General features: G+C 34.5%; 7 protein-coding genes and 1 pseudogene across 11 annotated transcripts; 4 read left to right on the forward strand and 4 right to left on the reverse strand.

Annotated features, from left to right (window-relative positions):
* Nucleotides 1–1870: 1870 nt before the first annotated feature.
* On the reverse strand, nucleotides 1871–6434 carry LOC133293951 (uncharacterized). The gene is made up of 8 exons (XM_061492582.1): nucleotides 6303–6434; nucleotides 6168–6195; nucleotides 5228–5737; nucleotides 4339–4873; nucleotides 3578–4233; nucleotides 3117–3383; nucleotides 2053–3044; nucleotides 1871–2008 (listed from the first exon to the last, which is right to left on the reverse strand). Exons 1-8 carry the CDS (start codon nucleotides 6432–6434, stop codon nucleotides 1871–1873), a joined length of 3258 nt encoding a protein of 1085 aa, XP_061348566.1.
* Nucleotides 6435–9177: 2743 nt separating this feature from the next.
* On the forward strand, nucleotides 9178–14578 carry LOC133293947 (casein kinase 1-like protein HD16). Of its 3 annotated transcripts, XM_061492574.1 has the most exons (17): nucleotides 9213–9300; nucleotides 9418–9831; nucleotides 10039–10152; nucleotides 10252–10325; nucleotides 10440–10509; nucleotides 10659–10714; nucleotides 11337–11408; nucleotides 11570–11664; nucleotides 11753–11819; nucleotides 11975–12104; nucleotides 12204–12422; nucleotides 12550–12680; nucleotides 12803–12977; nucleotides 13063–13153; nucleotides 13636–13793; nucleotides 13972–14160; nucleotides 14235–14578. In XM_061492574.1, the coding sequence occupies exons 2-17, from the start codon at nucleotides 9502–9504 to the stop codon at nucleotides 14292–14294; spliced, it is 2031 nt and encodes a 676-aa protein (XP_061348558.1). In that variant the 5' UTR covers nucleotides 9213–9300; nucleotides 9418–9501; the 3' UTR covers nucleotides 14295–14578. The 3 variants fall into 3 exon arrangements, with proteins under 3 accessions (XP_061348560.1, XP_061348559.1, XP_061348558.1); XM_061492576.1 differs by having other exon boundaries at nucleotides 9178–9831; nucleotides 12204–12429; nucleotides 12545–12680; XM_061492575.1 differs by having other exon boundaries at nucleotides 9178–9831; nucleotides 12204–12424; nucleotides 12540–12680.
* Nucleotides 14579–23818: 9240 nt separating this feature from the next.
* On the reverse strand, nucleotides 23819–27578 carry LOC133293954 (leucine aminopeptidase). Its single transcript, XM_061492584.1, has 4 exons — nucleotides 26413–27578; nucleotides 25809–26042; nucleotides 25216–25542; nucleotides 23819–24219 (listed from the first exon to the last, which is right to left on the reverse strand). The coding sequence occupies exons 1-4, from the start codon at nucleotides 27391–27393 to the stop codon at nucleotides 23920–23922; spliced, it is 1842 nt and encodes a 613-aa protein (XP_061348568.1). The 5' UTR covers nucleotides 27394–27578; the 3' UTR covers nucleotides 23819–23919.
* Nucleotides 27579–33898: 6320 nt separating this feature from the next.
* Nucleotides 33899–34546, reverse strand: LOC133293952 (inositol transporter 1-like; annotated as a pseudogene).
* Nucleotides 34547–36767: 2221 nt separating this feature from the next.
* On the forward strand, nucleotides 36768–39531 carry LOC133293948 (protein TONNEAU 1a-like). Its single transcript, XM_061492577.1, has 8 exons — nucleotides 36768–36913; nucleotides 37016–37148; nucleotides 37481–37569; nucleotides 37685–37804; nucleotides 38671–38804; nucleotides 38936–38961; nucleotides 39043–39199; nucleotides 39338–39531. The coding sequence occupies exons 1-8, from the start codon at nucleotides 36827–36829 to the stop codon at nucleotides 39387–39389; spliced, it is 798 nt and encodes a 265-aa protein (XP_061348561.1). The 5' UTR covers nucleotides 36768–36826; the 3' UTR covers nucleotides 39390–39531.
* Nucleotides 39532–42929: 3398 nt separating this feature from the next.
* Nucleotides 42930–50255, forward strand: LOC133293953 (probable protein phosphatase 2C 38). The gene is made up of 7 exons (XM_061492583.1): nucleotides 42930–43254; nucleotides 44370–44737; nucleotides 45057–45293; nucleotides 45641–45845; nucleotides 49622–49638; nucleotides 49936–50131; nucleotides 50245–50255. Exons 1-7 carry the CDS (start codon nucleotides 42930–42932, stop codon nucleotides 50253–50255), a joined length of 1359 nt encoding a protein of 452 aa, XP_061348567.1.
* Nucleotides 50256–54277: 4022 nt separating this feature from the next.
* LOC133293950 (protein IN2-1 homolog B-like) lies at nucleotides 54278–57074 on the forward strand. 2 transcript variants are annotated; one of them, XM_061492579.1, is made up of 10 exons: nucleotides 54278–54558; nucleotides 54694–54765; nucleotides 54953–55013; nucleotides 55215–55301; nucleotides 55426–55524; nucleotides 55613–55709; nucleotides 55910–55986; nucleotides 56087–56194; nucleotides 56589–56669; nucleotides 56765–57074. In XM_061492579.1, the coding sequence occupies exons 1-10, from the start codon at nucleotides 54320–54322 to the stop codon at nucleotides 56774–56776; spliced, it is 933 nt and encodes a 310-aa protein (XP_061348563.1). In that variant the 5' UTR covers nucleotides 54278–54319; the 3' UTR covers nucleotides 56777–57074. The 2 variants fall into 2 exon arrangements, with proteins under 2 accessions (XP_061348563.1, XP_061348565.1); XM_061492581.1 differs by lacking the exon at nucleotides 55426–55524.
* Nucleotides 57075–57270: 196 nt separating this feature from the next.
* LOC133293955 (CDP-diacylglycerol--glycerol-3-phosphate 3-phosphatidyltransferase 2-like) lies at nucleotides 57271–60045 on the reverse strand. 2 transcript variants are annotated; one of them, XM_061492585.1, is made up of 7 exons: nucleotides 59489–60045; nucleotides 59314–59411; nucleotides 59171–59221; nucleotides 58962–59075; nucleotides 58266–58322; nucleotides 58094–58179; nucleotides 57271–57813 (listed from the first exon to the last, which is right to left on the reverse strand). In XM_061492585.1, exons 1-7 carry the CDS (start codon nucleotides 59850–59852, stop codon nucleotides 57693–57695), a joined length of 891 nt encoding a protein of 296 aa, XP_061348569.1. In that variant the 5' UTR covers nucleotides 59853–60045; the 3' UTR covers nucleotides 57271–57692. The 2 variants fall into 2 exon arrangements, with proteins under 2 accessions (XP_061348569.1, XP_061348570.1); XM_061492586.1 differs by having other exon boundaries at nucleotides 57271–57787; nucleotides 58077–58179.
* Between the last annotated feature and the right edge of the window lie 897 nt (nucleotides 60046–60942).

A 60942-nucleotide genomic window follows, 5' to 3' on the forward strand; every position in this document is an offset into this window, starting at 1 on the left:
TTACGAAAATTCCATTTGACCGTGTCCGACACGGTCAAATTCGCGCGTCGGAATGGTCAACGTGTCGAAAAAAGTCGACCGCATGTCTGACACCGTGTCGGAGTGTTCGGAGTGTGTCGGACACGACTCTCCCTATTTTTACAAGTGTCCGTGCTTCCTTGGATATAACAAGGAACAAGCATATCTAAATAAAAACAACAAAGAAACCAAGGACAAAAAAATTTAAAAAAATAAAAGCAAATATATTAGAAATTCATAAGTGTAATATTTTTTATTCTGTCTTTTATTTTTTTTATCTTAAATTTTCCTTTTATTTTTTTTGTGTTCAATATTTTTTTTCATTTGGATTATTTATATTTATTTTTAAATTTTGGTCTTATTTGTCACTGTTTTGATTTTAATATATTTGATCTTATTTATTCTTCTATTTTTTGTGTACATTCATTTTTTTTAGACACATAACACATTTGATTTTCTTTGCTATTTTTTATTTTAGTCTTTTTTTGGAAACATTTTAGTCTCTTATTAAGTGTTATAAATTTTCATAAAATTTGATCTTATTTTTCTTTTTCTTTATCACTTTATTTTCTTCTTCTAAAGGGGTAGAATAAGTATATTTGGTTAATTTTTTAACAGTGTTAAGAAAAGGTGTGGATAAAAATAATAATAGAATATTAAGTGATTAAAAAAAAATTCAGGAATATAAGTGATTTAAAGCAAAATCATAGATTTTTTGTTTTTAAGTTTTTTTTTCTAGAAATATTCTAACTTGATCGAATAGCACAGTTAAAAGTTAAAACAATAGGTAATACTTTTTTTATGTTGCATATCATAAGTATTAACTCCTACTTAAACAATAAATAGGAGAGAGAAAAATGTTGGTGATGAGAGAAAAAAATTCTCGCGGGACCCATTTAAAAAAGTGAGTGTAGAAGATAATACTTCTTTTGTGCAACATATGAAAAGAAATTCCCTAAAACAATATTGCATTTGTTATTGGGGGCAGGATATATTTACCATTCAAAAATTTTACCACCAACGTAATCACCGTTGATTCTTGTCAATCTAATGCTTATAATTTAATGGAAGTTAATGTGTCGCATTTATTAATTAATTAATAATTATCAATGAATTCAATAAATTATAACTGTTAGATTGACGAAAATCAATGGTGATTAAGTTGGTTGTAAATGTGCTAAACTTTTTTAATGGTAAATATATCCTTCCCCTTGTTATTGAATACGAAAGTGGGATTGCCAAACTCTAATTAAGGTTTGTTATAATTAATTTTATATTATATAAATATTTAAAAATTTAACTAAATTTTTAAAAAATTAAAATTAAAATCTAAAAAATTAAATTTAAATTTAAAATTCGAAATTAGATTTAAAATTCTAAATAAAAAATATCTAAATTTATAAAAACACTAGTGAATTACCCGTGCCGATGCACGGGAAAAAAATTGGTTTGTTTGGCATGGTGGGTCGGCCCTCCGGGCCGAACTCATTTTGTCAGTATTTCAAAGGTCCCAAACAGTCATTTTTTTAAATAACAAAACAGTCATTCATTGTTACATTAAAAATAGGAAAGAAAATAGGATAATAAAGGTTATATCTTTGAAGATAGATAAGGAAAAGAGACGCGAATAAACAGTCATTTTTTTTGTCTTTACCTGTACTATACAACGAAATTATATCTTTGAAGAAAGAACCCAATATACTATAGCAGTCTTTGAAATACTTCCTTGTAAACTATATTAAGGGTACTATTCGTAACACAACCATTTTCATCAAGTATCAATATCTTCAATCCATGCTTACTCTTTACTCTAGACAGTGCCACATATAACTGCCCATGAGTGAAGACAGGCTTAGGGAGATAAATTGCAACATGTGAAAGTGATTGTCCTTGACTCTTGCTGATAGTCATGGCAAACGAGACAATCAGGGCGAATTGTCTTCTTTGGAAATTTACAGAAAATGTATGACTCGATGGGCTCATCGTCATTCTAGGGATTAACACAGTTTCCCCTATATTGCTTCCTGTAAGTACAATTGCCTCAACAACATGATTCCTTAATTTTGTAATAAGCAATCTCGTGCCATTGCATAAACCTCTCGACTGATCAATATTTCTTAATAGCATTACTGGAACTTTAACTTTCAAGATTAATTTATTATCAGGAATCCCTGAGCATGATAATGTATTTAAGATCTCAGGGGTGATTTCATCATCCTCAACAAAGGAAGTCCCACCTTGCTTAAGAATTTTATCCGAACTCAAAAAAGTCCTTTCTTCACCAGGAATCATAGACATTAGGTGCTCGTTTAGCATAGCAACATCGGACAATTTAGGAGTTAGAATAGCACGTTCTTTAAAGAAGGTCTGATCCAAAATATTATCCAAGAGATTCGGATAAACAAAATTAACCATATCCGACAGCGGATCTTCCGATTCTCTAATCAACAATTCATCTGGAATTGTTATAATAGATTCTCCATCAACATCATCTCCAAGATTACCATCCCCAACTTTAAGTAGCCACTCAGAAAATTCTTTTATTTCCTCTAAATTGTGAGCGCTACTTCCAGAATTAAGACGCATGTTCTTGGTCAAAGTTAATAAATGACAATGGGACCATAGATGAGAAGAATTGATGGTTGCATGACCTATATCTTGTCTACCGCCATGAGGAATGACAGGTAATATTTGCCGAAAGTCACCTCCTAGAACAACAACTTTTCCACCAAATGGCATATCAACACAGCTTGTATCAGAAATTCTAAGAACATCTCTCAGTATCCTATCCAGAGCCTCAAAGGAAAATCTATGTACCATTGGAGCTTCATCCCAAATGATTAACTTTGTTTTTGACAGCAACTCAGCTATAGTAGATTTCGGCCTTATATTACACGTTGAATCTTCATTGATTTGAATAGGAATACGAAATCTAGAATGCGCTGTTCGTCCTCCAGGAAGCAGAAGGGAAGCAATTCCGCTAGAAGCAACATTAAGTATGATTCCAGCTTTTGATCTAATAGATGCTGAAAGAGTATTCCAAATAAATGTTTTTCCTGTACCACCGAACCCCTATAGGAAAAATAACCCTCCATTACCTGCCGTAACTGCTGAAACAATTTTATCGTAAACAGCTTTCTGCTCATCAGTGAGGGAATTAATTAGTCTTTTATGCTCCTCTTCCAAAGCAAATCTGTCATACATTAATTCATCCAACACTAATTGATTTTGCATATCAAGCAAAGTTTCACTATTGATGCGTGGCATTGACGGATAATCAGAGAGGCATTTCCCATTGCTCTGCAGTACCTTATCAATTTCTTCAAGAGTTATGTTTTTTATAGACTCTTCTATAAGAATTGCATCTGACAAAGCATAAAATTCAAAGGAAAAAAAATTAAAAAATTAACAAAGATAAAGTAATCAAAGAAAGAAAAGAGAGCGAATAATTTATCAACATTTGCTGAATACGGGCAAAAAAGCTAATAAGTACTAAGGCAACATATGCTGATTTCGGTTAAACAAAAAAAAATGTATGAAATATTATTATAACACGTACCTTGACGTCCTATTCTTTTCCTATGCCGATAAACAACGTTGTCGGATAAAAATTTCCAACACTCTTCCCAAACTTTTTCAGGTCTGTTCATTGAGTTGGCAAATAACAACAGAGCAAACAGACATCTAAGATAAGCAGCAGATCCCCAGGAACTTGCCTCCTTAATTGCATCAATGTACTCATTGTCATCATCCAGAAGTCCTAAAGAATAGCATGCATCCTTAAATGTAGGAAAAACCACGCCATTGATCGTTCTAAGATCTTCATAACTGGTGCAACCTCTTTGAAAATTAAGCAAGGTGCGAAGATATGAATCTTCTCCATTATTGGCAGAAAAACGATTTATCCTTCCAATGGAAAATCCTTTTTTTCTCGGATTCCATTCATGCGTTTTTTCTTTGAAAACAAATTCAGTCGGGTACTCTCCATAAGTTAGATGCCTACCTTCTGGATATTTTTTATTTGCATCCATCCAAGACTCAAAAATTGACAGTCTAGACTCCGCCCTTGTCTTTACATCATACAACGAATCATTATCACTGAAAATAATGTTCTTTTCATTAGACAAGTGAAATGGCAATCTCTGAACAGGGGGATATCTCGAATGAATGTCAAATCCAAATATTCTCCAAGCTGCTTCACATGCGGAGACATACCTATCATAAATAAATAAATAGGTGAACATTTAAATTAATAATTTCTCAAAAAAATTGTGCCAATTTTGTAGGAAAGCAAAACACAATGGAGATTATTTTTAGTACCTGCAGTCATAAAACATTTTTATTTCATCGTCCGAATGATTTATGGCAGCTGTCACTCTGTCATTCCCTTTGTGGATGTATTTAAAAAGATATTTAATGACACTTCTCTGGCAAGTATATTCAACGTTGATATGAGCCTGGTACTTTAAAAGAAGGTGTGCATTATAGGGCACAACATAACAATTATCAAGTTCAACACCATTTTTGTTCACAACTCTCCCATCATTTCTTCTCTTATAATGAGAAAATCCATCATCGTCAATCAAAGTACGGGAGCAGAAGTTTTTTGGAAATTTTTTTGAACACCGTCCGTCCTTCATGCAAGGAGATTTGTAATTTTCAGGACCACATGGACCATGTATCATGGAACTCGTGACAGCCATAAACAGCGTAGGATTCGTTTCCTTGTCAGGTATCTCCGCTGAAATCAATTTATCAATATCAAGAGCACTTTCAGCTTTGCTTGAAGGGTTCAAGAATAGAAGAATATGAGCATGAGGTAGTCCGCGCTTTTGGAATTCGATTGTACAAACATCTGTTACATTCAAAGAATATAACATAAGTAATAATAAGAATACAACAACGTTATAGAAAGATTCAATGCATGACGTAAATTTTTTTGTATAAAATCCAGTTAACAAAAAGAGTATCAAGTTTATAATATACTTACATGCAATGACTCTGCCAAGAATATTTTCCTTGTTTAAATCATGTAGCAACTGGTCCAATTTGAACTTGAAGACTCTGCATAGAATATCAGGCCGATCTTCAGGGTTCAGCTGTCTGGCCCTAACAAATCATGTAATTTCTGGCCACTTAGGATTGCAGGTAATTGTTATAAAAAGATGAGGATATCCAGCCCAACGGCAAATTGCGAAAGCATCTTTACAATTTTCAGCCATATATCTAGGTCCGCCTGTGAATGAAGAAGGTATAATGATTTGTTTTCCAGTGCTCAGTGTTGCATCTTCACCGCTATCTAATGAATGTTTTATATTTTTGTACAACTCAGCTCTCAGATGACTCTGGTTATATCGAATGAAATTAAACTGTTCAAACTCAATCATAGTGTATGCATCAACCAGAAATTGTTGGAAAAGTTTCCTTGATCGATGTAGAATTTCTGATTCTTCAGATCGCATCTGAAGTCTAAACAAAAAAAATTCCTTCATGCTGATCATGGCTCTTGCATTTTTCCTACCACTGGATACAGTTCGCTGGACATCATCACGATAACCGTCTTCACCGTATGGAAATAACAATGGATACTGCAAGCCAAGATACAATGGATGCTTCACATCGATGCGCTGCAATACTCTATCTTGTGTTTCAATAATGATATCCCTATCGCCCATAACACTGTCTATATCTCCAACAATCAAAGCTGCCACTTCGGATGCTGTCAGAAGATTACTCGTGACAAAACATTAAAAACACAAAACTATAACCGCAAAGAGTTTAAAAATAAGGAAATAGTCATGATACAGAATAAACCAATGACGTTTAAAAATTAAAAAAAGGCAGCAAAGAGTATGGGAAAAAAATAAAACCCGCAATAATTAAAAAAAGGATAACAGTGAGGAAGAATCTATTACCGACTAAATAAGGGGAGTCAGACGTTTCTTTCTCAATGATGTTATAATCAACAAAATCAAAATCACTCACACAAATATGAGAAACAACAATCGATTTAACATCAGTTCTTAAGTTTAAAGACAAACGATACTGATGCTTGGTTGGCCTAAACACATCGCTATTGAATCCAACTCCAATTTTTTTTATAAAATAGCACTCTCCTTCGTTGATTTTATTCCGCACCTGCAAGGTACCTTTGATAGTGGCGTGGATCCTACCACCCTACAAAAGAATGGAGCCAACTTATGTCAACAACGTTAACTAAAATGATCAAAACAAAGATGGAAGATTTTTAAAACACATAACACAACTTGTTCATCCAATAAAACCATTTCAAGATTGTCCTCCAAATTTTTACGCTGAAAGTTAGGAACTTTCCAAGTCCGAACCACCTTCACCTTAATCCTCCAGTCCTCCTTGGCAGGATTAACATCCTTTAGAAAATCATATTTTGAACTCATATTTTGTGTAAGAAGAAAAAACAGAGAAGCAATCACCGACGTTGAAGAATAATGTGTATCAAGAATTGTATAAATGAGAGTGATTTATAGTTTTTGAATTGTCTTCTTGAAAAAATGTGAAGTTTTTGAATTAAACTGAATAAAGATTTAAAAAAAAAAGATAACTACAAAAGAGTGATTCAGTAGTTATAAATGAGATTTTCATGGAATAAAACAGTCATTTGTTTTAATAACAATGAATATCCCATTTTTTTTTCAAAAAACGTAAAGATTTGAATTAAACTCAATAAAGGTTAAAAAAAACGATTAGATTACATGATAACCATCAATTAGGTAAAAAACAAAGATGGCGACAAAAGAGTGATTCAGTAGTTATAAATGAGATTTTCATGGAATAAAACAGAAGTTTTTTCTAATAACAAAACACTCATACCTGATTCCAGTGAATCAAGAGGTTAATAAAAGATTCAAATTTAAAAATCTGAAAATAAGGAACAAAGGTCGGGATATGTATAATTTTTTTTTTTACTAATTAATTTTTTTTCGAGTAAATAGAATTGTATTCTTTAAAAAATGTGAAGTTTTTGAATTAAACTGAATAAAGATTTAAAAAACAAAGATAACGACAAAGAGTGATTTAGTAGGTCCGAACCACCTTCACCTTAATCCTCCAGTCCTCCTTGGCAGGATTAACATCCTTCAGAAAATCATATTTTGAACTCATATTTTGTGTAAGAAGAAAAAACAGAGAAGCAATCACCGACGTTGAAGAATAATGCGTATCAGGAATTGTATAAATGAGAGTGATTTATAGTTTTTGAATTGTCTTCTTTAAAAAATGTGAAGTTTTTTAATTAAACTGAATAAAGATTTAAAAAACAAAGATAACGACAAAAGAGTGATTCAGTAGTTATAAATGAGATTTTCATGGAATAAAACAGTCATTTGTTTTAATAACAATGAATATCCCATTTTTTTTTTCAAAAAACGTAAAGATTTGAATTAAACTCAATAAAGGTTAAAAAAAACGATTAGATTACATGATAACCATCAATTATTTAAAAAACAAAGATGACGACAAAAGAGTGATTCGGTAGTTATAAATGAGATTTTCATGAAAAAACAGAAGTTTTTTCTAATAACAAAACACTCATACCTGATTCCACTGAATCAAGAGGTTAATAAAAGATTCAAATTTAAAAATCTGAAAATAAGGAACAAAGGTCGGGATATGTATAATTATTTGTTTTTTTTACTAATTAATTTTTTTCGAGTAAATAGAATTGTATTCTTTAAAAAATGTGAAGTTTTTGAATTAAGCTGAATAAAAATTTAAAAAACAAAGATAACGACAAAAAGTGATTTAGTAGTTATAAATCAATGAATATCCCGTTTTTTTAACAGTCATTTCATGGAATAAAACAATCATTTGTTTTAATAACAATGAATATCCTGTTTTTTTTCAAAAAACGTAAAGATTTGAATTAAACTGAATAAAGGTTAAAAAAAACGATTAGATTACATGATCAACATCAATTATTTAAAAAACAAAGATGACGACAAAAGAGTGATTCAGTAGTTATAAATGAGATTTTCATGGAATAAAACAGTCATTTGTTTTAATAACAATGAATATCCCATTTTTTTTTTTCAAAAATCGTAAAGATTTGAATTAAACTGAATAAAGGTTAAAAAAAACGATTAGATTACATGATCAACATCAATTATTTAAAAAACAAAGATGACGACAAAAGAGTGATTTAGTAGTTATAAATGAGATTTTCATGGAATAAAACATAAGTTCTTTCTAATAACAAAACACTCATACCTGATTCCACTTAATCAAGAGGTTAATAAAACTTTCAAATTTAAAAATCTGAAAATAAGGAACAAAGGTCGGGATATGTATATTTTTTTTTTTACTAATTAATTTTTTTTCGAGTAAATAGAATTGTATTCTTTAAAAAATGTGAAGTTTTTGAATTACTGAATAACGATTTAAAAAACAAAGATAACGACAAAGAGTGATTAAGTAGTTATAAATCAATGAATATCTCGTTTTTTAACAGTCATTTCATGGAATAAAACAGTCATTTGTTTTAATAACAATGAATATCCTTTTTTTTTTTTCAAAAAACGTAAAGATTTGAATTAAACTGAATAAAGGTTAAAAAAAATGATTAGATTACATGATCAACATCAATTATTTAAAAAACAAAGATGACGACAAAGAGTGATTTAGTAGTTATAAATCAATGAATAAGCAATCTTGACCATTGATTTAAAGTAACAAATCCTGTCAATTGAAAATATAATTCTTTTTTGTATTTATTATATTCACCGGTTTACCATTAAAGGAAACTTTTTTAAATGTTGCAGTGTGAACACAATGGTAAAATTGAACCACAGTGCGACACGTGAGCAAGGTTTCCACAAAATGAAATTCCTTTATAATATAAGATATTACTATAACGAGATTAATGTTTATTATATTATAGAAAATAAAATTATTTGTTACACATATATAAAAATATATAAGATTTATATTTTTTTTTTCTCTTTTATTTTCACATTTCAGCGCATAGAAGTCAGATATTTTTATGTGTAGATAAGAACTACAATTATCTATTATGATAACATGAGAAATGTTAATGGAAAGTATAACTAACTTAAGAAATTTAAATTAAACTTAAAAACAATAAAAGTTAGAGAAATGTAAAATATAAAATTTGCTTTTCGTCGTGGATCTTCCATTTTTCCCGTGACTACTACCTTGCTTTTCGTCCTTGCCTCCTACTACTTTCCCTTTCCCTTTTAACCTACCATCGAGTTTGCTCAACGATCAAACCCTAATCCTCATCCTTCAGTTAAAGCACCAATTCCTACCTCTTGATGAATCGCACCTGTTATCGATTTGCACAGATTTTCCATTTCTTTCGTTTTCAATTTTTATAACTAATTATTGTGAAACTCGCAATTTCAGCCATGAATCGGGTCTCGGTGCTCTGGTAAAGCATATGATGATCGAGGTTCTTAGCACTGCGAATCGATTGCATGGGTTTAGAGAATGCCGGAGCTTCGTAGTGGAGTGCGACGTGGTCGTGCTGCGGTAGGTCAGAAAGGGTCGGAACCGGCGAGGAAGAACGTGAAGACTCGTGCTGCGGTCGCGGCGGCGCCGGAGAAGGGAAGGCCGAGGACTAGATTGGCGGCGAAGAAATTGGAGCGTGAGAAGCCGTTAATCGTGATATCGGAGCCTGATAGTAATATAGAACGGGCTAAGGCGAAGAAGAATAAGGAAGAAGGTGAAGGCGTGATGGGTGATGAAAGTGGAGGCTTGAGTGCTAATAAGGGTGTTGCCCCAGAGGATGATGCGAACACTCCACCTTTTCCTGAGAGGGTATGTGGCAATGATTATTATTTAGTTTTCATACTTTCTCAATGTTTTGTTTTATGGGACGATGGTTGATTATGTACTTTTATTGATGTTATGGTGTTAGTGGCTTCCAGTTTAGTCTTTGCAGTAGTCGGTATATTGTTGCTTATTCATTGATTTATTTCTTATTTTTAATAAATTTTGAAATTGAATTTGTTTTCAATCCCAAAGGTTCAAGTTGGAGGATCCCCTATGTACAAGATAGAGAGGAAACTGGGTAAAGGTGGATTTGGTCAGGTTTTTGTTGGCCGCCGTGAGCGTGCTACCGGCCCTGGAGCTATGGAGGTAAGTTTCTCTTATTACCTCTGGGCTATTTATGTTAAAAAGTTTTCTACTTTTGAGACTGGTGTGGATTTAAGTTGATTTCTATCTGTTATGTCTCAGGTGGCTCTGAAATTTGAACATAGAAACAGTAAGGGATGTAACTATGGCCCTCCTTATGAGTGGCAAGTGTACAAGTAGGTTCTCTTTTATTCTTTATATTATGTTTTATTAAATAATTTGAATTTATTTATTATGTTTTGTGATTAAGTATCTATAGTTAAGGTTTGACTTTTATGTTCTGTCAAAAGCACCCTTGGTGGTAATCATGGAATACCTAAAGTACACTACAAAGGAAGACAAGGAGAATATTACATAATGGTATGATCTATTCTACATGGATTTCCCTCAAACCCTATCCTAGCAAGTCAGGGTTTTATGAGGAGTGTTTTTTTTTTTTTAATTATTTATTCTACTCAACAACCATTGCACTATCTAACAATTCAACTACTTCCTTTATATATGCGCAGGTTATGGACATGCTTGGTCCAAGTTTGTGGGATGTCTGGAATTCCTCAAGCCAGACGTGAGTATAAGCATACCTGTATCTTTTTTGCTTTGTGATTGTATCTATTGCTTTGTTTATAGGATTTGTTCCCATGTTTTAAAACAAGAGTATTATGTATTGATTTTTTTTGTTCTTGGGCTGTCTTCTATGAGATTTGTATTAAAGGAAGGTGACTGTTTTTAGTTCCGTTTTCTTCCACGTGCATGGTTGAGTGAATATAGAAATGGAAAACAAAGCGTGCCTGACAAATAATTGTATATATTCTGTTGTACAAAATTCTTTTTGGCATAGTTCTTCAGTTTTTAATTATTGTAATTTCCATTTTTAATATAAATAACTACTCAATTGAAAAATTCTTATGGTTTGGCATACTGTACGTAATAGTTTGTGTCTAAAATGCATATTTTTTTTCCTTCAAGACACCAGTTGTGCCTTAAACTTTCACTTCTGTTACCTTCTGTTCCATTTTCCTTGGTACTTTTTTTGCTTCTTTGAATTTTTTTTCCTTTGCTTTTAGCCTTCACTTGTGCATGTAGTTTAAATATGTGAATGGATTATATTATAATTACGACAGTAACAAATATTTACTTGTTTTGTCTTTGTCTTATTGTTTTCACTTTTGTTATTAATAAATGTTCAGGATGTCTGCTGAAATGGTCTCTTGTATAGCTGTTGAGTCCTTATCAATACTTGAGAAGATGCACTCCAAAGGGTAAACTATTGGTCAAATGTTTTTGTTTAAAATACTTTTTCTTCCTATTTTTTATTCCTACTTATTGATTTTTAGAATGTTTACAAGTTGATTCAATTTTAGTTCTCTTTGATTCTAAACAATGAGCATGATCTATTTGTTCCTGTTGTTCATCATTGTAGTTATGTACATGGAGATGTAAAGCCAGAAAACTTTTTACTAGGTCAGCCAGCTACAGCGCAAGAGAAGAAACTGTTTCTTGTTGACCTTGGATTAGGTTTGTTGATGCAATTTAAGTATAAATGTGTATATGAGGTTTCTTACTTATTATTAATCTCTTCTTAAAATGTGCAAATGTTTTGCAGCTACAAAGTGGAGAGACTCCTCCTCTGGACAGCATGTTGAATATGATCAACGCCCTGATATGTTTAGGTTTTCTTTTTTCTATTTTCCCCTACTTTCTCATTCTTTTTCGCAGTGCAATTTTGTCTTTGCTATTATATTTATTTCCCCCTTTTTATTAAACGGTTTTTGTTCTTGTATATGGTTCTCAATGTTCTTGAGCCTAATCTTTTTAAGTTATGTAGAGGAACTGTTCGGTATGCTAGTGTTCACGCTCATTTGGGAAGAACGGCTAGTAGAAGGGATGATCTTGAATCTCTTGCGTACACACTCATCTTTCTTCATAGGGGCCGATTACCATGGCAAGGTTACCAGGTACATTTTTTTGATACACTTGCTGAGTACTTTACTGTGCAAGTTGTATTCCTTTCCTTAACATATCCTATATCAATCTTGTTTTACCTTGTCTCTTAGGGTGATACCAAATCCTTCCAAGTTTGCAAAAAGAAAATGGGAACATCTCCTGAGATGTTGTGCTGCTTTTGCCCTGCTCCTTTTAGGCAATTTCTTGAGACTGTAGTGAACATGAAATTTGATGAAGAACCTAACTATTCCAAGCTAATATCTTTGTTTGATGGTATAATTGGACCCAATCCAGCATTGCGGCCAATTAATACCGAAGGCGCTCAAAAGGTAATCACTAAACTGCTTAAGTATGGTTTTGGAGGTCTTATATGTCTGGCTTATTTTTTTCCTTCCCTCTTCCTGATGGTCTTTGTGCTTATCATTATTATATGTCTACTCAACCAAAATTTTTCAGGTTGGGCAAAAGCGGGGTAGATTGAATATTGAGGAAGAGGATGATTCACAGCCCAAAAAGAAGGTTCGTTTAGGGGTTCCTGCTACACAATGGATTTCAGTTTATAATGCAAGACTACCGATGAAACAGAGGTAGAGCATTGCAATTACTCTTTTCAGCAGTTTCCTTTAATTCAGCAATCAAATAAGGTTAAACTTGCGCATGATATTACCTCTACGAGTTGCTTGTGACTTTTGAATTAGTTGCATTTTAGGTATCATTACAATGTGGCTGATTCAAGATTAGCACAGCATGTTGATAGAGGGATTGCAGATGGCCTTCTTATCAGTTGCGTGTCTTCTTGTTCCAATCTTTGGGCACTTATTATGGATGCTGGAACGGGTTTTACTTCTCAAGTTTACAAGTTGTCACCTTTTTTCTTACACAAGGTGAAATATGCTGTATGTCTTGCAATTCTTTTATAATCCAATTTCATGTGATTAAACTTATCCATGTGACTCCGTTTCTTTGCAGGAATGGATCATGGAGCAGTGGGATAAGAATTATTACATTACTTCTATTGCAGGGGCCAATAATAGCAGTTCTCTTGTGGTGATGTCAAAAGGTTTGATTGCTAGTAAAGTTACCTTTTCCTATGGTGATTTTTATGGTGATTTTTTTCCCCCTTTGGTTGATGAATCATTATATCCAATTTCATGGGAAAGCTTTTCAGGATTTTTGTTCTTTTTCCCACATTGAATTTTTCTCACCTGGCGATAAACTAGTTTTGGTGTTTACTTTGTGCTTTTATTTGATATACTTTAGGTTATTCAGTCATTTTTTGAGTCTCATTTTGTACCTGAAATAATTGCTGCAGTTGTTTAAATACTTTGCTGATAATAGTACCTGTTGGACATGGTACAAATAGCTTGCATAAGTTCCTTTCTGTTCTATATTTTGTCCCTACTTTTTTGTTCTTTTTAATCCGTGAGTTTTGTTTAGTGCTTTTGTTTTGACAAATATCTGAATTTCTGCAGACCACTACACAAAAGGATTCTATAGCTTTTACCTCTGATTTTGTTGTGATTTATGATCTAATTTGTCCAGGTACGCAGTATACTCAACAATCATACAAAGTAAGCGACTCTTTCCCCTTCAAATGGATAAACAAGAAGTGGAGAGAAGGTTTCCATGTCACCTCAATGGCTACTGCAGGAAGTCGTTGGGGTGTTGTTATGTCTCGCAATGCTGGATTCAGTGATCAGGTTTACTTTTAATTTGTATCCTACTATGTGACATATTGGTATAGCAGTTTTTTTTTTTTTTTTTGCTTTCTTTGGGTACGTGATTTCCTGCCCCTGTTCAGCATGTTTTGCAATGAAGGATATATCTCTGCTACTAGACTTCCTTTCTGCTCTCTCAACAGTTACCTTTTAAGTGTAGGTGGTCGAACTTGATTTTCTCTATCCAAGTGAGGGCATCCATAGACGTTGGGATGGTGGTTATAGGATTACAGCAACTGCAGCTACATGGGATCAATCTGCTCTAATATTAAGTATTCCAAGGCGCAGGCCTGGTGATGAAACTCAGGAAACTCTGCGTACATCACAATTTCCCAGCACACATGTTAAGGTAAGGGAAGTTGAATGACTAATTGATTTTGTAAGTTAATATCAATACTGATTCTCTCATGTTGGGTTGTTCAGGAAAAATGGTCAAAAAACCTTTATCTTGCCTGCTTGTGCTATGGGCGCACAGTATGCTGATTTGCTTTGCAGGTCAAAGGATTTTATTGACAAAGGAATTATGGATTGTCTGCTACCCAATCATATAAGATCTATTTTGTAGAAACTAGTTGTTCCAGCGGAGAGTCATGTTGTTCTCTGTTATACATTATTATTCTATTCTCTTCCCTTCTAATATATGCTCTACTTTGGTTGGGGAAAGTTGCAGCAGTTAAGCTATATATATTCCTCCAATATGTATATCAGGTTTTATCTAAAAACAATTTTCGCGTGCTTAATGCAACTAATGTTCAATTAGGTGTTTTGATGAGATTTTCAGGATTTTTTGCATTGTACTTTTATTAAGAAAAGCAATTGCTTGCCATGAATATCTTTGTGAATAAAGGCGAAGGGACCAAAATTAACACCCTTCTCTTATAGGTGGTCTGTTGATTTATGGGGAAATACTTTATAAATGACTGTTAGCCACGGAGGGCGTGTAAAGGCTTAATTGGAGTACGGCGTATGATAAACTTATTGGCCCCTTTGGATGAATTTTAAATTTTTTTTTTATACCTTGCTTATTTTAGAAATATTTTTTTATAGAAGTTAGATTTTTTTTAAAAATATTTGGGTTTTGAAAAAAAATTAAACTTTTGATTTTTGTTTATTTAGAAGCTAAAATTTGCAGTTTAAAAAAAAAGGAAGTAGGTTTTTTTTTTTTTTTTTTTTTTTTTTTTTTTTTTTGTAAAATAAAAGGAAATAGCTTTTGAAGAAATTTTTTTTTGGTTTACCCCAACATTCTCCACTTGTCTGAGCAGTTTTTGGATATCAAACGGACTTCTCCATGAGGTAATTTTAAGAGTCAATTCAATCGGGCCTTAGGTTTTTTTTGGTCGTATGTCAGAGAAATCTAGAATGTATTATAACAGGTATTAGTTTCAGAGATAAGATTCTGCAGAAACATCCCAATCTATCTGCCATAATGCAAAAAATATGCAATTATTCTTGTGACGATAAAATAATTAAGTGAAGTATAACTGTGCCTAAACAGATTAGCAAACGCAGTTATGTGGTCTTGCAAGTGCAACTGGAAGGTGCGTGGCGTAGATTATTTTGGGACATTGACCGTACTGCCCCTTTTATAAGAATAATATACTTGAATGTCACATTTTTAAAAAAATATACCACACTATCATGGTACCATAGTTGCTAAGTTACTCAGCTACTATGGACCGGACACGTGACCTTCTCTGGTGGTTGAAAAAGCATAGGAGGTTTGGTTGCCCAAAGTTACCTTATGCTACCTTATGTAGCGACTTTGAGTTGGGTTTTGATCAAAGTAGTCATGATATAGAGTGACTATGGAATACTTTTTCTGATTATTCAAAGTCGCTGGGTAAGGAAGCTAATTTGGCCACTACCCATTGCAACCAAAGTAGCTAACATAGGTAGCAGCTACATTGGTCTTATAAGACATCTCACGGCCATACAGAAATTGTTCAGTCATGTCTGTGTTACTTTTTTACTTTTCCATTTTTTACACTAATTTAAAATAAAAAATATAATATTAAGTATCCTATAGTTTACCGTAACTAATTCATCTAAGAAAAATAATTCATATTAAATAAATTATGGTTTAATACTAAGAGAAAAAATATAATTAAAAATTTAAATATCATTTATCCTAATATCTCAAGTACCCAAAAATAATTACAATTAAATTAAATATATACAACACAAATATTGAAATAAAATATTAAAATTCATTTATAAAACTAATTCATTTAAGAAAAATAATTCATATTGAATAAAGGCCCGGTTGGACCGGACATGTGCCACTCCCCTGGTGACTGAAATTATTTTAGAATTATTAAGTATCTATATTTACTGTAACTATATATTTGGGTACTTGAAATATTAGGATAAATGATATTTAAGTTTTTTATATTTTATTTTTCTCTTAGTATAGGATTAAACAATAAGTTATTTGATATGAAATATTTTTTTTAGATGAATTAGTTACGATAAATTATAAGATACTTAATATTATATTTTTTAATTTAAATTAACGTAAAAAAAAGGAAAAGTAAAAAAATAACACAAACATGACTGAACAATTTTGGCATGGGTGTGAGTTGTTTTATAAGACCAAAGTAGCTACCTATGTTAGCTACTTTGATTGCAATGAGTAGTGGTCAAATTAGCTTCCTTACCTAGCGACTTTAAATCATATACCAGTCAATGCATATCATGGCTTCTTTGATCAAAATTCAACCCAAAGTGGCTACATAAGGTAGCTACTTTGGGCAACCAGGCCTCGCTTTTTCACCCCAGTGAAGTGCCACGTGTCCCGTTCATATTAGCTGAGTACCTCAGCGACTATGGTACCGTAGCAGTGTGGTATATTTTTTCAAAGGTATGACATTTAGGTATATTATTATTATAAAAGAGGCCGTACGGTCAATGTCCCGATTATTTTAACATTGAGGTTTTTGATTTATTATTTAATAATTTTATCATATTTTATAATATCTTGTTGATTTTAACTTTTAAGTTAAAATTTTTTATTCAACAACTTTTTTTTTGGGTAGACCGATTTAACATTATTTATTATTTAGGAAATTTATCATATTTTAATTATAAGTTCGCTTTTTCTTCAGTCAATGTAAATAACTTATTTACGTTGAGCCTAAAGCGATGTTGTTTTGAGGTGGAAATCAAGGTATTTTTATAATTATAATTTGTTTCAGGGTTATAATCTCTTTTCTATTATAATTTTTAATTTTTCAACCCAAAACGACGTCGTTTTGGGAGCGAATGTAAATAACCTATCTACATTCAATGTAGAAATATTAAAGCTTTTAATTTCTTTTTATTTTAATATAAAATATTATTGGATTTGGTGTTTGTCATTTTAAATGACATAAGTTATGTCATTTTAATAGAGAGATATACACAAGAAATGAAAATCATGGGAGAGAAAGTAGGTGATTTTTTTTAATTTAAATTTTAAATAAAAAAATATTTTCTTGTGTCTATCTATCTCTTAAAATGACATAACTTTATGTCATTTAAAATGACAAACACTTCTCTCAATATTATTATCATAAATATAAAAAATATAAAATATGATTTTTTTAAAAAAAATTGAAAAGAAAAAATGCTTCAAATATAAAATACATAGTTGTAAAAAGAGAATAAATGGATAAGCCAATTTGATCATAAAGCTAATCGCTTGGCTAATTTAGTTGAAAGATTTAATCATTTTATAGTTATTACGATGGTTTTGATTCTTTTAAACGGGATAAAAATATGATCATTAAAAATATAAATTTTTATCATTTAAAAATTATTTAAATGGTTTTTTGACCAAAAGTTAACAAAATGACATATCAATGTGTTATGGAATATTTCCATATCCTAACCACCTACCCAAGGATCCCTTAAAGGATAACTACCCAATTATCCTAACAATATAAAACAGTAAGGCTGCTAAGGATAGAATCCCTATCCCAACAGAAAGGAAGTTAAATCCTACTACAACTGGGAGATCTACACAAGCCCAAGAGGTAACCCTTATAAATAAGAGGTTAAAGACCATAGGTACGTACTCTGAACTCATTTACTACTTCTGCCCACACTGTGCCCACACCCACGTCTCGGCTATAAGCCTATTGCTTGTGCGCAGTGATGGGGATATTGGCTATAAGCCAACCAAGATACCTATCCATAGGATATCTCTGAGCGCATACCCTTGAGGTATCATTATACGATTTAATAGAACCGAACATTGGCGTCGGCTGTGGGGAACCGTAAAGTTTGATTCCCACCCAACTATAGTGAGCACGTAGAGCACAAGCGTAAAGCCACGGATAATCACCACGGTAGTAAGAGAAGCGCTGCCACAACCAAATCTTAATACAATAGGCTCACCATGAAATAAAAAAGCATGAAGGGCGATCGTCGTGCAAGAAGCTCAAGAACCCCAATGCCAACGAGAATCTCCGTCTCTACAAGACCAAGGCATAAAAATCTGGGTTCAGATTAAAAAAGCATCCGCAAAAGAAGCGGGGCTCAAATTAAAAGATCACGGCGTAAAAAGCCAAGATAAGATAAAAAAGCCTCTGCGAAAGAAGCGGGGCTCAAATTAAAAGACCACGGCATAAAAAGTCGGGTTTAGAATAAAACGCCTCTGCGAAAGAAGCGGGGCTCAAATCAAAAGACCACGGCATAAAAAGCCGGGATAAGATAAAAAAGCCTCCGCGAAAGAAGCAGGCCTATAAATTAAAAGACCGCGGCATAAAAAGTCAGGTTTAGATTAAAAAGCCCCCGCGAAAGAAGCATGGCACAAATTAAAAGACTACGGCATAAAAAGTCGGGTTCAGATAAAAAAAGCCAACAAAGGGCTTCAAGTTTAAAAGTTCAGCCTCAGCCTTGAGCTTCAACTCAGCCCAACAAAGGGCTTCAAAATTACTAGGTCGGCCTCGGCCTTGAGCTCAGCTCAACGAAGGGCTTCAAGTTTAAAAGCTCGGCCTCAACCTTGAGCTTCAACTCAGTCCAACAAAGGGCTTCAAAATTATTAGCTCGACCTCGGCCTTGAGCTCAACCCAACGAAGGGATTCAAATTTATTAACTCAGCCTCAGCCTTGAGCTCAGCCCAACGAAGGGCTTCAAGTTTAAAAGTTCGGCCTCAGCCTTGAGCTTCAACTTAGCCCAACAAAGGGCTTCAAAATTATTACCTCGGCCTAGGCCTTGAGCTTAGCCCAATGAATGGCTTAGAGTTTAAAAGCTCGGCTTCAGCCTTCAGCTTCAACTCAGCCCAACAAAGGGCTTCAAAATTATTAGCTCGACCTCGGCCTTGAGCTCAGCCCAACAAAGGGCTTCAAATTTATTAGCTTGGCCTCGGCCTTGAGCTCATCCCAACAAAAGGCTTCAAGTTTAAAAGCTCGGCCTCAGCATTGAGCTTCAACTCAGCCCAACTAAAGGCTTCAAAATTATTAGTTCGGCCTCGGCCTTGAGCTCAGCCCAACGAATGGCTTCAAGTTTAAAAGCTCGGCCTTAGCCTTGAGCTCCTACTCAGCCCAGTGAAGGGCTTTAAAATTAAAAGCTCAGCCTCAACTTTGAGCTTCAACTCTGCCCACCAAAGGGCTTCAAAATTATTAGCTCGGCCTCGGACTTGAGCTCAGCCCAACAAAGGGCTTCAAGTTTAAAAGCTCGGCCTCAGCCTTGAGCTTCAACTCAGCCCAACAAAGGGCTTCAAAATTATGAGCTCGGCCTCGGCCTTGAGCTCAGCCCAACAAAGGGCTTTAAATTTATTAGCTCGGTCTCAGCCTTGAGCTCAGCCCAACGAAGGGCTTCAAGTTTAAAAGCTCAGCCTCAGCCTTGAGCTTCAACTCAGCCCAACAAAGGGCTTCAAAATTATTAGCTCGACCTCGGCCTTGAGCTCAGCCCAACGAAAGGCTTCAAGTTTAAAAGCTCGGCCTCAGCCTTGAGCTTCAACTCAGCCCAACAAAAGGCTTCAAAATTATCAGCTCGGCCTCGGCCTTGAGCTCAGCCTAACAAAGGGCTTCAAGTTTAAAAGTTTGGCGTCAGCCTTGAGCTTCAACTCAGCCCAACAAAAGGCTTCAAAATTATTAGCTCGGCCTCGGCCTTGAGCTCAGCCCAACGAATGGCTTCAAGTTTAAAAGCTCGGCCTTAGCCTTGAGCTCCTACTCAGCCCAGTGAAGGGCTTTAAAATTAAAAGCTCCGCCTCAGCTTTGAGCTTCAACTCTGCCCACCAAAGGGCTTCAAAATTATTAGCTCGGCCTCGGCCTTGAGCTCAGCCCAACAAAGGGCTTCAAGTTTAAAAGCTCGGCCTCAGCCTTGAGCTTCAACTCAGCCCAACAAAGGGCTTCAAAATTATGAGCTAGGCATCGGCCTTGAGCTCAGCCCAACGAAGGGCTTTAAATTTATTAGCTCGATCTCAGCCTTGAGCTCAGCCCAACGAAGGGCTTCAAGTTTAAAAGCTCGACCTTAGCCTTGAGCTTCAACTCAGCCCAACAAAGGGCTTCAAAATTATTAGCTCGACCCCGGCCTTGAGCTCAGCCCAACAAAGGGCTTCAAATTTATTAGCTTGGCCTCGGCCTTGAGCTCATCCCAACAAAAGGCTTCAAAATTATCAGCTCGGCCTCGGCCTTGAGCTCAGCCTAACAAAGGGCTTCAAGTTTAAAAGTTTGGCCTCAGCCTTGAGCTTCAACTCAGCCCAACAAAAGGCTTCAAAATTATTAGCTCGGCCTCTGCCTTGAGCTCAGCCCAACAAACGGCTTCAAATTTATTAGCTCGGACTCAGCCTTGAGCTCAGCCCAACGAAGGGCTTCAAGTTTAAAAGCTCGACCTCAGCCTTGAGCTTCAACTCAGCCCAACAAAGGGCTTCAAAATTATTAGCTTGACCTCGGCCTTGAGCTCAGCCCAACAAAGGGCTTCAAATTTATTAGCTTGGCCTCGGCCTTGAGCTCATCCCAACAAAAGGCTTCAAGTTTAAAAGCTCGGCCTCAGCCTTGAGCTTCAACTCAGCCCAACAAAAGGCTTCAAAATTATCAGCTCGGCCTCGGCCTTGAGCTCAGCCTAACAAAGGGATTCAAGTTTAAAAGTCTGGCCTCAGCCTTGAGCTTCAACTCAGCCCAACAAAGGGCTTCAAAATTATTAGCTCGGCCTCGGCCTTGAGCTCAACCCAACAAAGAGCTTCAATTTTAAAAGCTCGGCTTCAGCCTTGAGCTTAGACTCAGCCCAACAGTGGGCTTCAAATTTATTAGCTCGGCCTCGGCCTTGAGCTCAGCCCAACGAAGGGCTTCAAGTTTAAAAGCTCGGCCTTAGCCTTGAGCTATAACTCAGTCTAGTGAAGGGCTTCAAATTCACTAAAAGTTTGGCCTCAGCCTTGAGCTTCAACTAAGCCCAAGAAAGGGCTTTAAAATTATTAGCTCGGCCTCGGCCTTGAGCTCACCCCAACGAAGGGCTTAAAGCTTAAAAGCTCGGCCTTAGCCTTGAGCTCCAATTCAGCTCAATGAAGGGCTTCAAGATTAAAACTCGGCCTCAGCCTTGAGCTTCAACTCAGCCCAAGCCATAGCTTCAGGCTCCGAGATCAAAATGAAGACAGAATTTGAGAGTTGTGATCCTAGCCAAAGGATTACACCCCGATCCGAAAAGAAGAAGAAGAAGAAAGATAGAATTGGAGAGATGTGATTTTACGAAAAAGGATCACACCCCAATCCGATAAGACGAATTTAGAGAGATCGTGATCCTAGATCCTAGAAAAGGATCACACCCCAATTTAAGATAAAAGACAAATCGAGACGGTATGCGAAGCCGGGCTCAAACAAAATATGGAAAAAAGTCTAGAAAAGCCACGGTACGTTAAGCCGGGCTAAAATCAGAAAGGAAAATATACTGCCTTCAAAAGTGTAGGCAAGGCAAAAGCCAAGTCAATTTAAAGAAAGCTATGGTATAAGAAGCCGAGCTCAAAGTCAAAAAAAGGCAAACACCGCCTCACCACTCAGAGACCTCAAGAGAAAAGAAGCCAATATAAAAAACTAAACCAAGAAGAGGTAGCCGCACCAGACCCAAGGCAGGATCATAGTACCTCGGTAGGGTCGACCTATCAATCAAACTTAGGCACCCCAGCAGTCCGAGCTTCCGAGCTGCCGGGCTGGGGGGCAACTGTTATGGTATATTTCTATATCCTAACCACCTACCCAAGGATCCCTTAAAGGATAACTACCCAATTATCCTAACAATATAAAACAGTAAGGCTGCTAAGGATAAAGTCTCTGTCCCAACAGAAAGAAAGTTAAATCCTACTTCAACTGGGAGATCTACACAAGCCCAAGAGGTAACCCTTATAAATAAGAGGTTAAAGACCCCAGGTACATACTCTGAACTCATTTACTACTTCTGCCCATACTGTGCACACACCCACGTCTCGGCTATAAGCCTATTGCTTGTGCGCAGTGATGGGGATATTGGCTATAAGCCAACCAAGATACCTATCCATAGGATATCTCTGAGCGCATACCCTTCAGGTATCATTATACGATTTAATAGAACCGAACACAATGGATAGATCCTACATTTGACATAATGCTATTAATTGGGGAGGTTATTTTTTACTCATTTTTGGTTCAATAGAAAAAGAAATTAACACGAAAAAGAAAAGGAACTTGAGCCTTTTTTGGATTTTAATACTGGTATTTATACAAATTAAACTAGATGCTTATGAAATTACAATTACATAATGCAATCATGTGCTCATTTGCATATATTCATGATTGATATCATTCTTTTGTTATATAATAGCACTAGGATTATTATGAATTTTTAAATCATTATTTTTTTGTACACTTATTGCTTGACACTTGTTTCAAACTTGAGAAATATTTGGATGTTAGATATTAAAAATAAAAAATTAACATTGAATCTACTTATTTGTTTTTTTTTCCAATATTTTAATTTTTTAGGCAGTTTGATCAGCTAACTCATAGCAAAATGGAATGAGTTGATATTTCCAAAACACTAACTAATAGCGAGTCAAACCGTCCCATGAAACGAGGGAGTTTAACTTGCTTTACAATCTAGTCTAAAGGTAGTTCCATGAAATTAAAATAATATATGCTTTTGTAGTATATTTTTCTGTATGATACATTTCGATCAAATTAAAGGTAAATTATTACATTTTTGTTTACAATTTATTTCGAGAAAAAATATATTTTTTAAAATACTCTCTCAAGAAGTTACTAAAATTCAACCATTGAAAGACCAGGTAACCAAACTTATTTGTGATTTCTGGAATTACCCCGAACTCATTGCTACCATTAATTCGACTCTCTTGGTTCTTATTCCCAAGAGCTGAGAAATGTATTTCCCAGTTCAGACCAATCTCTCTTTACGTGTCATCTACAAAATAAACAGCAAGGTCATTGAGATGCTCTGCGTACATCTCAATTTCCCAGCACGCATGTTAAGGTAAGGGAAGGTAAATGACTAATTGATTTTGTAAGAATTATTTTTACTCCACCGTTTGTTACAAAGGATTTTTTAGGATTCCGAAAAACTGAAAGTGGTATTCTTATTTATCCACGTTTGGTATGAGATTTTTAATTTTTTTTCAGGAATCCGATTTTCTCGAATTTTTTTTTTTTTAAAATATCATCCAAAAATACCATACACAGGATGGTATTCTAAGATTTCTATGACAAGGAATTTTTTTATTTTTTTTTTGTAATAATGACAAGAAAAATTTTAATATAACCAAATATAGTATCAAGAAAATCAACCCAATATTTCTAGAAATATGTAAGTCTACCAAACAATTTTTTGATAACATTTCCGGAAAACTCATTTTCCAATCATATTTATGAAAATCGTGATTCTTGAATAATTTTTTTTTTCTCCCCTACCAAACGCCCCCAAGAGAAATCTTTATCATTAATTTCTCTCACCCTTTTTTATTTTTATAAAAAATGATTGAGATGCTCCCAGAAGAAAAACAATGAAAAAACATCTTCTAGTTGCAGCAGCTTGGAAGTGTCAGAATAAAAGTAAAACATATATTTATTATAAAGGAGTACATTCAAACAGCAGAAAACAGATTCACTAGAAGATGTTCAAATAAAACATTATTAGAAAATTGCTTCTACATATGCTTGGCAAATATGGCCTCGACAACACCTTGAGCAATTGGATGGTAACTCTCACGAGCCTCTGAGAAAATTCTTTTGGCAAATACTTTATCATCTTCCCTCCCAGCAGCGCCTTTAACAAGAGCAGTGTAAAGTGGACGAAGATACTTCATCCTCCCAACTCCTTTTAAGGTTTTCTCCACTTCACTATAGTAAGCTTTGCATCCACATGAAATAGCCCGTTGGAGAAATGACACCTTTACCTCATAATCTTTTGATTCGGATAGCTTGTAGCGTGAATCCAATGCTATGATCTGCATGACATGCATTCTACAACTTAATATACAACTGCCAATCTAGTATGGGGTAAAAGAGGCTTGAAATTTAGTGAAAGTTGATTTTTTTGGCAAAAAGTTATGCTTGATGCATTAGTGTTTAAAGGTTAATACTTGATGAGGTGATACAACTCTCTAAAACTAAAGTTATGGTTAATTAAAGGTTAGTATTAGATGAGATGTTTACAGAAAAAAATACCTAAAAGAGTATCGAAATAATAACTAGATCTTTATTCAGAATTCAGAAATTAGCATTCTCCTCCTTCCCGTAATGTTTTATTCTTCTCATTCATACCAACTAATTACCAAACAGACTGTAAGTACTTATCAGCATTCCAGCAGAAAAAGCCTGTGACCAACCTATCAAATCAATAGAAATGTGTAGAAAAACTAGCTAATTTATAGCACCTAAATTAATAGTAGTCTAAAACAACTTCCAAATATGCTTTTCCGGTCATAAATTACTTCTGTCCATCTGGGAAGCATTTCATTAATATTTGACTGATAAGACAATATAAATATACCATAAGCAACATTCGCATATGAAATTCAAACATTAAGTGGTCAATGCCAAAACAAAATACCAGAAAACAATTAATTCTCAACACCTCAAAAACAGATAGGAAATGACAAATCACACCCAACACTAATATCACGTGTAAGAAAGAGCAGACAAATTTCCATTGATGGGGCTATATTCCAGTCAATGAGCAGAAAGAAATCACAGGATCCATTTCAGCAATCTAAGTTACCAACCCCAGCATCCAAGAAGGGGAGAGACAAAGGGGAAGAAATGAAAACAAAGACATGATTTTCCAAGACCAGCAACAATCAAAATGGAGGATAAGCTTCCACAATCGAATAGTGATAATTTCCTTAAAGAGCGTGGTTAATTTGAATAAAACAACATAATTCGTATAAGAATGAGCAGTTCATCTCTATCAAGTTACCAAAGAAGGGAGAAAACAGTTTAACCTGAGAAACTTCAATGGATTTTGGCAAGTTGTCCAAGTAGAGCTCCCACTCCTGACCTTGCCAATCAGCAACTTCATCTTCCCCTGGCATCCTCCCGTTTATGGACTCATTTGCCAGCGATACAATCATTTTATATACACTGGAGTCAGGTTCATATGCATCAGGAGGAATGCCAGTACCTTCTGTCCACAGTACTAGGTCAATCTGATTCTCTATGCCAGGGATGTTTTCTTTAAGGAAGTCGAGAAATGTGTCTGTGTCAATCGACTTAAACTTGAAGGTAGCAATATATTTCTTCAGAAACTCATCAAATGCAGGTCTCCCAACCTGTACATTCCATAAGAAAATCAATTGATCAATATAGTAATCCATTCCAATAAATTAAGCTCAAGTTTAACTCCCAAAAGGCATTACAAGGATATTTTTTCAACCCAAAACAAGAAGAGCAAAAGAAACAGAGATGCAGAGTATGAGCATAGTTTAACATTTATTACTTTTAATAAATGCAGAATCTCCTGAAAACACAAAAAATATATGGAAGATGATTGCAAAGTGAGTTTATTACACAGGAACATGTAAACAACTTCACATACCTGTCGTTCAATGCGCAATAAGAACTGGAAACCTTTCTCATATGGAACCTGAGAATACACATCATCTGGGTTGATTCCTTCCTGATTAGTTTTTAGCTTTGTAAACTCCATATTGTCCTTGAACCTCTCTATTTCGTCATTTAAACCCCTCCAACCAATTCCAATATTCAATGAAGCTCTTTTTTCTCCTTGTACAACCTCCACAATCCTCCGCTCCGCATATGTAGTGAAGCCCTAAAACCACAATCAAGAATAATTTGAAGATCACGGATTCGATTTTGATAATAAAAGCCACAAACTAAACTGATACCAAGCAAGAGGACAGTGTTCTCCTTGTTAACTTATGAAATAACCAAGCTAAATAAAAAAATACCAAAGCCAGGTTTCTTGATAGCAGAAAACAAATGAAAGAGAGAATGCAATAGACAAAAAAGATTACATTTTTAATGGGAAAAACTTTAGTAATTTTGTTACTTGATGCTTTTCAATAATCAAAGACATGAACCAACAAATTCAACAAGCATACAGACTGTAAAAACATTATAACAAGTAATACATGTGGAATCCCAATAAAAGTAATCAAATAGATGAAAAAGCATTATACCTCATTCAACCAGAAATGGTCGTTGGTCTTGTTTGTGATCAAATTCCCAGTCCAGCTGTGAGCAAGTTCATGAGCCACCACCTGTGCACCAGTTGCATCCCCCTTAATCACAGTTGGTGTCAAGAACACCATCCTTGGATTCTCCATACCCCCATAAGGAAAACTAGGAGGCAAAACCAACAAATCAAACCTCTCCCACTCATAGGGTCCAAACAACCTCTCCCCTTCTCTTATCATGTCCTCTGTCCCAGCAAATTCTGAAGCAGCCGAATCCAACACTTCAGGAACAGCTTCAGCAAAGACCCTTGTCCTTGGCCCCACCTCCCTATTCCCAAGTTCCCCAACAGCAAATGCAAAAAGGTAAGGTGGCACTGGCTGCTCCATCATAAACTCCTCCACCACCCTCCCTTTTGCACACCAAGATGAATTCCCACAAGCCAATGCCATAGCTTCATCATCAATGGGAGAACGACGCTCCACGTGTCTTGCTGCCATCACTGCTGACAATTGACTAGGGATGTTCAAGCGCGCTGAATAGCATATTCTCACAGCTGGGGTGTCCTGGCAGGGGAACACAGCACGAGCATGAATGGCTTGACACTGAGTGTACACAAAAGGGTGTGCTTTGTTGAATGTTTGAGGTGGCAAGAGCCATTGCAGTGCAGAAGAAGAAGGGGAGGTGGTGTATATGACAAGAAATGAGGCATGGTTTGAAAGAGAGACAGAGAGTTGGGAACCCTTAATTGGGTCATTGTCAGAAAGTGAAAATGGGATCGGGGTGTTAGTTTGAGGGTCAAGTATGGAGTGAATGGTGAGTGAACGAGTGTCGAGGAAGAAAGGGCCAGAGTGAGGGTTTTGTAGAGAAATGAGTGCAGAGCCATGGATGGTTGATGAAGTGAAATCGAAGTAGAGAGTGAGAGAGATGTTGGTGGTGGGTGGGTGAGTGGAGTCCGTGAAAGAGTGAGGATCAACAGGTGCCATTGTTGAACAAGAATAGTGGATTTCGTGAATTTTTTTTCTTTTGGGTACTTCAAACAAATAGATGGTGCCTACTGCCTAGTGGTGGATCTGTCCTTGTACCGGACTAGGTAGCTGACTTTAAAGGGTGTTACAAGGAATAACGTGGAATATGATGCTTTTATTATCTTTTTCGAAACTTCACTAAGGTTGCCCCAAGATAGATGATGCTTTAAATTTTAATTGTTTTTTAAGGGCAAAATATTGCACTAAAGACGATTTGATTCTACTTTATTAGATATTTAGGTTGAGTAAACGAGGCTCGTATAAGATTTGCTTTGATTGTAATTGACTTTTTTTAGTTTACATATATATTCGACCACTTTGAAATATTCAATATCAAATGCACCTTCACATTATCTAATAAATGCGGATGCTTAAACAGTTTCGATTTAAAATGGTGGATGAATGAGGTTTTTTTTTTTTTAAAAAAAAAAAATTATCTGTACTTTCAAATGATATAACTTGTGTTATTATTATTATTATTTTTTGATAAATTATAACTTGTTTACTCTCGTAAAGAGGTGAGACCTACATCTTTATTTTTTTTATCTATTCTTTTTTCCCCATGAATTATCTCTTTTTCTAACTTAAAATGACATAATTTTATATCCTTTAAAATAATATACACTTTTCACAAAAAAAAATTTTAACGTCATGTTTATTTTAGAAGGATATTTTTTCAAAAGTAAAAATTATTTTATTTAGATGTAATATATAATTTTTTTATTAAATATATTATTTAGATGTTAAAATTAAGAGTAAACACCCTTTTTAGTCCCTGGCAATATCTACGAAGTCCTTTTCAGTCCCTAGCAATAAAAAAGGACCAAATTGGTCCCTGAAAGTACAAGAAAATGGCCACTCTACATATTTGGGAGTTGACATAAGGACTAACATGGCCCCTTTTTTGTAATTTCAGGGACCAATTTGGTCCTTTTTATTGTCAGGGACTAAAAAGGACTTCGTAGATATTGACAGGGACTAAAAAGGGTGTTTACTCTAAAATTAAAAAGTGATGTGCAGGCAACGACAATGATAGTGGTGATGGTGGAGTGATTAAAGGAGTGATGGAGGTGATGACAGCGATGATGAAAGTAATAGTAATTACAATAAATAAATAAATAAATAGACGAGAGAATGATTAAAAAAATTAAGCTAGTAATTGCTAATATAAGATCAGATTATATTTAAGAGGAGAGTTATTCTCGTTACCAAAATTTTCTACTACCAATTTACTACCTATCTAATCACCATTAGATTAACATTTTCTCTCTCTTCAAAAACTTTTTAACATTCTCTCTTTGATCAACGGTGATGTGATGGATAATAAGTTAGTAGTAAGAATTTTTGGTAGTTAGAATATCCTCAATGTATATTTAAACAATTTTCTAAAAAAATGAATCCTTGATTTGGTCAATTACCAGTTACAAAATTGTTTTAAAATTCTTTCCAATTGCCATATCAACTTTCTTTAAGGTGAGCAACCTCTTCGTTACATTTTCAACGTTCTTTTTTAACTCATCCCCGCTTCACCTCGTTTATTATCATCGTATTATTTTAGTAACTCTCCATGAAAATTTACATTAATTATCAATGAATAATACATTTATGTCTTCCTTATCATTTCACAGCCATTTAGCTTACCGATTCTTCAATTTTTCTTCCCCTTGTACGGATGACTAGGGTGTTAACGAGCCGAGCCGAGCTTTGGTCTTAATGGACCGAGACTGTGTTCAAATGTGTCAGACTGACCTTAGCCTATTACCTGTTACGAATATAATATCAGCTTGTGGCCTGACTCATATACAAAAAATAAAAGCCTTGTTTAGCATGTTTAAAAAAAATAAGACAACAAAAATTTATCCAAACAAAATATACAATCAACAGCACTAGTAATTCCATAAATATTCATAAATTTAATGTATATCTAAATAACATAATATAAAATAAAATCATTTAAAAAGTCTGTTAAATTAATAAAATGGGATGAAATGAATTGAGAAAAGAGAGAGGGCTATCACAAGTAGTATAAAAAATAAAAAAATAAAAAAAATAAAAAAAAATATATTAGGCAAGCCTGAGAGGATCTAAGGCCGAGCTTTTGAATTGGAGCCTGAAGCCTTTTTATTAAATGAGCTTTTATACAAATCCAAGCTTGGGTCCAACAATCAATTTTAGACATGTAAGCTCAAGCCTTCACGAGCCGAGCCAAAGATCCTGACTTGTTTAGCACCGCTACTGATGACTCTTTGGGTCGTTGTTCAACTATTTCTTTGCTCAACACTTGCATCAAAATAAAAAACAAAAGTGGCAATCTATGTATTAGTTTTCGCCTTTACATTTACATTTACATTCACTTGAGATGGGGAATGAAGGAAAAGAGGTTTCCCAATTCCCACAAGCTTGGATAAGGAATTCATTGTTGATTTTTTATTTTTATTTTTATTTTCTAAAACAGAAATTTACATTTAACTATGGGTAATACTTTTCTTACATTTAATTATGGGTAATACATTTATTAGAAATCTTTTACACTCATATTTTTTAAATGAGGTACATGAGAATTTTTTCTCTCAACTTTAACTCTTTTCTCTCTCCTATTTATTATTTGGATAGGAAATAATATTTTTCTTATACAACGTAATATTTATATTCCTTGAAGAAGACATAAGAATATAGGATGTGGTGATTTTTTTTTTTTTTGGGTACCTTAAACAAATGATGGTGAAGTTAGCTGACTAAAGTGGCTACAAGGAATAGCGTGGAATATGATGCTTTTATTATCTTTTCCTAAACTTGGCCAAGGTTGCTCAGGGTGTGAAAATAATACAAAATAACCCGATCCAATCATATCATAAAAATTAATAATTTTTCTAAACCGATTTATAGATTGAATATTTCTATCTTAACCAATTTGAAAACCGAGTCACATTTAAATTTGAGAAGCAAAATGGCAACCAGTTTTCCGGTGGTATGGTGAGGTATAAATGGACTGGGCTGAGCTAGGCTTTGGGTTAAATAAGTCAAGCCTATGTAAAAAACATTGGGTATGACCTGACCTATTAGCTTGTGTAGGTTCCAAATTACAAGTCTGACCTGACCTATATTAAAAAAAAAAGCCTTGACCTAGGCCTGTTAGCCTGTTTAAGCCTATTAATCATTCAACAATTAAATGAATAACTAAAATAATATTATTTTATTATTCAAAATTATTAAATAACAATTTTATTTATTATAATTTAAATAAATAATATGATATAGGCCAGCCTGTAGGCTTATAGGCCTGACATGTACAAAAAAGCCTATAGCTTGTTTTCTAAATAGATTTTTTTAAAAGCCTAAGTCTATTCTATTTTACTATTTATAATAGGCCAAATCTGATTTAATATAGACTAGGCCGTAGGCCCCTATAGGCCGACCTAGCCCATTTACACCCCTATACGGTACCCATTCCCAAATGACAAGGAGCCTAAGTTCCTATTGATAAAGCCCAAATGCCTTTGATATTGTTGGACCATAATATTATATCACATAGTTACATGCTACATTTAGGGGTTGTTGGGTAGGGCGGCAAAAAAAAATTCGCCAGGAAAATATGGTAGGACAAATAATATGGTAATGTTTGCTAGGAGGATTAGGAAAAAGGTGGATGGGAAAAAAACTTGATCATGTATCTCTTTTACACATGAGATGCTTGGAAAAGTTTGCCACCCATGGGGTGGTTACTTTTTTTTCTTTCTCCATGGCAAATAAATGAAGATTTGATGTGACGAAAATACCCTAAAGTTAATTTATCAAACCTCTGAGCCTAGACGAACACAGTTGAAGCACAAGGGATAGAAGAGAAAGATATGAACGTGGAGAGAGAGAGACACAAGACGCAAGATAATATTTTGTATGAGAACCAAATTCAATTTTCAAATTTGAGGGTTATTTTGTAATTTTACTACACTTTCCCATCAATTTTACAATCATCCAAACATAACATAGTAAAATTCACCGAACTTTCTCGATGAAATTTTGGCCTACCAAACATTTTTTTTTTAATTTATCTGGTAAAAAAAATTCTAAATTTTTTCCTAGAAAATATTTGTTCTCGATAAAAAGAAATTTCTCCTGTATCAAACACCCCCTTAAAGTAATCTGGTAAATTTGTTAAGAGTTCCGGAGAAGTATTTCATTAAGTTTTTCAGTTCAATTGTATGTATACGATTTATACAGAGTATGCAAGAAATAGTATCAGTATTGGTTTTCTTGTTTGTCTACTATCTACTTTAGAAGTTCTACCCCTTAAAAATAGTGTTTTAATTTTAGTCATAATGCATAGTCAGATTTAATTTTTTGTCCATTGAGAACTAGTTTTGGGATATGAAAAATATTGAATTTTTGGAAGAAAATGTGATTGACTAGCTAATGGGTTTCAGCTTGGCTAATGAAACGCACGGATTTAATGGCCTTCGTTTCTGGTTATAGGCTCTGATGATATTTTGATGTTGTCTTTCTTAGTAGTGAGAAACTGAGTATGATTTGGATATGTGGGACAAGTTATCTTCATAGTAGCTGTGATGTGATTGTAAATGCTTCGGTAATTTGATGGTTTCCTTATTTTTTATGCCTATAATCATATTTGATAGCATGAGCATCATACGTATAGATGTATATTTCTTCTGATTTTAGCATATTTGTATATAATTATGGAATGAGTATATGAGATGCATTTAGCAGAAGCAAGTCATATGAAGTTGTGATATGTTTGTTAACTGTTGTAATGATTTACCAGGCTGCAGGGTATTATTATCATGGTTTGATTCTTGATGAGGGAAATACAGAGAAATCTCATGGGATGGATGTAGGCATGTAGCTGCTTTGCAAGCAGCAGATGAGTATTTCAAGGAAATTAAGAAGTTGTGTGAGGAATTTGTTGGAAATCGACAATCACACAAAATCGAGAAAACAGAAAAAGAGATAAGAGTAGAGAGATTGACACGATGATTTACCCTGATTCACCTAATTAAGGCTACGTCCAGCTTGTCTGTACTATATTCTCCTCACCGCCACTCGTTACAAGTCACTCGGTTTACGAGAAAAATATAAATAGGATTAGAAAACCCTAACAGCAACTATTCATGGACCCAAGCCCAAACTGCTAAGAAAATTACAATAAAACATAGGCCCACAATAGTACCTAGCCTCTACGGGCCTGGGGGCAGCCGCCGGGGCGGCTCCCTCGGACCCCCGTCTGCTCACCTGGGAGCGGGACCCCAGTTGTCTTTCTGCTGACCTCGATAATTAGAGTTTTCATCAGCATGCGAAGTATGAGCCATACCCAACAGAATTCAATGCGGCACCTAGATTGTCAAGGTTATCCATTGTCTACCCTTTAATTTACACACTTGTTACGCGGTTATGTTACCTGCCCTCAGAAAACAGGTTTTTAGTTCTTTTTCTTACAAGTCATGTCTTTCTAAATAATGTGATACCACCATTACTTGTAATTACCTCCTTTAGCTGGAACTGGTAGTGAATACTTGGTATATATCTGCCAATTTCCATTAACCATGTAGATGTGGCCATTTCTTCTCATTGCACAAATGTGCATGGCCCAGACGAGAATATAATAAAGATCCTGGAATGCACATAATGCCTATGTGATTGTGACCATAAAATTACTATTGTAGCATTTGCCATTATGATTTAGATGAGTTGTCATTATAAAATACTATCTCATCTTGGACTTCAGATAAACGTGTGTGGGTTAAGTTTCTAGTTATGTGAGGCTATTCCTGGAAAATTTGGAATCTTGCTGGTTAAAGCAAAACCTCATTTTGGATTATAGTACCATATTTTATGGAAATGTTGATCCTTTTTGTTGTATAATTATATAATAATTGTAATTCACATACCGACTTATCGAGCATGCACACTATATGCATGTGAAGTTCTTATGCCTTTAGCAAATTTGGTGTAAATTTGATTTCTTACACTATTTTTTTTTCTTTTTCTTTTTCTGTATGACTGTTTACTTATTGTTTATTATTATTGTTATTTGGTTTAACTGCAGCTAAAACCTAGCTTTCAAGATACATCAACAAAAATGAATGAACATTATCAGAAAATTGTATGTTAAAGAGATCACGGAATAATACATACAAAATTGACACTGCATTGTTAGTTTTCTGAAGAAATATATATATAGGGTTTACATTTTTCCGGCCGCTTGACGTCTAGCAGTTAATTACAACATTAAATATGGGGAATTATAAACACACACCTGTCATTACTGGACGTCAAGCCGTTGGAGAAATGATTATATAACTTTCCTAGAATTTTAATTTTTTTTCCCCCAAAACTTGGAGCATGGGTCACTCTCGGCCTCTCACTCAAAAAAGAAGAAGCCTCCTTGAATGTTCCACATATGTATAGAGAGGATAAACTTGTGAAGAGACTCCTACTCTTTTTAACATAATCAGGTACTCGAGGTTGCTTGTTCAGTAAGGCTTTCTTTGTTTCTATCCTTCCCATAGGCTCTTTCCTTCCAAATGTTTGCCACTTCCTCAAACGTCAATCCTTTAGTCTCTGGCATGTAGATGATTACAAAACCAATTGAAATCACTGCTACTGCCAAGAGAATCATGAAACTCTCACCAAGCCCTACAGCATCAACAACTGAGAGGAAGCTGGTGGACATTAAGACACTGCAAATCTAGTTCACCGTTGCTGACATGCCATCACATATACCTCTATACTCTTATGGATAAATCTCAGAGTTCACAGCCCATGGTACAGGACCCATTCCTGGTGCAAAGAAAGCTATATACAAAGCCAAACCCAGAACTGCAAGCCACACAAATGTTTGGCTTGTGTTGCCATGTCCATGTCCTATAATATAGCATGATGCAGAGAGGATGACCAAGGCTGCGACCACACCCGATAAGCTACCAAGAGCAAGCTTTTTTCGTCCTAAAACGTCAATAAGGTAAATGCCAAGAACAGTAAAAGCTGCATTCATTCCAGAAACAATGAGTGAAAGGAACAATGCTGCTTGATTTGACTTGAAGTCAGCCATCTGTATGATTGTGGGACTGTAGTACATTATTATGCTTATACCAGTAAACTGCTGCAATGCAAACGTAAGTAAAGGTATTAGAATTAGAATTAGAATTCTACTAGCTTGCATTCATGCATATATATAATATCAGTGACTGTCAATTAATTATGAGCCAAACCAAAACATGCAACTGATCTATAGTTACCTGAAGGAAGCTACTATTCTAGAAGCCAGGCAATCCTCACATATGCTCTGTGTTTCAACTTGTCTTTGATGTTCTTTTCTCTCTCTACTGGAAAGCTATCCTTCAATGTTCATAGACATTTCTTTGTATGCATCCACTGCATATGGGACGTTTAAGCTAAGAGCTCTTTCTAAAGCATCTTTATGTACTTTTTCCATGGTATTCAATCTCTCAAACCTTATTTTACCAAAAAATAAAATAAAAAAAATATCTCAAACCTTTGTACAGTTGGAGGGACTCTCACATATTCGGAGTTCCTATAGGCTTCATGTTCAAAGGCTGATGACAGAGCTGTGAACCATTGATTTGAAGAACTTGCAAATTTCACTGAAGTAGCTCACAAAACACCCAGATTTGTTTGTTATCTCTGGTGAATAAAGTTGATTACTAATTTTGAATGAAAAAGTAAAATTGGGGTTATTTTTGTGAAATAACCCCACATTCCTATTACTATTTCACATTTAACCAAATACCAACTCAGTAACTTATCTAAATATTTTCGGGATCAATTTTGGTCAACCAAACACATTTTTGTAACTTACTCGGCAAAAAATATTTCCAACCACATTTTGGCAAAATTCTTTTCTAGATGAAAAAAATATTTCTCCTATACCAAACGCCCCATAAAAGACCTGAATTGTTATTGGAACAGTCTCAATTGCGTACGGTCTAACCTAATATTTATTGGACTGATCAAACTTGAAGGATTTCGTTCAATTTTTTTTTGCTCTATCTAAAATTACATACTAAATTTATAATATTATTGATCAGAATCAATTTGAAGCTTTAATTCTTAATTATATGTTAATTTATTATGTTTTGTATTTTTTTTGCTATATGATTTTTTTAATAAATAATAATGAATGCTTAGTCAATAAGTTAAAGTTCAAGCAAAAGTTTTTTTTTAAATAAATTTATATTTGGGATTAACACTTTTTAGTCTATCAGGAATTAGTACGGTAGTAAGTCGCAGTTTTGGGGAATAATCTTGTAAAGAAAGTCTCGTAATGACAAAGTAATAAGATCTCTCATCCTCTTTCACATTTTCTTTTTCAAGTTATTTCTTGTTCAAAGGACGACGTTATGGAAAATCTTCAACATAATAAATGATCGAATAATTACGGATATAATTAAACAAAAGCATGATGAAAGTCATGGTTACAAGTATCAATTCTTTTCCAACTATTTAAACTGTCTCAGTCTCAGATAGGTGTCAAGTCGATTTTAAATTGAGTCACACTAAATCAAAATTGTTACGATTATTTAATTATCATCGTATTGTTTTAGCAATGCTTCATTAATTAATGCATTGCCATTTTCATTTTGCAACCATTTACCTTAACACCTATATCATAATACAAAACAAAAGTGGCGATTTAGTTGATATATATTTGACTATCTATTAGTTCTCGTCTTTACATTCACATTCAAGTGAAAGTAAGGATTTCATGATGAAATAAGAAATTTACAGTTGATTTCCTTTTTTCATATACACAAATTTACACTTAACTATTTGTATTACTTGATGGGAACACTATATAAATTCATTATTAAATTAAGAGCCTATTTGGATCCTCTTATTTTTAAGCTAGAAACTACTTATAAGCTAAAGCTAAAAAAAAGAGCTTAAAAAAAGAAGCTAAAAACTATTTGAAAATTACATAAAAATTTTAACTTAAAAATTACTTAAAAACACATATTTCAAGAAAATTATCTCTCTATCTTTATCACTCTTCAATTAAAAAAAAACACACAATTTAAGAAAAACATATAAGAGCTTAAAAAAAAACTTTTAGTTTTTAACTTTTTTATTTATTATAAAAAAAGAGCTTTTCATTATAAGAGTTTTTCTCAAAATCTATTTGATCTAGCTTATGCTTATAAGTAGCTTCTAGCTTAAAAAAGAGAATATCCAAACCGACTTTGTATTTTCCATGCAATAGTAAAATTATCCAACAAAGTAGCAGTGGTTTGGGCCTTAGAGTAGAGAAGGGAGATGGCCCATGGTTAATGTAATCCATCAAGTTCCTCGTCACACTCACATCCAATATCGAAGAAGAGAAGAAGAAGAAGAAGTTTGGTTTGGTAATTGGAAGAGAGAGATGGACGACTACACGAGGGAGATGATGGACCTGAAGACATTGGTGACACGCACTCTAGAGAAGAAAGGCGTCCTCGCAAGGATTCGTGTACATTTTTCTCTTTCATTTCCTTAGGGTTTTCTTTTTCCCCTTTTCCCAAATCGAAACGTAGATAGATCCAATTGTGACTTAGGGTTATTGTTGTTTCAGGCTGAACTCAGAGCAAGTGTGTTTGAGGCTATTGAAGAAGAGGATCGGGTTATTGAGAAGGATCAAGGTTTACCTCCTGCATTGCTGGGTAGCTGCAACGATCGAGCTAAACAGCTTCACGCTTCTCCTTCAGGTTCCTTTCTGACTCTTTTTTTTTTTTTAAATTCTCATGTCTTGTGATATCCCTAGCCTAGTTTCTTATTCTTCTCATGAGACTATGTTTCCTTAATTGTTTCAATATTTCAATATTCTACTGCCTAAGATTCTGTCGTCGTGAATATAAAGTGAAATTCAATTACATGAATTTAGTTATTACTAGATATTACTTGATATGTTCGATCTGTCTTGCATTCTGATTCTTCTTATATTCTGCTTTTATTATTATTAATATTATTATTTTATCTATTATGTTATGCACCTCATTCCAACCTATGTTTCCTTTAAGTTTTGGTTTCCACCGTGCAGGTAGACTCCTTACTGCGCTGATATGTGAATACCTTGACTGGGCACAACTCAACCACACATTAAAAGTTTATCTTCCAGAATGTAATTTGGTAATTAATCTTTTTTTTTTTTTTAATTTTCCGTAGTATTTATCATTTTTATTTTATTTTTGCATTCTGTTAGTTCCCGTCGTGATGCTTTTTGGCTGAATATACTTTCTTGCAGGAAAAAGATGCTTGGAAGGCTGAGTTGAAAGAATTTAGTAGCAAAAATGGATATGATCTCAACAGAAACGGAGATAGCCCTGTACTTTTGGATGTTCTTGAAGGATTCTTGAAGTTTGAGGTTTTTGAATTAGTTGCACTCAATGATATCATTTTTCATCCTTTATTGTGCTTTTTTTTTCAGATGAACGTTCTAGATGCTCGTTTTTGTACTCAATTGTGTTCATGAGGGGTTTTTGATACTAAAGTATAGGAATCTAGGCTTGCTTATGCTACACTTTTATTTGGTTTTGTTATATTGAACCTAAGCAAAACCTTTTTATTGAAATTTTCTAGTTCTGTTCAAGCTAGCAAGCACTCGCCGTATTTTATACTATAGCTTATGAACTAGTCTCCTTGCACATGTGTTCTGTGCTTCTTGTAGTGTGATAACTTCAGCTTGGCTAGCTCAAAATCCTATTACAATGAAAGTTCTGTAGAAACGCTGTAGGGTTTTTAGGTTGGTTTGTTATGATTTTATGAATTATGGAGATGAAATATTGAAATTTGAGACTTGTGAAACTTCACGTGTTCTATGCTTCTTGTACTTGATATTTTTCACTATTGTTAAAAATGACATTGAAATTTTTATAGATTGCATGAAATGAAGTCTGCCTAGATTAAATGACCTGTAGGCTATTTCCTGGTCTTTTTGGTGATTTAAAGACCCTTGATTGAATGTGCATGTGGCATGTTCACTCGCGTGACTACAAAATAATGCGTGAAAAGAAAAATAAGTAACCAGATGTTTGCTTAAAATGGTACAGGTAATTGCTACTTTCTATTGATGATAATATATTGGGGAAATTGTCATTTGTCATGTGCAATCTAAAAAATTAATGATTTCAAACCTTTGGCAGTCCATTACTTGTGTAAAGTACAGATATGAGAACTGTTGCAGATATGTACTGACTTTTGATTAATCGCATGGTGAATATGCTTTTATAGAATTTATCACAAGCAAGGGCTAGTGGTAGGAGATTTACCTCTTCAGAAACTGAGCCTTTGCCAAACTCAGAATCCCGGAACATGCGAAGGCATTCTTCATCATCAGTTGCTGGTGGCTTACCTCCCCTAGGAAGGTGCATAGCTGATCTTATTTCTCTACAAGTTTGTCGAATACTACCTTATTATTTTATTTACTGGTATTCCTGCCTCTTCTCTGTTTCATTCTCAGTATAATTTTTTTAAGTAATAGACATGTTTGTTGCAGGGCTGTTCCTTCATCTCAGGCATCTGGTGGGTATTTCCTGTTACTGAATTTTATCTTACTTTATGTGCGTGCTTGAAATTCCCTTTAATTTACACTCTAGCATTCAGATAGAAGAGGAGGATCTTCTATGTCTGCTTATAGGAAGGATGAGTACAATTGGCGATATGACAGTGATGAGCTTCATGAGGATGTAATTCAAGCTTCAAGTGCTTTGGAAAACCTTCAATTGGACAGAAAAGCTCGGAATCTAACGTCTTCTTGGCGGTTCGTATTGATGCAAATCTGATGTTTTTCTTTTGCCATTACTCAAAGCACTTGTATTTTTTATTTTATCCCCATCTCGGTGGTTAGTTCTAATGGAATTCAAAGACTAATCTTTTCTGATTGTCTCTGTTGCTGCAGACATGCTGGTGATGGAATAAGTGAGGATGATGGCAGGGCTGATCACGTGTAGGGACAGACATTGCTTGTATAACCACAGTCTGCCCCTGTATTTCACGGTGTATTCTTAATTTTCTGCCCCTGGGGTGATGATTGAATGAGCCTAATTCTATGTAAGATCATTTAATTGTGATGTGATTTAGTGTTTTCTCCGAGCTTTTTTCTCTTTATAATTTTGCTTTTGGCTTATATTTGAGAATTTTATCTATTGAGTGTGTCGATAATTTAGGTCTGTGTTTGCGAAAATTATAAGCGCCCAATTGAGTACCCTATATTTTTTCTGACATCTAGTGAAATGTTTTGCGAGTGAAAGCTTGAATTCAAGGCAACCTTCCTTTCTAGGTTCTTTTTGTTCTGTTGAATTGCTTTGACAGAGCTAGAGTTCTTCTTTTTTTTTGTGACAAATGGCAGGACGTGTGGGCTGAGTCTTTCCATTGTGTGTACGAATTTAATATTACTTCAATAGTGGGTATACAGCTTTGAAATAATTCTTATGATGCTTAGGGCACGAGGATAATTGATGGCAAACAGGCTCATGAATGCTGTTATATTTGAGTTTTATAACAATCTATAAAACAATTACAACAGGTAGTAGATCTTTCTGTTCGGGGACATGTCTGTACTCGCTTGGTTCCTTCTATGCTTCTAGTCTAGAGATCAAGGGAAGGTCTGTCTGGAAGAGATTGAGATTATTTTTAGCAGAAGCATAAACAGATCTGAAAAGCGAAACTGGTGGTGGTGTACTTATCGATAGAAAAAACAAACGAGTAGGGTACAAAGTTGCAAGTTACGAAAAGATACATTTTGAAGTAAAAAATAAAAAAAATCAGAACAGCAAAGTTTTCTGTTTATGTAGTAAATTTTACTGATCTGCACCGAAATGTTCGCGTTTCAAATGAAGTTTTCTATTTACGCCGTCAACACCTGTATTTTGTGTTAATCATAGAGAAAATGGATCGATATGACCGTTATGTTCATGTTAGGGGTGTCAAAATGGATCGATATGACATGAATATGAAACGAACTTTTATTTGTGTCAGTATCGTCAACATGAAAACGATAGTTAATATAACATGACACGAATGATATGCAAATTATAGGTCAAAATGATAATTGACAAAAAAATAAAATAAAAAATAGGTTGAAATTAAAAAAATATGGATAGGATTTGTGTTGATAAGATACGAATTTTTTGTATTTTTTTAATACAAATCACAATATGAATTTTTTGTGCGGATCAATCCAATCACAATTTTTATGTCATGTTCCAGGTCGATCAACATGTCTTAACACCTTATGTTGGAGTGAGAATATACTAAATATTAATTTTTTTTAAAACTTATTATATCACAGCGTCAATGGTGTACCGATGCACATTTTACTATATCAAAATTAGGGTTGGTATTACAAAAAAAAAAAAAATAGGGTTGGCAAAAATGACATAAGGTGTTAACAATCAAACGAGCCAAAAATGAGCCGGGTTGGGTTGGCAAAAATGAGCTGCCAATCCGACCTAGCTCGTGAAAAAACAAGCCAACTCGTGGGTCAAACGAGCCAGCTTGTGAGTGGAGAATTTTTTTTTTAAAAAAAATACAAAATATAATATATAAAAATGGACAAAACTCACCCATGTTGTCATCATTTTTTCTTCCTTCTCTAAACCTAAGTCCCTAATCTTCTCACATCCCTGCAATTTTTATATTGTTAGGCTGTACTGGCTCTGTTTGGTTCAAATATTTTACCCACTTAGTAGCAAGTGGTTATGATTGTTTCTTAATGTTGATGCAAATTTGTTGCGAAGAAAATTCAAAAATAAAATATTTTGCTTTTATTTCTCATTTTGTAACTTTCTTTAAGCTGATGGAAGCCACATAGCTGGTGCATTAATACTAAATGGTTATTTAAACAGGCTGAAAACGAGCTAAACCGCGAGCAATTTTCGAGCCAACCCGCGAGCTATTTTTTCAAGCCAACCTATGAGCCATATTTTTGAGCCAACCCTAACCCGACTCGGGTTAGTCGGGTTGGGTTTTCTGACTTGTTTTTTTTTTCAAGCCAACCCTAACCCGACTCGTTTTTTCGGGTTGAATGCGGGTTGAGCCGAGCCGGACCGGGTTGGCCCGGTTTGCCAACTCTAATCAAAATAATGTCAAAAGAAGCCCAAGCACTGGTGGCAACTTACAATAAGTGAGAAATGGAAAAGAGCTACAAATATAGAGGCACATAGGATCTTAATTTTTGACTCATTTCACATTCGAGATTAGTCCTGATTTAAAAAGTCGAAGCTTTGTGGAGATATGTCATAGTTTATGGAGATATCCGGGGGATTCTACTCACCTTAAAGAGATAATTAAAGTTGATATAAAAAAAGAAAAAGAAAAAAGGGCACATAATTAACAAGCAAACGTATATTTAACACTTTTATTATATAGGTTATGTGATACAAACAGTATACATTTTGTTTCCGATCGTATGTGATAAGCCATATACAAAGTCATAACTTATATGATAACGGGCCTGAACTTATGTATGTGTTCACAAACCAATTTTAGAATATTTTCTATAAGTAGAGTTGAATATATTCTAAAAATAGTGTTGTAGATAGGATGGAATGTCTGGTCTAATGTCCTGATTCCGAGGTGATGGGGTGTTCTAGTCCAACATATTTAAAAAATAGAAAGTCAGTTTAGAGAGTAAGATTTTAGGAAACGCTGGGTTAGTTACGTTGTTGTCTGAAGAGGAGGAGGTTTCAATATTCTATTTTAAGATGAGGAAAAGTTGCCTAAAATGGTGGTCAGTTGGGGTGATTGTTTTTGTTTCTGTAATTCCTTTTAATGGGTACAATCTACAATGAATAAGGCAAAAGGGAAATTAGAGAGAGAGAGAGAGAGAGAGAGAGAGAGAGACCATATCAATTCCCCCAAAAGCCCTGTCACCCTTCCAAATCTACAGATCAAGGCTTCAACTTTCTGGCACCTTTTCATCAGAACTTTGTCCAAACCTTAATCATCAGTTCCATGTTAATGATAGTGGGATTTTAATGCATCAGGAGGTAATCAATGTACTTAAATTTCTCAACATATCAAGGGTATGATGAAAATATCCCTAATGACTTCTTTTGATGTAGAAATTAATCACATGTTTATTGTTTTAGAGTTTTGTTTGTGCAATTTCAAGAACTGCCCATGTTTCAATATGAATGTTTCTGGCAGTAAATGTTGATGCCACTTGCTTATTGTTCAATTCCACAATTATTGATGAAACCCGTATTCTGGATGTATCTGATAGATAGTTAATGATGGGGTCTCTGTATTGATTCTGATCTCAAATCCTTGTGCAGGTTTTGGGCATTGCAAATAACGTCTTTGATGGTTTCTACTTTTACATATTATGGTGTCATTATTCATTAGTAGGCATTTGATTTCTGGAGCTTGTGAATTGGGCTCAGTTACGTAGATGGTGTAGATAGAAAACTAGGCTTTTTCATATTGTCATTGACTTCTGTTTGATGAATAATTTGTTGCTCAGTTGTGTGGGTGAGACTATGTAAGTGATGGCATCAGCTACAATTAGGCGCATTGTATCACCCTGTTGGAGATCATCCATTGCGGGTGAAAAGTCTAATAGGAATGGGGATTCAAGTGGTCGTGTTAATGGTTTGCTGTGGTATAAAGATTCGGGAAGACACGTGAATGGTGAATTCTCAATGGCAGTTGTTCAAGCAAACTATTTGTTGGAGGATCAAAGCCAAATTGAATCAGGTTCCATGAGCTCAATTGCAGCAAGTCCTCAAGGAACTTTTGTTGGAATATATGATGGGCATGGAGGTCCAGAAGCTTCCCGCTTTGTCAATGACAGCCTATTTAAGAATATCAAGAGTAAGTTGCTCTTCAGTCTTCACCTTGGAACATTAATTGCTATTTTATGAAATCTCTTTTGAAATTGCATTGTATGTTCAGCATGGATAGTTAGTTCGCTATTGGTTTTTCTTTTCACAAGTACAAGGGCGGTATTATAATTTTAAGATGCTTGGTTGCTCTTTGCTTTAATAAATAGACATATATTCACAGGTATCCTAACTAGAATAACTTTGTATTCATTCATGTAACTAATTGTGCGTTCTTGTTATTTTGCGGGTGTAGTTGTGTTCCTTAAGCTATAAAGTTTTTTTTTTCCTTTTTTTTCCTCTGCTAAGATCATGTCAACTAGAAAGGCCTTACGGTAAATGGAGTTATTGAAATTTGATTTTTGATTTAGCCCAATAACATCGTTTGATCCATGTAACTAACCTAGTTAATGGGATATCGCTTGGTTGTTGTTTTTGTTAGATTGATAAGAACCATGTAAAACAGATAACTGGGTTTTTTCATTTTTTTTTCTTTGCATGTTTCTAAAAGCACAATGTGTCTAATGGTATTTTTTTTTTCGAGATCTTTATGATATTAGCATTTTATTTTTTATGGAATCTCCTTGTTACATATAAAATCATTCATGCTTTCACCCAACAGCTTAAATTTATGTATAGTTGATTCATGGCAGTCCTATATGTGGCATCAAATGGAGGAAGGTAACTAATTTCAATAAGGATGAACTGAATATATGTTCATTTACTTCATTTGATAATAGATTTAATTTATTTTTCAAACTATGTCATGTCTTCTTTTTTCTTTGTTGGGGGGAGGGGGAATGCTTGCTTCCCTCTTAAAGCCAATAAGCATATAATTTTTTGTTAACCTCGCTCAAATGGAAATCTCAGTGTATTATGGGAGATAGATAGCATAAGCATATGAACCAACGTATAACTTAGCAAGGATTGACAGGTTTAAGATTATTTTTTATGCCTTTACCTTCTCATGAGTCATTCAGTTAACATGGATCGCAAGACCACGAAAAATGGGGACTTTTGTGTTTCTAGAGTTGTTGTTTTCATACATTATGACTTTTTATAGCTGGTTGATAAGTTTGACTGACTTAACGGTTGTTGTTAATGCAGAATTTACTGCAGAAAATCAGGAAATGTCAGCTGATGTTATCCATAAAGCATTCTTGGAAACAGAAGAAGAATTTCTTTCTTTTGTAAGGAAGCAGTGGCAACACAAGCCACAAATAGCATCGGTTGGATCTTGCTGCTTGGTAGGCATAATATGTAGCGGGCAGCTCTATATTGCAAATGCAGGAGACTCTCGAGCAGTGTTAGGTAGACTTGATAAGGATAAAAATGAGATTAAAGCTGTTCAACTATCCTCTGAGCACAATGCTAGCTTAGAATCTGTCAGACAGGAGATGCGCACATTGCATCCTGATGATCCACAGATTCTAGTTATGAAGCACAAGGTTTGGCGTGTGAAGGGTCTGATTCAGGTGACATTTTTAAAGGCTTTATCTCAAGTTCTTGCATTTTCTTTACCTGCACCCCACACTCGCTAGTCGGGTTTAACGGGGAGTGGTTTTTAAAAGGGAAGTGAACCGGAGCAGTGATAAAGCTGTTCTTTCATGACCGAAAAGTCATGAGTTTGAATCCAAGAAATAGCCTCTTTGCAATTATGCAATGGTAAAGTTACGTACAAAGATTACCTCCACCCAACACTCGCTAGTCGGATTTAACGGAAGTGGTTTTTTATGTAGCCAGCATGATGAAAGTAAAAAGTTGTGTTGACCATATTGTTTATTTATATTGTAGGTTTCAAGATCCATTGGTGATGCCTATCTAAAGAAGGCAGAGTTTAACAAACCACCACTATTGCAAAAATTTAGACTCTCAGAACCATTTGAGAAGCCAATCCTTCTAGCTGAACCAGCAATACTAGTACAAAAACTCTATCCTCAGGATCAATTTCTTATATTTGCATCAGATGGGTTATGGGAGCACTTGAGCAATGAAACAGCAGTTGAAATTGTCCAGAGATGTCCACGTAATGTAGGATTCTAATTTAGTTGAGTTTCTTTTGTGTTTCTGTCAACTCTCTTTATGTTTCTTTTCTAAATATTTAATGTTCATTTGACTCAAACATTGTATTAATGTCTATGTAATTATTTTACGGAAAAAGTTATATTTACAAACTTTTTTGTTTACAAACTCTTATAAACTACACTAAGTCTGACCGGTAATACGTTCTTGAATAGAGTATTACCGGTCAGACATAGTATAATTTATAAGTTTGTAAAAAAATGGTTTGTAAAATTATTTTACATGACTGATCATTTAGATACCATTATTTGTATAAACCCTTACTGAAACAAATGAATGTGATAATGTGTCTACAGGGAGTAGCAAGGAAACTTATCAAAACTGCACTCTGTGAAGCTGCAAAGAAAAGAGAAATGAGATACTCAGACTTGAAAAAGATTGATAGGGGGGTGAGGAGACATTTCCATGATGATATAACGGTTATTGTTTTGTTTCTTGATTCACATCTAATCAGCCGTGCTAGTTCACATGGACCCTTCATTTCGATCAAAGGAGCTGGTGATTTTGGCAATGTATTCTAAATGCCTAGTTCAAGAGTTTTTGCACTAGTACCCACCATCTCTTAAATTTGTAGTCCCTTCACTGGGATAATGGATTCAAGAAATAATTTATTCTTTCTTACTTATTTCATTCTCCATTATGTACCTTGTTTGGTTTTCTTCGCTCTTATTAATTCCATAAAATATATTACACTTGAGGCAGGGCCTAACAGAAACAGATAGATGTTCTTTGAGAAACTTGTATACATCACCATTGTCATTATAACAATTAGCTCATTGGAACAAATGATTTATCAAAGAAAGTTCAAAATACCAAATTCCAACCAAGAGTTGCGCAAGTATTCAAATCACGATAGGCACCTGCTTGTGATAAGCTTGGTAATAGAAAATGGAGGAAGCTTAAAAATAAAAAATAAAAATGAAGGAACAAATACATATGTTTGTACACAAAATAACCACTTTTATTGTTTATTTTTCATAGTAAGAATTTTTATTAATAATTCTTTTTCTATAAAATTTCCAGCATATTATTCTTTGAGGAAATGCTAGAAAATTATAATAAACTTACTTTGAAAACGACAATCATTCTATTGTTCTGCAGCTTAATTTAATATTGTACGTTAATAAGCAAGATTGTTGAACATCTTCGATCTAACCGTTGTAAAAAAAAAAAATTGTGTGCGTCGTGTGCAAAGTGCCAACTGCCAACCATATAAACTCTAAAGTGGTGTTTGTTTACGAAATCATATTTAAGGAATGTTTGCCGGAGGAGATTACAAGAAAGGACAGGGGTGAAAAAGTTTTAAGTAAACCCCAATCTTGTTTAGAATTATCTTAAAATGAAAAGAAAGAAAATGAAGAATTATTATGCATATTATCTTTATATATCAAATACAATTTTGATTTTTCAAAAGTAATTAAGTCTCTTAATATATATATTTTTAAAATAAGACATTATATTTATTTTTAAAATTTTGAATTTAAACTCTTATAAATTATATAAATCTTAGGGAAGGATATTGTGACAACCAAGTTGTGTTACTACCAAGTGACTACCAATCAATCTCACCGTTAGATTAATTATGTTGATCCAACGGTTACATTTATTTTCATCTTTGTATGGTCATGATTTCCCATATTTAAAGTGAAAGCATTAAATATAGGAAATCATAACCATACAAAGGTAAAAATAAATATAAAGTATGAAATATAAGGAATCATGACCATACAAAGATGGAAATAAATATAACCGTTGGATAAACATAATCAATCTAACGGTGAGATTGATTGGTAGTCACTTGGTAGTAACAGAACTTAATTGTCACAATATCCTTCCGCATAAATCTTTTATATATTTTTTTAAAAAAAGTTAACTTATATAACCCCAATAAGTACTCAACCGTTTGAGTGTTCCTTTGGGGATGTTCTACTTGGATTTTGAAATAATAGAGTTCATACTAAATATTTTTGTTTTCTTTCATTTCAGGTTATGAAAAATATATTTATTCATCATCTAATTATGTAATGGTATCGTAGTATAACTAGTTTGCCAAAATTGAAATAAGTTAGTTTATATTTTATTTAATTACAATTATAACATTTTTTTTTTCAAATGACAGATGTGCAGATTCTTCTTTATCTCTGCACATATTAATTTATACAAAAATACACATATTAATAACATATATATGTGTGCGAGCGCGCGTGATGTGTGCGTATGTAAAAAAACCACTAAGTGTCTAAGTTAATGTCTTGTAGTCTGGTTCTAATTTGTTCTTTGAGAAGTTAATATGTGTAATTTTGAAACCTTGCGATACTCGATAAAAAAGAACAAAAAGTTTATCCACCAAATGTGTTGACTTTTCTATGTTCATGTTGTCTGTTTGCACATTCTGTTATCATTACTTCACTAAACACGACATCGTAATAATTCCCGTTTCACACTTTTTTTTTTCTTTGTATGTTCTACAAAATTCAGTTCCTCTCACTAAAAATGGACACTTTCTCTTCCTAAATCTCGGCAGAGACAGGATCATCGGGATGATTTGGTTTTTAATTGGAATGATTTATTTAGGCCCGCTTCAATCTTGAGACCGCATCATTTTGAGTAGTTGTTTGAAGTCATGAACTTTTAACTTCTTATAGATTTAAGATTAATAGATGTGAGGGGAAACAAACTGCGTATCGGTTGATTTATTTTGTCATAATATGTATCTTTCATGTTGAACTGCATTTATGCATTGTTTTTTGTTTTTTATTCTTCTTGCAGGACACAAAATAAATCGAAAAACCTAATAAGGATCGTTGGATTAGTTCCGCGAAAAAATCTGATAAGCTCCTAAAAAAAGAAACTACACTGCCAAAGCAACCGTTCACCTGGTAGGAGACATGAGCGATAAAGGTGAAAAAAATAGGTATAGCATAGAGGAAGAAAGGAAGGGGAGGAGAGAGAAAGGGTGTGGGAGGAATTGAGGAGAAAGAAAGGAAGAAAAAGGGTTTATTTATTTTGTAAATATGGACCGGATTAGATTGTAATCGAACGGTAATGAAAGGGTAGGCAAAGTAGACAAAATGGGAGTAGGCAAAATAACTTATCCCCTTATCTTAAAATGAAAAGAAAGAAAATGAAGAATTATTATGCACATTATCTTTATATGTCAAATAAAAAATTGATTTTTCAAAAGTAATTAAGTCTCTTAATATATATTGTAAAGAACCTTGGGATACACCACCCCAAAGCTAGCTCAAAGGGTGGGAGTGTCCAAGGCCTTATAAACTCCACATTAGTTACACATACAACCAATGTGAGACTATATATCTCAACACGCCCCCTCACACGAGAGCCCATTGGGCTTGAAGAGTGGACAATGCACAAGCCCACCTACCTGTGCGAAGAAAGAAATTCCCACTATTACTATGGCCATGGGTCTCTGGTCCAATCAAAGGGAATTGACACGGTTCTTCTTTTACCCAATTTATCTCTGGATCATGTTCTATATGTGCTCGATTCCCCTTTTAACTTACTTTCTGTTAGTCGTTTGACCAAATCCATTGACTGTGTTGTTTCTTTTACTAAAACCTCTGTTATCTTTCAGGATCGGAGTTCGGGGAAGGAGATTACCAAAGGATGTGAGTCTCAGGGCCTCTATCAACTAGTTCCCTCTTCTTCAGCCTGCTCCACTGTGGATTCTCCTCTTACTATCCATGCTCGTCTGGGCCATCCTAGTCTTGCAAAGCTTCAGAAGATGGTTCCTCATTTGTCGTCTCTTTCTACTTTAAATTGTGATTCTTAGTAGTTTGGGAAACATACTCGTAGTACGTTTCCGAGTCGTCTTAGCCGTCAAGATGTTTCTCCTTTTTCTGTGGTCCACTCTGATGTTTAGGGACCCAGTCGTCATTCTTCTACTTTGGGTTTTAAGTATTTTGTTACTTTTATTGATGATTATTCCCGATGTACTTGGTTATTTTTAATGAAAAAGCGGTCTGAGTTGTTTTCTATTTTTCAGTTATTTTATAATGAAATAAAAACTCAATTTGATATTCCTCTTCGTACTTTTCGTAGTGAGAATGCATGTGAGTACTTATCTCATCAATTTCAACAATTCTTTTCATCTCATGGCATTCTTCATCAAACATCTTGCCCTCATATACCTCAACAAAATGGTGTAGCCGAGCGCAAGAATCGCCATCTGGTTGAAACCACTCGTGCCTTGTTAATTGATGGTAATGTTCCATACACATTCTGGGGTGATGCTGTACTTACTGCATGCTATCTCATTAATCGCATGCCATCATCTGTTCTCAATCATAAGGTACCTCACTCTATTTTATTTCCCCATCAGGTTTTATATCCTTTAACTCCACATGTGTTTGGTTCTACGTGTTTTGTTTATCATCTTGGTTCAGGTTTGGATAAATTAGCTCCCAAGTCTCATAAATGTGTTTTTCTGGGTTATCCTAGGTCTCAGAAGGGTTACCATTGCTACTCTCCCACTTTACGTTGATACTTTATCTCGACGGATGTCTCCTTTTTTGAATCAGTTCCCTTTTTCGGATCCTCTACTACCCCTGTGGATACTGATTCTGTACAGTCGTCCTTCCCAGGTGACCTTCTTTACCTTCCGTCTTTACCTGTCCATGTTTCTGACTCTCCTTCTATCACCTCTTCTGCTAATGAGATCGAGCATAGTTCGTCAGATGTCTCTGTGGACTCACATTCAACTGCATCTCCTACTATGGCTTCGGTCCCACGTTCGGATAGTGACCTTCCCATTGCTCTTCGTAAGGGTACTCGTGATACTCGCCCTCCGGCCAGGTATACAGTCAATATTAGTTATCATCATCTTTCTCCATCATGCTTTGCTTGCCTTTCCTCTTTGTCCTCTTTATTTGTTCCTAAGACTATAGGTGATGCACTTTCACATTCGGGATGGAGACAAGCTATGATTGATGAAATGAGTGCTCTTCATCATAATGACACATGGGATCTGGTGCCTCTTCCTTCTGGCAAATCTGTAGTTGATTGCAGATGGATTTATGCTGTTAAGGTTGAATCTGATGGTCAAGTGGATCGTCTTAAAGTTCGCTTGGTGGCATAGGGTTTCACTCAAGTCTTTGGCTTGAATTTTATTGATACTTTTTCTCCTGTGGCGAAAATGTCTACTGTTCGCCTTTTTATTGCCATGGCTGCTATTCTCCATTGGCCTCTCTACCAACTGGATATCAAGAATGCTTTTCTTCATGGTGATCTTGAGGAAGAAATTTATATGGAGCAACCTCCTGGATTTGTTGCTTAGGGGGAGTCAGGTCTTGTTTGTCGTCTTCGTAAGTCTCTCTATGGCCTCAAACAATCTCCATGAGCTTGGTTTGGTAAATTTAGCAGTGTTGTTCAACAATTTGGCATGACTCGGAGTGCAGCTGATCATTCCCTCTTTTATCGTCATTCTGCTTCTGGATCTATTTATCTGGTGGTATATGTGGATGATATTGTCATCACAGGCAGTGATCGGCATGGGATCACTCGATTGAAACAACATTTATGTCATCATTTTCAGACTAAGGATCTTGGGAAACTTCGATACTTCTTGGGAATCGAGGTGGCCCAGTCTAAAGCTGGTGTTGTGATATCTCAAAGGAAATATGTTCTGGATATTCTTGAAGAAACTGCTCTGTTGAATTCAAAGTCTGTTGATACTCCTATGGATCCAAGTATCAAGCTACTACCAAATCAGGGGGAGCCCTTTTTCAGATCCTGAGCAGTATAGAAGATTGGTTGAAAAATTGAACTACCTCACAGTCACTCAGCCTGATATTTCCTTTGCAGTGAGTGTTGTCAGTCAATTTCTCAATTCTCCATGTCAAGAACATTAGAATGCAATCATTCGTATTCTTAAGTATATCAAGGCATCTCTAGGAAAAAGGCATTGAATATGAAGATAAAGGTTATGATAAAATTGTTGGGTACTGTGATGCTGATTGGGCTGGTTATCCAGCTGATAGGAGATCTACTTCTGGGTATTGTGTCTTTGTTGGAGGCAACTTGATTTCCTGGAAAAGTAAGAAACAAAGTGTGGTTGCTAGATCAAGTGCTGAAGCAGAATACCGCTCCATGGCGACTACTACTTGCGAGCTCATCTGGCTTAAACATCTTCTCAAAGAGCTTAAGTTTGGAGACACTGGACAGACGACTCTCATTTATGATAATCAAGCAGCTCTGATACCATGTAAAGAACCTTGGGATACACAATATTTAACTCAATTTTTTCGATAAAATTTCATTCAACCAAACAACTTTTTTTTTTTAATTTTTCTGCCTAACTCATTTTCCCATCATATTTCTACTGATTCTATTTCCCTAGTAATTTTTTTTTCCTAAACCAAACGCCCCTTTAGAGTTTTACTTGTTCCTGTGATCCTGCCCAACTTTTATTGTTAATTATGACGTAATAGAATAATAGTAATTGGAAAGAAAGCGTACAGTCGAAGTCAACTGTAATACATGTCACACTTATTCTCTATTAAGGTATAGAACCATGTAATACAACTGTAATACAACTGCCCAACTTTTAGAAATTTTGTGTGCGTCGTGTGCAAAGTGCGAACTAGGGGTGTAAATGGGCTGGGCTGGGCTGGGCTTTGGCCATCCTGGCCCAAGCCTACGTCAAAAAAAATTCAGCCTATCTGGCCTACTGGCCTATTAAAGGCTTTATTTGTAGGCCAAGCTCGCCCATTTTCAAAAATAAGAAAGCCTGACATGGCCTACAGGCCTTGTAGGCCTCCCACTATATATACTAAGCAAAAAAAATAATTGTATAGAGCAAAGAAAGCTCCATTCATGCATGCACTAATACTTCTCATAAGAAAAAAATGACAAACAAGAAAGAGTCAACATACTACCTCAGCTCTAGAATGTATATCATAGAGGAATAGAGTCAAAGAAATGGGAAAAATATGAAAAATACAATTACTGGATGCTGAAATAAAGTCTACAAGAGAATGTCATTCATTTAAAAATCTTTAAATCACCATCAAGATAAGGGAAAGAAGAGTATTATTGAAAGATTTTCATCAGCAACATCATAATCCAGCAAAGTACCCATTGCTCTATGGTATTAAGCTGCAATAGCATGTAAAATTTGGAGACATTAGACAAGTTTTCCTTTCATAGAATAAAATAGCACAAAAAGTAAGAGATATTAGTATTTGGTACTTTGTATCTTTGCCACATAAAATAAATATTATTTTATTATTTTATTTTAATAAATTAAATAGGCCAGCCTACAAGGCTGTAGGCCGGGCTTGACAAAATTGGCCTATGGCCTATTTATTAAAAAATCTTTTTTATAAGCCTAAGCCTACTCTATTTTTCTGAAAGGCCGGGCCTGTGCTGGGCTCAATGTAAGCCGGGCCGTAGGCTGGGCTGGGCCAGCCTGGCCCATTTACACCCCTAGTGCGAACCATTTAATTGTAAACTCTACGGTGGTGTTTGTTTATGGAATCATATTTAAGGTATAGAATTACAAGAAAAGGCATGGATATTTAAGTAAATCCCAGTCTTATTTGGAATTATCTTAAAATGAAAAAAAGAAAAAAAAAATGAAGATTTATTATGCACCTTATTTATATATCAAATCAAAATTTATTTTTTAAAAGTAATTAAGTCTCTTAATGTATATATATTTTTTTAAGATATTATATATATATTTTAAAAAATTTGAATTGAAATTCTTATAAATTATTTAAATCTTTTATATATATATTTTTTAAAAGTTAACTTATATTATCTTATAAATTAATCATTAATTTATATTGTCTATAGTTTTCTGCACTATAATTTTGATTTTTTTCTTTTATATGAGAGGAGAAATTTTTCTACAAACACATTTTTCAAGTGAATCACATTATTAAGAAATAAAAAAATATATATAAATCGACATAAGAAATACTTTTTCTAATAACATAAGAAAATATTTTCCCACAAAATAAGCTCGTAAAGAATGATTGTAATTTGTAATAGACTTTATAAATAGATTCAGTTAAATAGAAATGGAATTTTTTTTTATTAAATATATATTAGTAGAAATAAAAATAAAATGTGTTATTAATTTTTAAATAAATAATAAATACATAAATAAAAATATTCTTATTAAAAACATGATCCTATAAGGCTATAAGAAAATGATTATTATACGCATCCGAATTATATTTTATTTCATTTTTTTTGTGGGGTCCAAAACTTTTAATAGATTAAGATTTTATCATAATATTACAAGGAGTGTCGTCTGTCTGTACGCAAGTGACACACAGATGCGGTTTTTTTTTGTATATGTATTTTTAAAGAGCATCTCTCTTTCCCCTCTCATAATTTATTTACGTGAAAAAACTTTAAGAAGTTGGTTCTTTCAATATTAATTTATGGTTTGATACTTTTTGTGTGATATAAAATTATCTTTTATATAAATATTTTTTTTGTTAAATCACAAAATATAGACTCATGTGTCTATAATTTAAACATAAATTATTTATAAAATCTTATAATTGTTAAACTTCGATTAATGACAAGTAGCGTGCTAAACGGACTAGGGATCTTTGGCTCGACTCGTGAAGGTTTGAGCTTATATGTATAAAAACTCATTTAATAAAAAGGGCGCATGGTCTAATTCAAAAGTTCGGTCTTAAAGCCTCTCAGACTGACCTAGTATATTATTATTTTTTGATTTTATATTTTTATACTACTTTTAGTTTTTGTAAATAAATCAAGCCACGTATCGATAATTATTAATCCATATATCGATAATTATTAATTATATTTATATCGAGTAACATGTTTCTCACACTTAACTTTAAGACGAAAGCTATGCTCCGCTCGCTTTCTTTAACAGCTCTGATGACAAGATATGAGAGGTGCATAAAAAATGAGGCGTGAGTAGAGAGTGAAACCTGAAATAGAGTGAGGATCAGCTGCATAAGCATCGAATGGCTATAGCGAATAATGGTGGTGTGTTCTCACTCTCACTCTCAGGACTAAGGGGAAGAAGGCCAGAGCATTCGGTGCCTTCTCTTCCTTTCAGTTGCAGTGCCTCTGAAAACATTCCCATCAAATTCTCAACCACCCATTTCCATTTCGGTTATTCATTTCACAAGCTTCAGCTTCGGTCGTTTAACACCAAAAGAAAAATGTGCGGGGTGCCAGTGTCAATGGCTATGGCAACGGGGTATGTTTTCTTTTCGTTTGGTTGCTGAGAAACACGAGGGAAATTTTGATACCCCATTTTCTCGGCTTGAATTTATGGTGTAATGGGTTTCTTACTTCCTTCTAAAACTTGTTTTGGTATCTTTCTGTTGCTAAGGGCGCATGAAGTTCTTCCACCGCCCCTTACTTCTACTTCAGCCCCACCTTCCTTGTTTGATGGAACTACAAGGTTAGTTGATTTCTTTCTTCTTTTTCAGAAGAAAAAAAAAAAGAATTTTGAAGGGGTTCTTGTATATTCACTTCATATGTTTGTGTTATTGCTCGTATGAATACAATGTCATAGTTTAATCTGATAATGGAAAATCTTCTTTTTGTTTTTTATTATTATTATTTTTATGTGTGGCATGTGGCTGAAGGTTGTATATCTCCTACAAATGCCCGTATGCCCAGCGTGTATGGATCACCCGTAACTGTAAGGTTGTTTAAGATACCCTGTCCTTATCTTAGCTCAAATGATTCTTGCTTTGTGTGTTACTGTTTGGCACACTGGATTAGTGAGGTTAACTTAAGAAACCTTTGATTTAGTTTAAGAGTTACCATATTTGTTATATTTGTGTGTGGTTTTCATAATTTATTCGATAATCACAGAATCTCTAACCTTATATTTGTTGGAAGCAGGGATTGCAGGACCAGATACAATTGGTTCCTATTGATCTACAAGATAGGCCTTCTTGGTATAAGGACAAAGTCTACCCACCCAACAAGGTCATATGATACTTAACCTTTGTGCCAAAACCAAGCCATCTTGATCTTATTATATATTTGTTTTGAAAAATTAAGTATACCAAATCTAAATATTGATGTTTTGTCTATGTACTTCGAAATCCAGGTTCCATCTTTGGAACACAATGATGAAGTTAGAGGAGAGAGTCTTGATCTGATTAAATATATTGACAGTCACTTTGAAGGGCCCTCCCTTTTTCCTAGTGTAGGATATGATTTTTTTTATTTTTTTTTTACTTTTGATATTTATTTTCAGGTCTAAAATTTAAACCCAGTTTTTGTTTAATAAACAGGGTCCTGCTAAGGAGTTTGCTGAAGAATTGATATCTTACACTGATACCTTTTACAAGACCGTTGTTTCCTCATTTAAAGGAGATGTGACTGAAGCCGGTAAAATGACACTTGTTTTCTTGATGTAGTTAAATTGCTAAATATATATATAAACACCTAATAGAAATGTTAAATGCAGAGAGAGAGAGAGAGAGAGCCGCTTATGATTTAGATATAAATTAATAAATGAATGAATAAATAAAGAATAAAAGATTGTCTGTGAATGTAAGTAGCATCACTAACACCTTACATTGCTTTAGGCACTGCATTCGATTACATCGAAACTGCTCTCTCCAAATATGATCATGGTCCTTTCTTCCTTGGCCAATTCAGTCTAGTAAGTATACCTGAATTGATTTTTAGTAATGACAATGCTCAGCGTACTCTTATCCATCTTCACACTTATTTGAACTTATCAAAATTTCTGTAAACTTCAGGTGGATATAGCATATGTTCCTTTCATTGAAAGATTTCAACCATTTCTAATGGATGTGAAAAATTATGATATTAAAATGGGCAGGCCTAAACTGGCAGTATGGATTGAGGTAGAGCATACAATGATGATCTTCTCTATTTCTTTAAACATGTATATTATCTACTTGTGTTATGTTTGTCATGTTTATCGAAAACATCTTTCATGTTATGGGAAATAAAAAAACCATCTACCTGTCATTGCATTGAGGTCATTTTATGGTTGCAATGATTGCCTACAATGGTTCTGGAATCTGGTCATGCAGACTGTGATATAATAAGTATCGCATGGCCTACACCAGGGATCATTGTGCTTGGACAATTTTCTAATCTAATCTGTTACAAAGTGTTTCACCCCTGGTTCAGAGGACCAGGGGTTCTGTTCACATGGCTAAGTCGTAGGTTCAGCACTGCAGAAACTTGTATTATGAACTTCATTCATGAATTGAAATTGTGCTATTGATACAGGAAATGAACAGCATCGATGGCTACAAAATAACCCGATCTGATCCCCAGGAGCTTGTTGAAAGCTACAAGAAACGCTTCCTGGTACCATAAGACTCAACTTTACTGAACTCCTACATTGACTGAATTCACAAGGCCACTCAATTGCTGTGTTTTGCTTTATCCATGCTTATCTATAGGCCAATCCCTAAATCCAATATTTGGCGTTGGAGTACGAGTCAAGAGTGGCGAGATTGATTAAAAAATCAGTGCCGCATCCACTATTGTCAGGCATCACGCTCCAAGCGTCAATCACTAGATAGACTGATTATATCATCCAAATAATGCGGATATGTGAAGATCACGGTGGTAACTTGCATCGTCATTGTTCATTATCTTGAACCGTAATTTAAAAAACTGAGTTACTGAGGCGAAGTCAAGTAAATTGTTGGGGCATTTGTAACACTGAAATCAACTGAATACATGTGTAGAAAATATTCTAGTTCCTTACATCCATGTTCTATATTGTCTATCGCTTTCTGCACTATAAAAGGATATATAGAAGGCTTTCGAGTTCAAGTTTTTTCAAATAAAGTCCTATATAACAAGTGAGTTGCACAAAAATCAAGTCACATTCGATCAACTCTTTTCTGCTCACAACATGGATGTAAAAGCAAGAGTAAAATGGCAATGTACATTAGCCATGTATATATGCATTGAAATTTAAATAATGTATTTATACATCGTTAAATAATATATCAGAACAAAAATAATTGAAAAGTAAACCACGATCATACAACTATTCCTGTTGTGAATTCTCTTGTTGCAAACTTTCGATGACTTCAAATTGTAATTAAGTACTAAATAACTGCTGTAACCTTTTTAACATGACTTGTGGCCCTTATTTTTTTCTTCTTACCTAGGGTGACTGAGGACCAAAAAAGTGTGTAGATAATTGTCAGGAATATTAGAAATTGCGCTGTGTGGAGAACAAAAACTACATTTATATGCCACAAAAAATGCAGCCCCCTTTGGTGACATCAGTAACCAAACTGTTTAAGAAATGTTGGCGAGAATCGAACCCACAGAAGAAGTAGATTTATGTGAAAACATAGAGCTCCAAGCATGCTACCTCAACAACACCTTCCATATTTTCCTCATATATACAACCAAAGACCATATGGCAAGCCCTGCTGAAGTATAAAGCAAAACAACACCAGAGCCTACTACAATGGCAGCTCCTCCATGACTGAGAAAAAAAATGGAAAAAGACCCAATCAGTTAATTACAGAGCTTGAACTAGAATTTTGAGGGGACCAAAATGAATGCTTAACAAGTACATTAATTTACAATGACATACAACTTCTAAAATTCATGCCTAAAGAAACTTTTTCGAAATAAATAAGATTCAACATTACATATCTTAAGTTTAGAGTGAGTTATTAACAAAAAGTTAACTAAAAAATAAGCTCATTTAGGATGAGTTTTTCACATGATTTTTCTTTTCATAACAAATAGAATGATAATACCTCCAGTCTCGGGTAGCAAGGAGGATAGTTAATGCTGTCATCTGTGTGGCTGTTTTCCACTTCCCCAAGTTATTTACAGCAACAGCCTATAATTTGAAGTTTCATGATATAAGCTTAAAACTCTGTACAAAATCCAGGCAGCTGATTAAAGTGTACATGAGATCAAACAAACCTCTAAAAGCTTACTGTCTTGGGAAGCAGCCCATTCCCTGACTGCAGACATGGTTATCTGTTCGGCAAGTTACAAGAGAAAATTATAAGACACCTGATTTGAACACTAATACAAAGCCAGTAAATCAGACAAGCTATAATGATTCCTTGAAAGCAAAAAGAAATTCAGGTAAAAATATGGCTAATTTATCATATAAATTAGAATCTCAGTTAAGAACTGCAGATCATCAACCGTGTGAGCAACAAGCACAGTAGATCCCAAATATGATTCTACTTTCACACACACATGATCACGTTATTCATATAATATAAAACATTGGATCTGCATGGTTTTCAGGTACACTGGTTATCTAACCTGGCCAGCTAGCCTTTGCTTTGGTTCATTCTATAATGTGAAAAATATGGTCATTGATAGTTCTGATTCCATGAAAATTACAAGAAACTTAAGTTCCATTGTCTTGGTTCGGTATAATAAGAGCTAATTGTATCACCGAAACACATCTTAAAAACTAATCATCATAGAATAAATAACAGCAGAGATAGGTAAAAGGAATATGTAACAGTTAACTTAAGATGCATGAGTTTGGTGATCACATCACATGCAAGACCCTTGCTAGGTTCCCTATGAACAAAACCTTTTTAAGTAATGCATGCCTTAGGAATCAAAGATGCTAGCAAGACATTAAGTATGCATTACCTCTCTACCAATTATGGCAATAGAAGGTATAGTGAGTAGCCACGGTGCTTGTCCAAATACAGCAACATCCAAAGGTCTAGTACATAACAAGACCAATGTCGCAGCAACCATAAGCTGCATTCGGTAGAAACTAGTTTAAAAAGCACTGAAGTGGTTCTCACATGTCACATGTAGGTGAAAGAAAAAGCAGTTAAGAGGAGGGGAAATACCTTGTCAGCTACTGGATCTAAAAATGCACCAAATGAAGATTTTAACTTCATCTGCATTGCAAATTCACAAAAGAAAAGTAATGAATGTCTTAGAAGGCTTGGTTTTTTGAATTGAGTAGAAGTGAATGAGTGAGTGAGAGTACCTTGCGAGCAATATAGCCATCAAGCCAATCTGTAACTGCAGCAGCGATGAAAATACTTGTAGTAGCAGTTGTTCCTCGCCAACCATCCATATAAAAAGCTACACAAAAATAGCATCACATTACAATGACATGAAATCCATAGTGTTTTGCATAAATATAGAAAAATGAAACGTACTAGCAACAAGAAGCGGCACTGCAGCGACACGGCCTAGAGTCAAAATGGTTGGCAAGGTAAGCAATTTCGAAGGCTCAGGCTCATCAGGCTCTGGTTGTGACTGTGGCTGTGGTTGTGGTGGCACTGGCGAACCCAAATCTGTGACAAGTCCAGCCCTTCTTCCCAAAAAACCTAATTTTTGGGAGGGTTTACGAAACGTGAACCCTGTGAATTTATTTTTAGAGGGTGTGGCGGAAGGGAAGTAGCTGTGGCTGTATTGGTGAATGGTTCTGTTAGGGGTCCATAAGAGGGGTTGGGGTTTGGTTTTAGTGGTGGCAGTGCGGACGTAGATGCAAGCACTCGCGCTTAGTTTCTGGGCTGACATGATCAATCAACGCTAACAAACCAAATGGGATTGGAGACACTACTTTGCTCTTGTTCTACGATAAACTTGGGGTTCGTCAAATTATCAAGTTTTGGGAATGCTTGCTTGGATCACGAAGAGGGAAAATGGGTATCACCCTTTTTCTTATTCTTTTTTCTTTTTTAATTTGCTTATTTTACAAAAATTACTCTTTTTTGTGTATAGGTCAAAAGCTTTGAGGAATCTACAACCACGAATCAGATCTTAAGTCGACATTATTCGGTGATGTTAGTAACACAATTGAAGAGGAGAGAGCTCTGATGATCTTAGCGAGGAAGATTTGGATTCATTGTAGGTGTATTAAAATATAAAATAAAATAAAAAAACTAGTTGTAGGTTCTGGGAGTTCAGGGACCTTATCAACTTTTTCTTTTTTCCTTAAAAATTATATTAACTAACATTTTTTTTTTCCAAATATTAATACATATAAGCCATTAACGGCACAAAACAATAACGATGAATAAATAAAAATAGTTATTTTTATAGTATTATTTTTTGGGAATAATATCTGTCATTTTAAAGGATATAAGTTTATATCATTTTAGATTCTAACCGTGGATTTCCGTCCATCAACGGTTATAATTTATTGAATTAAAATTATTAATTAATTAATAATAAATTTGGCCCATTAAATTTGATCCAATAGATTATAACCGTTGATAGACGAAAATTAACGATTAGAATCTAAAATGATATAAGTTTATATCCTTTAAAATGATAGATGTTTTCCCCTTTTTTTTATGTTATTTTAGAAACTACTCAAACTTAAAAGAAAAATATTTAAACATTTTATATACATAAATAATTTTTCTGCAGTTATTGCAGATAAGTTATCTGCATTTACTCCGAAAATGACGTCGTTTTGGGATTGAAAAATTAAATAATTATACAGAAAAATATTTCTGCAGTTACTGCAGATAAGTTATCTGTATTTACTTCCAAAACGACGTCGTTTTGAGATTGAAATATTAAAAAATTATAATTATAAAGACTATAATAACCCTGAAATAAATTAAAATTACAAAAACATTATGATTTTCGTCTCAAAATG

This window comes from Gastrolobium bilobum, unplaced genomic scaffold (assembly GCF_033153095.1).
Source record: "Gastrolobium bilobum isolate Gb01-03AN ecotype WA unplaced genomic scaffold, APGP_CSIRO_Gbil_v1 utg54935, whole genome shotgun sequence".
Classification (NCBI taxonomy): Eukaryota; Viridiplantae; Streptophyta; class Magnoliopsida; order Fabales; family Fabaceae; genus Gastrolobium; species Gastrolobium bilobum.

Excerpts from the sequence above, each read along its gene's own strand:
- LOC133293948 (XM_061492577.1), top strand. The coding sequence starts at position 36,827 with ATGGACGACTACACGAGGGAGATGATGGACCTGAAGACATTGGTGACA. Across the intron at positions 37,149-37,480 it reads GCTTCACGCTTCTCCTTCAG|GTAGACTCCTTACTGCGCTG; the intron begins GTTCCTTTCTGA and ends TCCACCGTGCAG. Across the intron at positions 38,962-39,042 it reads TCCTTCATCTCAGGCATCTG|ATAGAAGAGGAGGATCTTCT; the intron begins GTGGGTATTTCC and ends TCTAGCATTCAG.
- LOC133293955 (XM_061492585.1), bottom strand. The coding sequence starts at position 59,852 with ATGTCAGCCCAGAAACTAAGCGCGAGTGCTTGCATCTACGTCCGCACT. Across the intron at positions 59,076-59,170 it reads TAGATCCAGTAGCTGACAAG|CTTATGGTTGCTGCGACATT; the intron begins GTATTTCCCCTC and ends TACCGAATGCAG. Across the intron at positions 58,180-58,265 it reads AAGACAGTAAGCTTTTAGAG|GCTGTTGCTGTAAATAACTT; the intron begins GTTTGTTTGATC and ends TTCAAATTATAG.
- LOC133293954 (XM_061492584.1), bottom strand. The coding sequence starts at position 27,393 with ATGGCACCTGTTGATCCTCACTCTTTCACGGACTCCACTCACCCACCC. Across the intron at positions 26,043-26,412 it reads ACCATTTCTGGTTGAATGAG|GGCTTCACTACATATGCGGA; the intron begins GTATAATGCTTT and ends TTGTGGTTTTAG. Across the intron at positions 24,220-25,215 it reads AATCCATTGAAGTTTCTCAG|ATCATAGCATTGGATTCACG; the intron begins GTTAAACTGTTT and ends CATGTCATGCAG.
- LOC133293947 (XM_061492576.1), top strand. The coding sequence starts at position 9,502 with ATGCCGGAGCTTCGTAGTGGAGTGCGACGTGGTCGTGCTGCGGTAGGT. Across the intron at positions 13,794-13,971 it reads ATGCTGGATTCAGTGATCAG|GTGGTCGAACTTGATTTTCT; the intron begins GTTTACTTTTAA and ends TTTTAAGTGTAG. Across the intron at positions 14,161-14,234 it reads TTCCCAGCACACATGTTAAG|GAAAAATGGTCAAAAAACCT; the intron begins GTAAGGGAAGTT and ends TGGGTTGTTCAG.
- LOC133293951 (XM_061492582.1), bottom strand. The coding sequence starts at position 6,434 with ATGAGTTCAAAATATGATTTTCTAAAGGATGTTAATCCTGCCAAGGAG. Across the intron at positions 6,196-6,302 it reads TGGAGGACAATCTTGAAATG|GGTGGTAGGATCCACGCCAC; the intron begins GTTTTATTGGAT and ends ATTCTTTTGTAG. Across the intron at positions 4,234-4,338 it reads AAAATGTTTTATGACTGCAG|GTATGTCTCCGCATGTGAAG; the intron begins GTACTAAAAATA and ends TATTTATGATAG.
- LOC133293953 (XM_061492583.1), top strand. The coding sequence starts at position 42,930 with ATGGCATCAGCTACAATTAGGCGCATTGTATCACCCTGTTGGAGATCA. Across the intron at positions 43,255-44,369 it reads CCTATTTAAGAATATCAAGA|AATTTACTGCAGAAAATCAG; the intron begins GTAAGTTGCTCT and ends TTGTTAATGCAG. Across the intron at positions 44,738-45,056 it reads GTGTGAAGGGTCTGATTCAG|GTTTCAAGATCCATTGGTGA; the intron begins GTGACATTTTTA and ends TTTATATTGTAG.
- LOC133293950 (XM_061492579.1), top strand. The coding sequence starts at position 54,320 with ATGGCTATAGCGAATAATGGTGGTGTGTTCTCACTCTCACTCTCAGGA. Across the intron at positions 54,766-54,952 it reads TTGTTTGATGGAACTACAAG|GTTGTATATCTCCTACAAAT; the intron begins GTTAGTTGATTT and ends ATGTGGCTGAAG. Across the intron at positions 55,302-55,425 it reads AAGTCTACCCACCCAACAAG|GTTCCATCTTTGGAACACAA; the intron begins GTCATATGATAC and ends TTCGAAATCCAG.